A 72089-nucleotide genomic window follows, 5' to 3' on the forward strand; every position below is an offset into this window, starting at 1 on the left:
TTGGTAATTATATTTGTTAGAAATCGTAATTGACCAAAATAACGCAACCACTTCAATGAAAGTTTTAAAACTAAACGATTGAATTGAAGAGTAGTCTTCATAAGATTCAACTTTGCTTCTCTAAGTAAAGATTCATTGAAATGAGTGGGAGCATTCTCTTAAACCGTTAAGAAAAGGACGAGGTTCAAAGAAGTAAAATTACAATGGAATTGATACAAGGTAATGTTAAAAGTAAAGTTATTGAGAATAACGATACTAAACCTATCAATCCCGACCGATAAAGTTTCCATTGTCTTAATTGTTGGACGCTAGAAAGGAAACTACCCCAAATTATTGAAGAATCAACAAGTTAGTTGTGGGACATCTAATGGGACCTTCTTCTTTAAATGTTTATTTGATTAACATAAATTTTGCTAGTACTACTTCGTCAATATTAGAAATCGGTGGTGGTTTTCATCATTATGTTTGATACATAGGATGATTAGAATATGACGACTAGCAACAATGATGTCGAGAGATAGAGTCATTGTGTACTCAATCTAGTATTTGGGTTTAGAGTTGTACTTAATTATGACTATTAAGTGCATAAACTCTAAATAAGAATATAAACTTGTTAAGATACAAAAGAGGTTTCACTTTTGTGACCCTATACACCATGATTTGATGTATGGCTAGCCCATTATCAAGGTGATTATATTCTAAACCAAACTAGAATGATATATCATGTAGATGATGCAAGACTCAAATTGGTAACCCAAGATTGAACTTTAAATTCTGGAATGATGAACGCAAAGAGTTATCGAGTACTCTTGAAACCATTAGATCATATGGTATATGCGTATCTTGTATTCAAAGCAAGATATCTCGTGCCTTTTGGTTGAAAAGGAGATCGAGGTTATAAATCATTGATCCAAAATAGGTTGATCATTTTTTTTTACCAACGATTTATGTTGACGCTAATGTGTTCACTTAATAAGGTAAATAAAGAAATCTTTGAAGAAGTTCAAAGAGTTCAAGGAATCACGATTTAGTCGTGATGGGATTATCAAAGTGAAGACTTTGATATAAGCCAAATGAAATGTGATATAGTATCACAAATTAATCTCTCTTAGCACGCATTATGGGATAATGTGTGGTTGGATAAGAATTCAAACGCTATTCGATAAGGTTTGGACTTCGATCAAGTTACTTTGAGTTACTTGATCCTTTTGGGGATTTTATCATTTTGCCTAAATTATTTTTCCACTAAATCTAAAACGAATGATATGAGATATGAAATGGTAGGGTACCATGTTTGTAAGTTTTCAAAAGAAACAAATGCTGATTTTTCTTATTATAATCACGAGTACAACGGGTTTGTGGCTCGTGAATCTGTCTTTCTAAAATACAAGTTTATTTCTAGAAGACAGAGTGGGAGAAATTATTCAAGAGCCACAAAGAATGTTATGTCGTAAGAAACTGGTCTTTCTTGGCTACATGCGACGTTTTGTGTAAGACGTTGTTTCTTCAAAACCTAGGAGGTTAAATTCGTCACTTGATGAAGATGATGAATTCATGCTACTTTTAAGAAAGTAAAGAGCTTACAACTTACAAAGAAATTGTTTTCAAGTTGATTACTTCTGGAAAGTAATGAACATATGACTTACATGAGAATGTTTAAGTCACAACTCAATACAAGGCTTAGAGCCATAATAATCCGAAATAAAAGGCTTGATTAGTGACAAAGGGTTTTGCACTAATAAAGAGAGATTTCAAAGCTTGATTGGTAGCAAAGGGTTTTGCACTAGTTGAAATGCTTAAGTCTATTTGGATCTCCTTAGGGATTGTGTTTCATTATGATGATATACATATAGCAAGTGAATCTAAAACCCACTTCTTCATTTAGAAGGAATGTATTCAATACATGTCTTGAGTTTTGTAAATTCTTGCAATCCTAAGATAATGTGAAACTTAAGAGAGGGTCTTAAGTAGGACATCAATGAGTTTGAATCAATGTTTTGATCATGTTATAAAACTTTTCTCGATAAGTCGAGAAGTTGTGTTTATACATGAAGTTTAGTGGGAGTTACGAAAATTTTAATTAGTCTACTATGTGGATGACATATTGATCATTGAAAATAATTTAAGATTTTTGGAGTATTATAGTAAATCTTTAATATCCGGATTTATGGAGATAAATCTATAGGATATTAATGTCAAATAAGGAGTCTTATGTTGATAAGATTCATGACTAGTTCAATCGAGTTGAACATATTTGATTGATTCCATTTGCTTCCGCTGCCGAATCAATTAAATAGGAAATGACGTATAACACTTCATATACTTTGAGTATGATGAATTGTTTCAAATCAAATTTAAGTAATAGTTACCAAGTAAGCCATAAAGATTACCCTTAAGTGCTTGCAGAAGCATTAAAGATGTAAGGTAAAGTGTTTTTGATGCAATTTTGTGTAAGGGTGTTACACAAATGACAATTGACAATTGAGATTGCGCATGGTTTCCGACAAAACCGTATTCGAAACACCTAAAGATGGTTAAGGAACCATCGTGGCTATGTTATTTAAGAAATGGATTTGCTAGAATTGTTCTAGGCAATAAAGAACAATGAAAGATGCTTACCACGGAAATTGAGTACACTTGCGATCATGAGATGTGCAAGAGGATGGATCCCGCACACTGTGAAAACAGTGGGAGCTATTCTAAGGCTAGAGGGCCTATGTCTTGATTGGAACTCAAGACGCATTACTAAAGTTTTGTAATGCAAATGTATACATTACAAAGGAAAACGAGTATGTAGTAAGGTTGAGTAAGGTACAAGAAGTTGATAAAACCTACTAACCAAAGCCTTCTCATAGGCTTAACATGATGAGTCATGTCATTTCAATTGAATTGAGATGAACAACTACATACAAGATTTAAATTGGATATGAAGTAGCAATCAAGTATTGACTACTCATATGATAATCACATTTGTCGTACGAGTTTTTAAAATCTGAAAAACTCCTTTTATACTTTGTTACATCCAAACGGGTTGTAGAGACAATATTGAACCCCATTAAAGTGAACCCGGATTAACATGGTATTCGCTCATAGTCACTTGTATGAGGTGACGTCTCGAAGTGACTAGAGTGTGATGCGATTGATGACAAGTTCAAGTGACATAGAGTCATATGAGATGACTAGTTGATCACATAGGCAGACTGTTAGGAACACTTTGTCGGGCCTTATGACCGCTTATAGAGTTCTGGAAAATTTATATAGCCTGGTCGTGGCGAGAGCTACTATAGTATTCTAATGAGTCGATTCTTTTGACTAAAGACTGTTCACCTAAGGTGGCACAGTTTCAGATTAACTTTGATTTGTGTTACTACGACCTTCGTAAATGGGGTCAAATAGGCATATTTTGGGTTATGATGGCTGTGGCTAGTGGAAGGGAATGAGTGCGATAGGAATTGTCCACCCCCTTGTCAGGGTTAAAACAATATCTCAGGGCCACTCGAGGAGTAATGAACTGGAAATGCGTGGCCACGCTCGGAAGGTATCTATGGTAGATAACTCCGGTCAATCAGTTATTCTCCAGATCGAGGAAACCACTCTCGATATGATCACTTGCAAGTACGACCTAAAAGACACCTTGCATTGAGTGGGAGATAGTAATAGGACAAGAGAATTGGTGACGCACACTTGTCGAGGACAAGTGGGAGATTGTTGGAATAAGTGTCCTCCGACAATAATGCGATCACAACTGTTGATTATGATGATCACATGTTTAAATCTCATTTTAAGAATACATGTGGCATGTAATATTTTACAGTCAACTGGTCCACACATATCGGTAATGATTGGCTGACTAGAGTTTGACATTACTGTCGTGCGACGGTGGTGATCAGTTGATCCCCTTAGGTCATACCTATAGGGAAATACTCTTAATTGATTATTTAATTAATCGTATGCCGATACGAGTTAATTAAATTGCTTAAAATTGATGGATGATTTTGTGAGTAAAATTAACGTGTCTTATTATAATTCGATTATATTAGATACGGTCTAAGTAATTGAATTGTTTTATTACTTAGATAAAATTATTGTTTACGAAACAGTTTGGAATTGAAATTGAATGAATATTTTTTTATAAATACAAGACGTTGTAATTTATAATTTGATAAACCGTTTTGGTACAAGTAATTACGAATTACTAGTCGATTTTGTAAATGACATATTTTATGAGTATGTTGATTTTTAATATGTTAAAAATACATTACAAATTCACATGTCAAGTAACATGTCACATATGTCACAATTGACAAATGACAAAATAAAATGGACCTTCCATTTTATTTTGTATGTACCGAAAATTGGAGGGAGTATTAGTGGAAAAATTATGTTGATTATTTTAATAAGAGAAAACATAATTATTAAAGCCTAATCTCTAGCCATGCAACCCTACAAGCTTTTGTGAAGAGCATCTTTTGCATGCATTGGCTCCCCAATAACCCTCCCTCTATAACCGGTTTTTCCACTAGGAAATTACAATGTTTTTCCTCTACAATTTTTCATACACAACTTCAACAATATTTTTCTAGTGTAAGAAAAATTATTCTCTACACATCTTATGAAAATTCTAGAGAAATAAAAACCACAAAATCTCCTCCTCTTGGACCGAAATATTTTCACGAGAACAAATAAATATTTTGTGTCAATTTTTAAGTAAAGACTTTTATTATTACTAGATCATAATAATATTAGTTATTAAGAGGTTTCCTTGGGTATTCACTTTTGGGAGAGATTCTATACTTGAATCTTTGTTCATCCATTATTTGGAATGCTCAAGAACTAACAAGAAGGAGATCTTGTTTGTGCCCATAAAATCGAAATCATATAGTAAGGTTGATGATTTCTTCTCTACTTTTATTTATGTTTGCATGCATAAGATCAATATTTAATTTTATGACTAAATTAAATTGTAACATATTTGAATATGTTGTATAATGAGATTAATAATTACTAACAAGATAAACTTAGAACCCAAAGCACACCGTCCTGTGGATCGACCTAGACTTAACCACTAACTAGTTGTTTGTTGAGAAATATAAATGTGTTTGATTGGGCGTGTGACGACCGCGGACACCATCAAAATGGCTCCGTTTCCGGGGACGGTGTTATGTGATTAAGTTCTTGATTGTTTGTCTATTTTAAATATGCTTTAATCTTGAGGAACTTGTTCCTCAAGGTTCGTTCTTACCATTTTATTTTAGTTTCCATGCTTGTAGTTGTTTCCTTGTCTTAGATATGATGATGGCTCGTGACTTGACATATGGAGTATGTGGTGGATATTTTGAGTATGACTATGGGTATGGGGAGTTTGAGGAGCAAGTCAACACAAACCTACCTTACACTTCATACAATTAAAATCCTAACTACCCCAACTTTGCCCACCAAAATCACCACACCTAATATCCACAACAACCACCCTTCCAATACCCGCTTTACAATGAATCCCAAATGCCACAATACAACCATCTTCACACCCACCCACAACAAGAAGATGAGCCCATTCAAAATGTGATTCTCCAAATGATGCGAGATCAACAAAATTTCTTCAAACAAGTGCTAGAGAAGATCCAAAATAGAGACAATGTTCTTCAAAGCATTGTTACCCATGGTGAGGAGTTGGCAATTAAAATTACCCAAATGAAGGAAGCCAAAGTGACTACTCCCCACCAATACTTCAACATTGTCCATGAATGCGAGTTTGAAGAAGTGACCTTTGATATGGAAGATAAGAAGTGGGAAGAGCCAATCTCCTTGAGATCTTGTGAGTATGAAAGTGTGGTGTTTGATGAAGAAGACATGAGGTTGAGTACGCCAAATACTCTTAGCCTTTGTGAGTATGAGGGTGTGTCCTTTGATGTGAATATTGAGATGGTGGAGGAAGAGTTATTTAAGAAAATTGAAGCCCCAATTTATGATTCTTATGAGGATAGCCATGATGACCAGATCGTGAAAGAAGCTTATAAAGAATATGTGTCTCGCAAGGACCTTCGGAATATGGGAGAAGAATGGACTTGTGAGATCACCTTACTTGAAGAGCCCATCCTTGAGAAATTTGAGGTATCTTATCATGAAGAAAGTGAATGTCTCTCCCCTATTGCCTATGAAGACCATTTCACACCCACCATGGAACCTATGATTGTTGGAGATGATAGAGTGGATCTTCTCCAAAAAGTCAAATCATCGTATAAACGGTAATTGGTAGAAAAGCTCAAGAACAAACTTGCAAATGAACTTACTTATGTGAAGGTTTGGTACCCACAATTTCAACTCCTAAAGTATCCGGTCATCAATGTTATGAGAATTCTCCTTCTACTTTGGAAGGATTGACAATTCCAAGTGCTATCATCATCTCCGAAATTGAAGAAGAAGGTGGTAAGTGGAAGTCTCCGGACGAAAATGAGCTATACTTCATTCCTCGTGTTGACAAGAATTATTGGCGTATTGATTGGAGGAATTGCAAAGGCTCAAGCGCTAAGGGCAAGGTGAAAGAGAGAATGAATGACAAGCCTCCGTGGCCAGACTTCATATTAAAGTGGAGCAAACCATACTTATGCTTATTTGGGGCATGCTCACAAGCCTTTGACCTTCTTCTAAGAGCCTTGAGCTCTATGGATAAAGAATTTCAACAATTTGAACTAGTTTGGTGGAGTCCTATCTCAAACCACCATTTGTAATATATGCCTTCCCATAATTTTTGCATTGTACAATATTGTATATACCTTTATGTTTCTTGCATTTTCTTACATGAGAGTAGTGAGAGAGGGTTGCTTACCCATTCATTGAGTATATTTCAGAAAATGATAAGAAGGAATCACAAAAGGGAGCAAGGGCAAGAATTTGAATGAAAGAAATGGGGGATTGACGAAAAGCAACATGGGACGCTCGTCCTGGCAGCAAGACGCTCGTCCTGAGCCTTGCCACAAGCAGAAATCCACACTGTCTAAGAATCTGCCCAGATTGTCAAGAAGACGCCCGTCCCAGATAGAATCCGCTCGAGCTGGCCTCGGGACGCTCGTCCTGGACAACGTTTTGAGGAACTTTCTGCACTGGATGAGAATATGCTCGGATCCCCCAGAATCCGCTCGTCCCAGCAGAGACACCCGTCTCCTCAACAATCCGCTCATCCCCAACCACATGCAAAGCGCACGGGCTCACTGACTAAGAATCCATGTGTCTCCCGAGTAGGACTCTCGGGCTGCAGCTGCTAGACGCCCGGATCACCCTCAGGACGCTCGGGTTGGCACGGTTTTTGGCTGGGTTCTCGAATTATCCGCCCGAGCCCAGCCCGGGTCCGCCCGTCTCCCACCCATTTCCTTTTTATAAAAACCCCAACCATCCCTCTTTTTCCTTATCTTATCTTCAAAAAATCTCATATCATCATCTCCAACCAATCCCCATCACAAAAACACCAAAAACCCTAACATTTCCATCAACAAAATGATGAACCTAAGAGGCAAGAGCAAGAAATCCACCGATGTCGCACCTAAAAGGCACAAGGGTGCTACTTCATCCACCCCAATGGAGGCAAGGGGCCGTCAAAATGTAGAGATACACGGTGTTACACAACTTGAATACTTCCCCGAGGTAGTCCTCACTAGCGATGACCACCGCCAAAGATTTGAACATTTGTTATGTAAGCATTACGAGCCTACTCAATTTATTGATATTGATGTTTAGAAGTTCTTGGCATAAGGTATCAAACCGAGATGTTTTTCAATGGTTTGGATCTTGGGAAGTTATTCTATGCCCATGAGGATACCTACTTAAGTCTTACCCTCGAGTTTTTGTGTAGTCTCAGCATTGCCACTAATACACGGAGAAATGTTTGTTTGGAGTTCCGTCTTTGTAATGAAAACCATAGGTTAACCTTAGACTAATTTGCAAACTTTTTTGGTCTTGAAGTGCCGAGCGAAAACACCGATAAGCCCTCCGACTTCACCGTTAACCATATATAGAGAGCCATTTCTGGGAGGGAACTTCATTCCCTTAAACAATGCTATACTTTTGCCATCCATCATCCGGTGATTCGGATCACCGAACGCTTTATAGCGGGAACCGTCAATGCGAGGCTAGAACAAGATAGGTGCACCCTCCTTGACTTGACCTTCTTAGAGTCCTACTTGAATGTACAAAGGACAAGGGCTTACAATTTCAACATGCCCCTTGAGATGCTTTCAAGGCTCAATGACTTTGTTCAAGGGAATTCTAATATCAAGACCTTTGTGATGGGAGGCCTAATCACAATTTTGGCCAATGAACTTTGCCACGGGTTTAACCTTCATGGGGGCTATGAAAAGCTCAAAGGGGACACTTTGATAGATGAGGATGCTATCTTCAACCACCACCGGTGGTGCACTTACAACCAAGCCGGAAGTGTAGAGTGGTTCACAAAGGGATGCTCATCACTAGTTCTCTTGGGGTGGAACATACCACTTACCGAGCCACAGTTGAGTCGGTATTCACCTAGGCCGAACTACCTCCTCCCCATTGAGATTCATCATAACCCACCACAAAGAGAAGAAGCACCTCATCAACCTCGTGAGTTGCCGGAATGGGGTAATACACCACCATCATATGTACCCATTCCACCCTACCCGACACCACATGTACAATTCACTCCCCAAGATCCAAGAGCTCCAAACATGAATGGTTTAATAAAGCTCATGCAACGTGTTGATCTTGGAGTGCACGATGGGAGGGTTGACAACTATTTAGCTCAATACCCCTTATATTACAACATGGCTCAACAAGGGTATATCAACCCTAGAGGCCCTCACCCATCTTGGGCTCAACCGCACCTTTTGTTTCCTAACCAAGGGAACCAAGAAGGGAACTTTGGTGGCCAAGGTGGAGGATTCTTTGCCAAGGAGGAGGATTTGACCAAGGAGGTTCTAGCGGACGTGGTTACCGCAATGATGATGATGATGATGACGAGTGAAATGGCAATAGGTGTTTAACCACACCACCTCCATTTGTATGATACTCTCTTTCCCTATCTCTCATGTATAGTTGCATTGCATTTTAAATCATCTTGCACTTAGTTTACACCTCACTTGCATTTGTTTTATATTTCACATTGCATTCACATTAGTTAATTTATGTAGCATAGTTGCATTGTGATATATCTCATATAGTTAGTTGCATATAGACTAGAATTCATACATAGTCACTAATGACCAAACCTATCCATTTCTACACTAGAAATAGTGTTTAATTCGGTTTGGGGAGGTTTGATCATAGGTGAGAACATGCATCATCTAGTGTAGTGTAGATTGCATTCATTTATTATATATATCATATAGAATATCATCTAGTTAGAGCATTCATTCATTCATATCATATCATTGCATTTGTACTTTAATTTCCATAAAATCAAAAATCAAAAAACATGTATTTCTTTTTCATTCCTACTCCTACATGTACATTGAGGACAATGTCCAAAATAAAGTGGGTGATGGGAATTCATACTCCAAAAATACATAAAAATTGAAAAATTTTGAAAAATCTCAAAAATATGTTCTTTAATTTCATAAAAACAAAATCCATAAAAATATGAAAATTTCAAAAACCAAAAACATGATATTTAAATTAGTAGTGTAGAATTGTATATACTTGTGTTTTTGTTCTCTTCTCACATAGATACGACACTACATTTGAGGCATTGTCAAGGGAATGTGAAGACCGCTTGGTATGATCGCTCTAATCTCTATTTCCCTTCCATTTATTTTCATTATTCATATGAGGAGGATGGGCTTACATGTCAAGGATGATGTGGTGTATTTTGTTGTTGCGGTTTGTGTATCTATGTGTTGTTAGGAGTTTGCATGTAGTTTATGTGGCATAATATTTGATATATTAGAGTTGTATATATGTTAGTTGCATCATAGCATGTAGTTGCATGGTTAGAAAATTTTGTGAAAATGCCTATTTGAGAATCTTGACAAGTGTATATAAGGCCCTTGTAGATAATTTTTCTCCTTGAGACTTTGTTTGCTAGAATACCCTTAAGACACCCTAGGATGTGTCATACTAGTATCTTTTGACCCATGGACTAAGGCCTAGTTAAGAGTACCTTTTGGTGTGATAACTCCTTGGCTACCCTTTATTCCAAGGTGACCTTTCAAGCCATGCAACCGTTATTACACTTCTATCATCATATTTTGTCAACAAAAAGGGAATGGGCACAAAAACATCAAATTAAGTTCAAGTACCAAATCGAAATCAAAAGTTTGCAAAATGCATCAATGAAAAGAGGAGCAAAAATAGACTCCTATGCTTTAATAAAAGCACCCTCTTTACAAATTTGGGTGACTTTGAAAATGTTCAAAAATGCAATATTGAAAAGAATTGCCAAGTATCAAAATGCCAATCATCAAAACTGGCAAGAAATGTTCTCCAAAAGACAAATGCCACAACAAATTGGGGGGGGGAAACAAAGGCAAACTACAAATGTGAGACTCATACACTTTGAATCCGTTTTATCCATTGATCTTTTTTGTTGCATGGTGGAGAGGGGAAGACCCTTCTTCTTGTCTAGGCATAGGGAGCCTACTCTTGACAAAAGCATTTAGCGATTGTGGACAAAGGTAACCTAGTTTAACACAACTTGGAGGTGATTTGTTCGTATCCTCTTAGACTTAGTAGTTTGGAGAAACAATATCTATGATGGAGTGTGTACCCCTAAATTGCTTCCCCTTTAGATGATTTCCGCCACTTAGATGAGGAAAGTGGATATTCTTTTGTAGGTGCATCCATTACTTGTTTTGTGTGCTTAATGCTTGAATGTATCACCATTTTGGCAAGCCCCACCTTACCTTGCAAGGAGTCATCTTACCTCATAGATGTCTTGTTGTGAGTTGAAGGGGCGGAGTGAGACCCGCTAATTATCTCACATCGGTTATATTGTTAGGATAGTTTAAATAAAGGTCTAGTTCTAGTCACCTATTTACTCGGGACGAGTAAAAGTTCGGTTTGGGGATGTTTGATGTGACTCTTAATTGCGCACATTTAGTCCCTTAATTGAACCTATTTTGCATAATATTATAACATTTCATGGCCATTTTATCCGTCAATTCCTTTCTATTTTGCTTTCATATTGCATTATATATGTCTTGTAGGAAAGGAGATAATGAGGCGGAATTCCCGTCTCCCGTGCATATTTGGAAGTTTATTGATGATCTTAGATGGACTAGTATGAAGAGGAGGCAAGAATGACGACCAACGAAGTAAGAATAAAGAATATATGTAGATCATAGGCCTTTAAAGCAAAAAGGTGGAAAACTGTGCCAAGACCCGTGCGTCCTAAGCACAAGACGAGCGGATTGCCTTGTCCAGATCCGAGCGGCCCGAGCACGAGACGGGCAGATCCGGGAGCTTTGATACGGGCGTCTTCCCTACAATCCGAGCGGATCCCTTGGCAGAATCAACCGTGCCTCAAGCCAGGACGGGCGGATCGTGTTAGGAGTAGCAGTCCAAACTGCGCATTTCCCTCGGGACTTGCATTTCCCCATTTAACACTCAGCATTGTTATTTACTAATATACCCTTGCTTAACCTAATGATGTACTATTATATATACTCCACTTGTAATAATCAAAGAAAAAGGAGAGAGGTTCCCATAATAGAAAACCCTCTTAGATTAGATTAGGAGTAGATTAGAATAGATTAATCTAAATCATTCCACATTAATCTTTCCTTAATTATTGTTCAAGTTTATTATTGTTGGGTAATTGAAGATTATTGGGTTATTATTGGAGAATCGACAACTCTTCATCAATCAATCAAATTTTCTTCTATTATTCTTTATTTCCATTTGTTCATCTTAAACTTGGTATAATTCCTTTACTCTTTACTCTTTATTGTTTATTTTTCCACTCTCCTATCATGTTTATACTTGTTGTGATGATTGACACCATTGATAACATGTTTCCTATGATAATGAGTAAGTATTTAGCTGGATTAATGGGGAATTAGGGAAAACAAACATGGGGATTGATCTATGCTTAATCTAATATGTTTTCATCATTAATTTGCTTGCTTGTTGTGATTTCAACTAATGCACAAGTTATGTTTGATGAAATCCGAGCCTATGAATCCTTGCATGTTTTTATCCATCACCTATCTCTTCAATGAGGCTTGTAAGCTTATAAACCAACTCGAGTCTCATTAGACCATGCATAGAGTTGAATAGTAAGGATTAAGTCGACTTGTAGGAGTTGTACAGTCTAGACAACTTGGCTCCGGGACCCAAACCTTCTTAGGGATTGTAAGATATACACTAACTCGATCTCATCACAACAATAAGTGCTTTCATCTAATTGAGAACATATTTGTATGATTTACTCCCATGAATCCCCTATGAACCCTTGATATCCTAGAACTTTTAGTCATTTTTTTTACATCCTTCCTTTTGTTGCTTGTTTTACTTTATTGTTTGCATTAGTCTAGAACACAACTACAAACCCAAATCAACTGTGACACTAGCATTAATTGAGATCGATAGACTTAGAACCCAAAGCACACCGTCCGGTGGATCGACCTCGACTTAACCACTAACTAGTTGTCTGTTGAGAAATATAAATGTGTTTGATTGGGCGTGTGACGACCGCGGACACCATCAATAATACAATGTGCATTTTAAATCTAATTTACGTTTTTATTTGAATTTTTTTTATTTTTAACCCATGTAACAAGTTGTAATGTATAATTTAGTTATTCTTAATAGTTGAGTCTTTTAACCTCAAAAACAGGGAAATTTAAGTGTCAAAAATCTCTAATGACATCATATTTAAGATTACATGCATGACGTAATAATTACATGCACATTATGATTAGACATAATGCACATTATATTTAAACTGATAAGACATTTCACTTCAATGAACAGTAGTATGAATCCACTTGTTAATTTAATTAATTGAACATGTCCTTTTATATTTAATACAACGTATATTTTGAAATAATATAATGTGCATTTTTAATCTAATTTATGTCTTTACTTGAATTTTTGATTTTTGACCCATGTAACAAGTTGTATGTATATTTTAGTTATTCTGAACAGTTGAGTCTTTTCACCTTAAAAACAGGGAAGATTAACTGTCAAAAATCTATAATAACATCATATATAAGACTACATGCATGACGTAATAATTACATGCACATTATGAGTAGACATAATGCTCATTACATTTAAACTGATAGAACATTTCACTTCAATGAACAGTAGTATGAATACACTGTTAATTTAATTAATTGAACATGTTCTTTTATATATAATACAATGTACATTTTTAAATAATATAATGTGCATTTTTTATCTAATTTACGTCTTTACTAGAATTTTTGATTTTTGACCAATGTAACTTGTACATTTTGAAATAATATAATGTGCATTCTTTGATATATAATACAATGTACATTTTGAAATAATATAAGGTGTCTTTTTGTCTAGCGGTTGTTCGAATGACAAATAAGGGAAAGGGTTTAGCGTTGGATTAGGCGGCTCCGCGGTAGCGGGCTGCCTAATCCAACCCTAAACCCTTTCCCGTCCTAATTTTAGGATACCCGGCTCCCTAGTTTTAATCTCGTCCATAAAAAGGGTTCCCTCTTCCCCTCTAGGGTGTCTTTTGGTCTTGCGGCCATTCGAATGACAAATAAGGGAAAGGGTTTAGGGTTGGATTAGGCGGCTCCGCGGTAGCGGGCTGCCTAATCAAACTTAAAACCCTTTCCCGTCCTAATTTAGGATACCCGACCCCCTAGTTTTAATCCTGTCCTCAAAAAGGGTTCACTCTGCCCCTCTAGGGTGTCTTTTGGTCTTGCGGCTGGCCATTCGAATTACAAATAAGGGAAATGGTTTAGGGTTAGATTAGGCGGCTTCACGGTAGCGGGTTGCCTAATCCAATCCTAAACCCTTTCCCGTCCTAATTTTAGGATTCCCGGCCTCTAGTTTTAATCCCGTCCCCAAAAAGAGTTCACTCTGCCCCTCTAGGGTGTCTTTTGGTTTTGCGGCCGCTTAAATTACAAATAAGGGAAAGGGTTTAGGGTTGGATTAGGTAGCCCCGATTAGGCGGCTCTGCGGTAGCGGGCTGACTAATCCAACCTTAAACCCTTTCACGTCCTAATTTTAGGATATCTGGCCCCCTAGTTTTAATCCCGTCCCCAAAAAGGGTTCAGAATACCTATTTTTGAAGTTTACTGCTATGGACTATATTTTTTAAATTTATGAACATTTAATGAAAACGTAATGTACTTTGACAAGAAATGTTAATGTAGTTTATTATGTCTTTTTTGAATAACGTATGTGTGTGTACCTTTACTGTAAACGTAATATACTTTGACGAAAAAATCGAATAGTAAGTACAAGGCTTTAAAAATGTTCTCCTATTAACATGGATGTTTATCCTTAAATCAATAATTGGCATCTTCCTTTCATTATTCTCCTCCTCATCATCTTCTTCATCATCAGATTCATCTTCTTCGTCATCGTCATCTTCATGGTGAAATTTGGTAAATATGCATATGAATAAAAAGTAAGTATTAGATTTTAGATGGAGAAAATTGTTATATAAACAACTAATTTAATATACATTTAATGTTATCCAAATGTAATTGCTCAAATTCTTATGTGTTTACTTAATAAATCTTAGAGGAGTTATTACGTCCTTTCAGAACAACCCTAATGTTCATTGATCTAAGACCTTATGTCCCATCATATAAAAGTGATTATTTTGGAAGGTTATTACTCTAAACATAATATGCTTTAAGAAGAAACAAAAATATATATACATGTCAGATGATTTGTTTCTTTGCAAGTTCTAGAATTCTGTCCTTGTCGTCCACATATTTTGCAGTACCTCTTCTATGTTCCTCTTTTCTTAAGGGCTTTTAATAGTTGTGATTCAATTCTCTTTCCCCTAACCCTACCCTTATTTTTAGATTTAGCAGGAAGTTGAATTACTAATTTCTCAGGTCTTTTAAAGCCCACATACTTTTCCATTTCCTTAATCTTGTCTTTCGTGTTTGCTGGGAAGCTTCTCTTATCAGTCATTTCCAATCTAATATGTGACACCCCGCGATAAAGCGGAAAATATAACTAATAATTTAATGCGGAAATTAGTGAGATTTTAAAAACTTTTTAAATTACTAACTAAAGATTAGCACGCGGGTGCCACTAACGAAAAGAAACAAATACTACGATAGACAAATTTTAGGTTATTACAACCCAAGTCTAGAAAGCGGGGAAAAGATACCCCACGAATAAACAAAACAAGGGTTTCTAAATTAGAAACTAAGGTCCAAGGGTTTAGTTCTCGCTAGCCCACACGTCTTCCCCACGTAAGCATCTTCAAAACCTGTCATTCATGTAAACATGAACGCATACGGTCGAGTGGGGAGTAACTCAAGGTTCTCCCAGCCACAATATGTCGAAATGCAGATAACAAACAACACTTAATCAAACATATTAATCATGCAACATATACTAACAATAAGGAATAAGGAGATATAATGAACAATCATGGTGAAACAGGCATAATACTTTCTTAGTAGAATAGGCATGATGCATGAGGATGAATATGCAATCAAGGAATAGAATCACCAAGTCAACCCACTCATGTGGACACGACTCAACAAGTGTAAGACATATACTTAGTATGAACTCAAACAAGACAACCCTCTAGACTCCAACCTCTTGGTAGGACGACGATCATAATACGGTCCTAGTCTAAACCTGGCCAGACTCTCGGGATGGACGACACCCGATTCGACAAACGATACCAAATCGTATCCAAGACTCGAAACATGGTACACCTAACCGTGCCCGACAGTCGAGTAACCTCAAACGGAACCTTGTCACCTAACCGTGACCCCCGGTCCGAAGAGGCGGAAGGAAAAATAGCCCAACTCGGAAACAATGGCACCTAACCGTGACCCAATGTCCGAGGGCAAATAAATGAGGAATGTCAAGTAGTCACACAATGTAAAATGTCACACTTGAGTCACAAATAACCCATTAACAATAAATGTCTCATACTTGTCTTATGCAAATAAATATTTCATTTTATAATTTATCATGCCGGTTAAATAAAACATAATGAGTGACAATGAATAAGTTACGTTATATGAAATATACGGGATAAAATTTGACCAAGTCCAAGTGACCCATTTATAGCCCCAAGAAGTAAACTAGACAAGTCCAATTAAATTAGCAAGGTAAATCCACTTGAATAAATACGACAAGCCCAACCAAATAAACATGTAAAGCCCAATTAATAGAATGTGTGAAAGAGCGATAATTAACGGGTTACTTGTATAAAACACGAGACGGGAATTAATAATATTTTACATAGACCAAATTAGCGCCGAATGCACTCATAGTATGAGTGTGGCCCATTAACCACAAGTCAAGCCCAACCAATATCATATGGTGAGCCCAAAGAATATAGGAAAGTGAGCCCACCAAGAAGAACACAACTAGCCCAACAAACATTCACTAGATGAATGATTTTTAAGGCAAAAGAAAGAAGAAGGCAAGGTGATCATACGGCCCAAATGACACATTACTAATAATGAGACGAGTACATGAGCATATTTGAGACGGTAATTTAAACAATTAAATAATGGGATTTTATAAGTATAAACCGAAAAAGGAAGGTATTCAAATGAACGGATTTAACGAATTGTTTTATAAAGACATGAGACGGAAACGGTATGATTTCGAATGGTCATCTTTTGCGCCAATGGAAACTAAGGCCACGACACCGGGGTTGTTGCACAACCCCAAACCCGTCACTAACCAAATCACCCAAAACCATACATGACTAGTCCCTGAGACGGCCCAACCAAACAACCATAGTTCGACCTCCATGAACGGCCATACAATCCACCAACTACCGCCCTTACAATCACTCCTCCATGGCTAACACCCAGCCTGTAAAACAGTCCACCTACCCGTCCTAAAGTCACCCAAACAACTACCCAAAATCCGTGTCAAACAAACTCAACCATTCTGTCCAAAATCAAGCCAAACCAGTCCTTTTCTCGGTCCCAAACAGAGTCCCACAACTATCCATTTGACTCAAAAATCTCGACGAAAACGAAAGCAAGGTTGGGACGGGAATGAACATACTTAAAACGCTAAATACTCACATCCGACTTAACAGCAACAACACTCCAGAAGTCGGAAAGATTGCGACCATTGCTACCCGCAAAAGACGCAGCATTCAAATGAAATAAGGCATAGTCGAAATCTCTTGAGGATATTAAACTATGAAAACAGTCAATTTAGCATGTAAGTACTTCCTAAATTCATGTAATCCACCACACACAAGCAAAAGGACACAAAGGCTCAAAATTTACGACCATAAGGATGAAAACCGAGTGAAAAGACAAGGATATCGACTCATTGTCGAGTAACCTATCACCGTTACCTTATCCTCGCGAATTCCAGAGTAAGAAGGTCCAAAACACGAGCCTATCCTCAGTCTTCAACTAAAAGTGAAGAAAAACGAGTAACAAGAGTCACGAACCGAGTTTGTAACAAATCGCCCATTTCGAAAATTCAACAAAGTTAAGACTTTCTTACCTAGAAATGAGGAGGAAGAAGAGAGGAAGCTAAAGGTGTAAAAACCATCGAGTTTGGTCGAGAAATGAAAGCGGGATCGGAGTTTGAAGGTGCGAAAATGGAGGTTGAGTGTAGCTGAGCATTGTTTGCGGTTGTTGTTTGTTTTGCAGGTAAAGAAGAAGAAGACGGAGTATATAAAGGGGGGTGGGGACGGGTTACAAAACAACAACAATAATAATATATAATAATAATAATAATAATAATATATAATAATGATAATAGTAGATATTTTGAAGGTGAGGGAATGTGTTGTTGGTTTTTGATTGGTCCATAATAAATTAGGTACAAACATGAAATGTGACAGTCTAAAGTTTAGACGGAAATTGAGACGGAGATTATGATTATTACAGTCATTATTATTATCCGACCAAAAATACGTATACATATATTATTATATAAATTACGCCTCAAAAATATAATTTAGTAATACGTATTTTTATAAAAATGAGCTTTTATATAATACGTTTATAAAATCGTGTTTGACATAAAATTAATTAAATTGAATAATTCAAAATTATAAAATAAAGTAGTCAAACGGTTTAATAAATTTTAAATGTCAAAATAGAAAATTCGCGGGTGTTACAATCATCCCACCTTTTAAAAAGTTTCGTCCTCGAAACTTGAAAGTAGAAATGAAAGGTTATAAAAATAAAATTGGACTTTTAAAGTTGGTAACCAAAACAATAAAAGGTTACTTATCGTAAGGATTATAATTCTTCCAAAAGTTTCACATAAAATTTTCGACAGAACCATATTCTCATCAAAGGAACGAAAGTGTTCTCGTTACGTATTCAAGAACATCACATTCCAAATCAAAGATAAGGTAAAAAGGCAAATCATTTGTATAAATTGAAAATCAAAATACTTTCAAAAACATAAATGAAGAGTTTTCAAAAGTATAAGTCTCATTCATGGAACGAAATTGCTCTTGTCGTGCACACAAGAACGCCAACTTTCCAAGTCAAAGACAAATTTAAACCAAAAACCACTCGCCGACAAGCGTAGAACAAGTTATCAAACGTCTCCAATAACAAGTTCTATCATCCGATCAACGTCAAAATCAAAAGAAAAAGGCAATCCACTCAAATTTTTTTTCTTGTAAAAGCCAAAATAGAAATGAAGATTTCTCATTTAAACTCAGAAGGGAATTAAATTCCTGAAAATATAACATTATACTTTAACAAAATCATAAATAGATCAAAGTTTAACAGAAATTGGATAAAATTTTGAGAAATCACATGTTTAGCAATTAAAATCATGATAAAGTAGTCTATATTCCAAGAACAAATAGGAAACTAAACCAAATTTTCATTTTCAATCCTTTTAAAAGGGGTAAGGTTTTGTAAAAGCAACACAAACTTTTAACAATGGAACAAAAATGGTAGCTTGAAAGTTTAGGCATTGTATAAAATGAAAGGCAATTTGGACATCATAAATACCAATTACGCTAAGAGAGTCCAAACCTAACCAATAAAAAGAGCTACGATGAATTTCATAGGGCAAGACTTGAAATCAAAGTTACAAGGATGTAAAAGATAGAGTTTCACAGGTTACGAGTATTAAATTTAAAGGAGGAGCATGATGAAGCGAAGAAGAGAGGCATGAACGGTAACGCTTATGCTCAAAGAAGAAAGGAAATTAGACAACAAGGAAACGCGGATACTCACATCCCAAACAACAATGTCATCACGAACGGTTGAAAACTTCCTAACCACAAAACTCATAACCACTTAACTCCCAAGGATTTCCTCAAAACACTTACACACTTACTCTTATGCTATTCCGTGGGTCAAGGCACTCCACCCATGATTGTGATTCCATAACTCTCAAATATAAATCATCTACCAACGATTTCCACGAGACAAGATCAAAGCTACTAAAAGAGTTACACTCATAACCAACTATCGACACTAGGAGTTCTCACTATGGTAAAATCCTTAATCAAAGATCATAATCCCAAGCTCCTTATACTTCCTAACATTCCAAATAAAATCTTATTCACACTCGAATATACAATCACACTGGTCACATTCTCCAAATTATAAAGACCACCAACCAAAAGGTAAATAGGTTTGTCACACAACTTTTCCTAATCAACTTAACTCAAGTTCCACCAATCCAACTTCGACGAAAACAAGACTCACAAAGAATCCTCGAGGAGCATCTCACTCACTCTACAACGTGGCCAACAATGCCATCACTTCACTAAGGAAACAAGGGTAATAACCAGGTTAGGAAAAGATAGGAAATTTCAAAAGGGATACATGAACATGTCAAGACGTGAAATTAAGGGAGTCAAATGATAAAGATAACTAGTTAACACCAGTAAGAGATATTAGAATTAGGGAGGTATTCAAGACAAGGAAATGACAAGTGAACCTTTATACTTAAGAATTAAATCCAACCAAGGTACGAACAAAGGGAAGAAAAATGATTAATGGCACGAAAGAGGATTTTAAATGCTTAAACCAAAAGCTTTCTAAGACTTTAAGGTTCTCTCTAACAAGGTCACGCCTATTAGGATATTATACCTCCATCACAAAACGACCAAATCCCAAAACAAGGGTCAAGGTAAAATAAACGCTTGCTTAAGGGTTGATAAATCGGTTAGATACCTCTTCCACCTATCTTATCACACATTAGGATTTCCCTAAAGTAAATCTACCACTCATGTATAAAAGCATCTCTTTATCTCAAGCACTCGACACAACCTCAATGTTTTAAAAACCAAAGAATGAATTAACGAAGACTTCTCAACAAAATTCTTAAGGAACAACTGACATCAAATCACATCACCAATCTATACGGGATCAATAACATCTAAAAATGGGTTTTCTCCCAAATTCATATCCTAAACTTATCTCATGTTTACTCCTAAGGTACGACGCTCAACCTACTAAGCTTTCAAATCTCAAACATAAACAGCAAAGCCAAGTTCCATAACTTTAATCGCATAGGCAACTCATTCCTAACACAAAGAATCCACCAATCAATTATACTCACTTTGTCGAGGAACTAGGTATAAGAATCACTAAGTATATCTCATCACATTACCTAAGTCTTTCTAACATCACGACCTCTCAAACCAGGGTTAAGGGTCAAACCCAAACAAACTCCATAAAAGTCAAATTATCCAACCATGGTTAACATTCCCCAAAGGAAAGAGTACTATCAAAAAGGCGTTAAGGGAGGATAAACAAGGAACACAGCACAAGTTAGGAGTACAAGAGTAACTTTCAAAGTAGAACAGAAGAGAGTTTAGAAGAGGGATAAGCACCAAGAGATAAAGAATAAGGCAAGGTACACAAGGAATGAGAAACATCTTCGAGGAAGTAGAAGCATTCTTCAAAGTTGAACAAATCTTCAATTTCCGGCAATAGGCACCAAAACTTGATCTTCACGACGGTAGGTTTACGGTTATTGATCCATGGGCACAACAATTATTATATGACAATCAACAAACATGTTAGAACCTAACAAAGAGCAAACACACTACAGACTACCACCTTAGGTCCTTAAGTCTACCCATCTCTCATTCATTATTCAAGGTCAAGTTCAAATTTAAATTTGGGGTACACGTGTGTGCGTCGGGAGCAACATATGCTCTGATACCAACTGTGACACCCCGCGATAAAGCGGAAAATATAACTAATAATTTAATGCGGAAATTAGTGAGATTTTAAAAACTTTTTAAATTACTAACTAAAGATTAGCACGCGGGTGCCACTAACGAAAAGAAACAAATACTATGATAGACAAATTTTAGGTTATTACAACCCAAGTCTAGAAAGCGGGGAAAAGATACCCCACGAATAAACAAAACAAGGGTTTCTAAATTAGAAACTAAGGTCCAAGGGTTTAGTTCTCGCTAGCCCACACGTCTTCCCCACGTAAGCATCTTCAAAACCTGTCATTCATGTAAACATGAACGCATACGTCAGTGGGGAGTAACTCAAGGTTCTCCCCCACAATATGTCGAAATGCAGATAACAAACAACACTTAATCAAACATATTAATCATGCAACATATACTAACAATAAGGAATAAGGAGATATAATGAACAATCATGGTGAAACAGGCATAATACTTTCTTAGTAGAATAGGCATGATGCATGAGGATGAATATGCAATCAAGGAATAGAATCACCAAGTCAACCCACTCATGTGGACACGACTCAACAAGTGTAAGACATATACTTAGTATGAACTCAAACAAGACAACCCTCTAGACTCCAACCTCTTGGTAGGACGACGATCATAATACGGTCCTAGTCTAAACCTGGCCAGACTCTCGGGATGGACGACACCCGATTCGACAAACGATACCAAATCGTATCCAAGACTCGAAACATGGTACACCTAACCGTGCCCGACAGTCGAGTAACCTCAAACGGAACCTTGTCACCTAACCGTGACCCCCGGTCCGAAGAGGCGGAAGGAAAAATAGCCCAACTCGGAAACAATGGCACCTAACCGTGACCCAATGTCCGAGGGCAAATAAATGAGGAATGTCAAGTAGTCACACAATGTAAAATGTCACACTTGAGTCACAAATAACCCATTAACAATAAATGTCTCATACTTGTCTTATGCAAATAAATATTTCATTTTATAATTTATCATGCCGGTTAAATAAAACATAATGAGTGACAATGAATAAGTTACGTTATATGAAATATACGGGATAAAATTTGACCAAGTCCAAGTGACCCATTTATAGCCCCAAGAAGTAAACTAGACAAGTCCAATTAAATTAGCAAGGTAAATCCACTTGAATAAATACGACAAGCCCAACCAAATAAACATGTAAAGCCCAATTAATAGAATGTGTGAAAGAGCGATAATTAACGGGTTACTTGTATAAAACACGAGACGGGAATTAATAATATTTTACATAGACCAAATTAGCGCCGAATGCACTCATAGTATGAGTGTGGCCCATTAACCACAAGTCAAGCCCAACCAATATCATATGGTGAGCCCAAAGAATATAGGAAAGTGAGCCCACCAAGAAGAACACAACTAGCCCAACAAACATTCACTAGATGAATGATTTTTAAGGCAAAAGAAAGAAGAAGGCAAGGTGATCATACGGCCCAAATGACACATTACTAATAATGAGACGAGTACATGAGCATATTTGAGACGGTAATTTAAACAATTAAATAATGGGATTTTATAAGTATAAACCGAAAAAGGAAGGTATTCAAATGAACGGATTTAACGAATTGTTTTATAAAGACATGAGACGGAAACGGTATGATTTCGAATGGTCATCTTTTGCGCCAATGGAAACTAAGGCCACGACACCGGGGTTGTTGCACAACCCCAAACCCGTCACTAACCAAATCACCCAAAACCATACATGACTAGTCCCTGAGACGGCCCAACCAAACAACCATAGTTCGACATCCATGAACGGCCATACAATCCACCAACTACCGCCCTTACAATCACTCCTCCATGGCTAACACCCAGCCTGTAAAACAGTCCACCTACCCGTCCTAAAGTCACCCAAACAACTACCCAAAATCCGTGTCAAACAAACTCAACCATTCTGTCCAAAATCAAGCCAAACCAGTCCTTTTCTCGGTCCCCAAACAGAGTCCCACAACTATCCATTTGACTCAAAAATCTCGACGAAAACGAAAGCAAGGTTGGGACGGGAATGAACATACTTAAAACGCTAAATACTCACATCCGACTTAACATGAACAACACTCCGGAAGTCGGAAAGATTGCGACCATTGCTACCCGCAAAAGACGCTTTGACATTCAAATGAAATAAGGCATAGTCGAAATCTCTTGAGGATATTAAACTATGAAAACAGTCAATTTAGCATGTAAGTACTTCCTAAATTCATGTAATCCACCACACACAAGCAAAAGGACACAAAGGCTCAAAATTTACGACCATAAGGATGAAAACCGAGTGAAAAGACAAGGATATCGACTCATTGTCGAGTAACCTATCACCGTTACCTTATCCTCGCGAATTCCAGAGTAAGAAGGTCCAAAACACGAGCCTATCCTCAGTCTTCAACTAAAAGTGAAGAAAAACGAGTAACAAGAGTCACGAACCGAGTTTGTAACAAATCGCCCATTTCGAAAATTCAACAAAGTTAAGACTTTCTTACCTAGAAATGAGGAGGAAGAAGAGAGGAAGCTAAAGGTGTAAAAACCATCGAGTTTGGTCGAGAAATGAAAGCGGGATCGGAGTTTGAAGGTGCGAAAATGGAGGTTGAGTGTAGCTGAGCATTGTTTGCGGTTGTTGTTTGTTTTGCAGGTAAAGAAGAAGAAGACGGAGTATATAAAGGGGGGTGGGGACGGGTTACAAAACAACAACAATAATAATATATAATAATAATAATAATAATATATAATAATGATAATAGTAGATATTTTGAAGGTGAGGGAATGTGTTGTTGGTTTTTGATTGGTCCATAATAAATTAGGTACAAACATGAAATGTGACAGTCTAAAGTTTAGACGGAAATTGAGACGGAGATTATGATTATTACAGTCATTATTATTATCCGACCAAAAATACGTATACATATATTATTATATAAATTACGCCTCAAAAATATAATTTAGTAATACGTATTTTTATAAAAATGAGCTTTTATATAATACGTTTATAAAATCGTGTTTGACATAAAATTAATTAAATTGAATAATTCAAAATTATAAAATAAAGTAGTCAAACGGTTTAATAAATTTTAAATGTCAAAATAGAAAATTCGCGGGTGTTACATAATATCTCTCAGTTTTTCAATCAAAAATTTCATGTCCTCCTCATCATACTCAGCTACACTGACACATGAATAAACGTCTTGCCACAACTCAGTTGTCAAACTTTTCCGGTCAGAATATAGTTGACAGACATCTATGGCCCTCCCATCTTTATCAAAGACAGTCTTACTCATTGCAGCTTTAGTCCATCTTTGCACTATGTACTCTTCTGGTATTTTCTGAAAAAAATTTGTTGTGTAGAAACCAAAGGCAGTGCCTACATATCAAGCCCAGTCTCTGAAACATAGGGCAGGAACAAGTAACATCGTTGTTATCCGGCGAATACGCTATGTAGAGAGAGGAAAAGCTCTGAAATTAAGAGAATCGTCCTAGGGTTTTGTGTAATGGCTAGAGCACGAAAACAACAACAAAATAATTCTAAAAATAGTAATAAAAATTCTAAAAATAATAATAATAACAAAAAGCATGATGATCTACTGGTGGATGAAGAAGAACATCTTCAATCTGATGTTGAGGCAACTGAATCACGAGCAAGGGCACTGGACTTTACGGCAGAGAACCTTGAACCATATGACCTGGATGAAGATTTGGAGCTTCTACCAACAGAGGAGGAGGTACAGGAGGAAGCCGTGCCTGAATCTGTTGCAACTGATGTTCCTAAAGAATCATCTGGTGAGTGGACTGAAGTTTCTCGTAAAAAGTCATCACCTTTACTCAAATTAACCTTAGATGATGTTAAGGAAGAGATTAATTTCTGGTCTACTTCGATTTTTGGCTATGTTGTTGGAGCTAATCCTCCGTGGAATGTTTTGGATGGTTTTATCAAGAGAATGTGGAAAGAGGAGGAGTATGACCAAGTCTCCTTTTTACCTAATGGAATTTTTCTTGTTAGATTCAAAACCAAAGCCATTCAACAGATAGTCTTACAACAAGGGTATGTTATGTTTGATAACAAACCTGTCATAATTAGAGAATGGACGCCTACAACTGTTATGATTAAGGAACGACTTGACAAACTCCCTATTTGGGTGAAGTTGGTGGGTTTAGACCTTAAATTTTGGGGTAAAGCCTGCTTACATAAGTTGGGGGGTCTAATTGGGACGGTTATTAGAAGAGATGAAGCCACTGAGAAAAAGATGTTTCTGGGTTATGCACGTTTGATGATTGAAGTTACAGTAAACCAGCAATTCCCTGAATCATTGAGTTTTATTGATGAGGAGGGCAAAGAAAGGAAAGTGCGTCTGGAGTATGACTGGCTCCCTATAACCTGTAATGTCTGCAAGGGTATAGGGCATGCCACTGGGCAGTGCAGGAAGAAGGTTGCCACTCAGAAAGTTACACAGGTATGGAGGAAGAAGATTGTTCTCGCCGAATCGTTCGCTACCCCAAAAGAAGGTGTGGTTGGAACTATTGGAGCCAACAGGGGGAAGTCTCCTGCTCAGAATGCATCTAAACTGAGCAGGCAGGATACCCATCCTCCTGTTGTTACACCTGGTAGTCATTCTTATGTGGAAGCTGTTAAGATGTCATTAAGGAAGGATAAACCTGTTGAATCTAATCAGGAGATGGGCAGTGGTTCCAGGACTACTTGTGATCATGGTTAGGTTAGGTTTTTGGAATGTAAGGGGCCTCAATAAAATCAATAAGCAGATGGATATTAGGAGATTTCTGCATTTAAATAAAGTCGATTTATTTGGTTTGATTGAAACTAGGGTGAAACAAAATAAATGGTTGAAAGTAAGTAATTTCTTAAGTTCTTGTTGGTCTGTGTGCACTAATCATCAAAGTCATAAAGGGGGTAGAATTTGGGTACTTTGGAATCTCCATGCTATCACTTTAGACATTCAACATATATCTGCTCAAACTGTTCATGCCAAGGTTATTGATAGAGGAAGGAACTTGTCTTATTGGGTTACCTTTGTGTATGGGTATAACAAAGCTGCTGATAGAAAAGTCCTGTGGAGTACTTTGGAACATTACCACAGGATTACTCCAGGGGCATGGTTAATCTGTGGTGACTTTAATAATGTTTTGTTTCCTAATGAGAGGATTGGAGCTCCCATCACTAGTCCGAATCGGCTTCTTTCGGCAGTGTACTCGGGCTTGTGGTGTTGAGGATATCAAGGCTGTAGGCTCATTTTTTACTTGGACAAACAAACAAGAGCCACATTCCAGGGTCTCTGAGTAGGATAGACAGGCTCTTATTAATGATGATTGGTTGAACTTATTTCTGATTCTTTTGCTAATTTTTTACCCGAAGGGGTCTATGACCACTGTCCTTGTATCATTCAACAGGATTCTGATGATAAAGCTAGGAAAGTGCCTTTTAGGTATTTTAACATGTGGGCTAAGTCTCCTGATTTTTTGAGTGTCATCACTAAACACTGGAATTCCCCTCTGTATGGTACTCCTATGTATAGAGTGGTTAAAAGAATGAAGGCTATGAAGTTTGATCTTAAGCAATTGAATAGAGATAATTTCCATGATGTGGAAAAGAATGCTCAGATAATGCTCATGACCCTTCACAATATCCAGACTGAGCTTCAAACCAACCCTTCTGACCCTCAATTAATTGAGGCAGAGCAGGCTGCATCTGAAGGTTTTAAAACTTTGGATGCAGCTAGGGTGTCCTTTTTGGCTCAAAAAGCCAAAATTTCCTAACTAGAGGAAGGAGATGATAACACTGCTTTCTTTCACTCTGCTATCAAGAAAAGAAGAATTTTTAACAAGGTGGTACAAATAGAAGATGTGAGTGGGAATGTCTTTAATCAGATTCAGGGGATTAATGCTGCTTTTGAGGCCTACTATAAGCAAAACTGGGAACCAATTGTCCATTATGGGGTTCACTTTCCTCCCTCTTGTTAGGCAGGGGCCTGTCTTGACTGATCAGCATTATAGCTGTCTTGCCAGACCTGTTACTGGGGATGAGATCAGGAGAGTGATATTCTCTATCCCTAGTAATAAATCTCCAGGCCCTGATGGGTTTAACTCCCAATTTTTTAAGGATGCATGGGGGGTAATTGGTGCTGATGTTATTGCTGCTGTTCAGGACTTCTTCATCACTGGAAAACTCCTTAAAGAGACTTGATGCGGTCGTTTCTACACCAAAAATAAAATACCTAGATTACTGCTAACAGAAGTCAGCGGCAAGTAGGGTCGATCTCCACAGGGAGGCTAAGTTGCTAAATATCTGTCTAATTTGGTCTGTCGGATGTCACAGGAATGGGGGTTTTGAATTGATTGTTGAACTAAACTAATAGGCGAGAGAGAAAAATAAGAGAAATTAACAGCAAGAGAGAAGGGAGTATGCTAGGAGTCGGTACACCGTGGCAGCTATTGGATCTTATACTATCGAGAATATTAAGGCGATTAGACTATTGATAAGAAGAGCTATGGTCGTCACCTTTCGGTCCTTTAACCGCCCTAGAGCGTAAACAGCTTAACTTTCGCCCTCACTGCAATACCCTATTGTAATTAAGCAAGCCTTCCCTTCCAATCTTTCGATCTAGGTCGGGGTTAACTAAATTTATGGGTCTCCTGCATGCATTCATTCGACCGGATAACAGTTAAATTGCCTAATACAATTCTTATCGCAGGGCTAATCTATTTAATACAATTAAAGCATGCTACCACGGCTTCCCTAATCCTAACATACTAGGGGACTTAGCTATGCATAATTAAGGGAAAACAATAAATAAAGAAAGAACAAATAATAAACATTAAATAATTAAAGAGAAGAAAGGAGAGAAATTACTGTAAATAAATGATCCGGAAATTAAGAGCAAAGTGACAGTGCAAAGTAACGTAGCAAGGGAAAGGAGAAGAGAGAATTAGAGTCTAGAGTGTGTGAGAGCCTTTACATCGACATACTGACTCCTTATTTATAAGAAAATAAGGTTTATTAAACCTAATGACGGAATTAAACCTAAAAAAGCCCAGCCCGTAGCAAAATCCTACTCGATCGAGCACTTAAGGCTCTCGATCGAGTGATATTCCTTAGCATTCCTCTCGATCCAGAACTTCTTTCCCTTTAATCACTCGATCGAGTAGAAGTAGCTCTCGATCGAGCAAATGGGCTCTCGATCGAACAGAAGTAGTCCTCGATCGAGCACTTCTCAGCGCGTAATTCCTGCTTCGCGCACCAAACTTCAAACGGCTGCCATTTCTTCGTTACTTAGGCAAACATGGCGTGGTTGGTGGCGTTGGAAAGCTAAAAGGACAAACTTTCATATCCAATTGGAATCACCTGAATATCTGTTGTATAACTCGAGATATGGCTCTTACAAGCAGGAACTAGCAAATTGAAGCACTCTCTTGGCTCGCCTAACTTCCTTACTCCAATGCGCATCTCAAAATAGCTTCATTCCCGCTCCAAATTCACTCTTCCTCCAAATGCATGCTAAAAGGATGGTAAAAGGCTTGATTTCACTACTTTTGGGTTCATTCCTGCAAATAAGACAAAACAACCCAAAGTAGCATATTCGGGGCATTTCGTAGCATAAAACCACGATAAAAGCATATAAATACGTGCATAAAATAGGCTAAAAAGACTATATAAAATGCACGTATCAAATCTCCCCAAACCAAACCTTTACTCGTCCCCGAGTAAACTAAAATGCAACTAAAGGAACGGAAAAAGATAACTCAGAGCTAGCTACAAATGCCCACTTAAGCCAATTTAATGCAAGCAAACTAACACTTATATAGATACAGTCAAATGCAAACGAGTTATAGGATGTTTATAATAAAGTGAACCGTCGACCTTGCAAGACCTTTAACAATGGACTCTCACGGGTCACTCTTCTCTCATGAAGCAAAGGTGAACATATATATGTAAGAGAGAAAGAAAAATAGTCGCTCACCCTAACTACGACCCACATAAACATGCATGCAACTAATATGATAGACAATTCTAACTACCGTACACACATTCCAACCAAACAAGGTCCTGTCACAGCCGAGGGCTTACAAAAATATGGTAAAGTGAGGCAATGGGTAAGAAGAGGCAAAACATTTATGGGAATGTGGAGGTATAGGCGATCAAGCTAGTACCTAAACAAAACCATATGAAACAATCCAATTCTCAACTCAATTATGAAATAAGCACAATGCCCTTCATTTGGCATAAAACTCACCAAACCAAACCAAACATACTCCTCAAATAATGTAAGATAGAACATAGGAGCAGAAACCGTCTCATCAAACAACATCTTTTCATAATTTTTTCGATTTTTTTTCTATTTTTTTTTCTTTACTCACGGTTCTTGTTTTCTTCTTTTTCGAATTCCTTTTTTTTTCTTTTTCACGTCATTTTTTTCATCATCCTCCTTTTCTTCATAAAATACCAACTCCGATTCAATAGAATATGCGCCAATATTTGATACAATGAAATATATACCGCAAACAACAATCTAAACTAGCTTGACAAGGCAGGCTAAATTTGGATGTAGCTAAAGGGTCAACTGGCAAATTTGGCTAATGTGGAGTTAAATGGGTAAAAATGAAAGAAGGGAAAATGTAAGCACCTCCCTGCATGTGACACCAACCACTAACCCGAATGTATGACGGCAAAAAGCAATTGAATTTCATATATGTGCAAATTGATGATACATGTTATGCAAGGAGTAACTACTCACAATCCTACATGAAACTGGTCATAAATGACACCAGTTTATAAGGCTCTAAATCTTAGAAATTATAAGTAGGTTGCCAAAATTTCAGGTCAAGTCTATTCGTTCAGCTAAATTTAAACATAAACTCGTAGATTATGCAAAGAGACAAAGCTAATAAGATAATAGTTTAATGCAAGGCTTAAGCAAAAAGACAGTTATAGAGCAATATCATCATGGAAATCTACCGTTCCGACTCAACCTATATGCTAAAATAAACGTGAATTTTTTTGAATTTTAACAATTTTTCAAATTTTTATTGAATTTTTTAATTCTTTATGAAATAAAAAACAATGCAAACAGGAAATTAAACGTGATTACTGAAATGCAATGAAAACGAAATGCAGACACAGATATGGATGCATAGCCTCCCCAAACCAAACTGTACAATGCCCCCATTGTACCAAAACATGGAAAGGAAATGCAAACTGAAGGAGAAGAGAGAGTAAATGCGGAAAAACTCACAAAATGCACGAATAAGGGGACCTCCCCAAACCGACCATGAAATGGGAGGTTGCTAAGGGCCCGGAAAACCATCTCAAGAAGCTAATCCAGGTCAACACGAGTGAATGGGCATCTAAAACTGCTCGATCGAGGAAGATACCAGTCGATCGAGTAGTTTTCATCTTGCAGGTGGTCGATCGAGTGGGTTAATCACTCGATCGAGTAGAAAAACCACTCGATCGAGTAATCCTCAATGTAATTCCTGCAAACGCAATGAAAACAGCCCTCAACTGACAAAAACACGCATACTGAGATAGTCTATGGTGTAAAAACCATTTATTACAACTGAAATAAAATAAAAAGCAAAATAAAATCGCCGGGTTGCCTCCCGGATAGCGCTAGCTTGATCAGTCCCGGCTCGACCTTCTTTTCTTCGAGCCACTCAACTAATCACAATCAAAACAGCTCAAAGCGCGCAAAGAACTTTGTCAAATAGCTGCGCATGTGCTACACAACAAAGATAAGTAGCACCAAAGTGGAATAAAGAATAGGAAATTAAAATATAAGACCGTTTAAGTCGAACAAATTTCCTATGAGCGCTCCTAAACTTATCCACAAAATAAAGGAGCGCGGGAGCGATCGTCAATACATTATGGTTTAAATTCAAATTAGCAATTTTGAGATGACATGTACGGTGAAAATCAGTTAAATTATATGTCCACATGGAAGGGGGTAAAGCATTAAAAGGACATGCATGAATCAGACGAGGTAATATACAAACAATAATAAAATTACCGTTTACTACCTCAGGTTGGTTGCTCTCAACGAAAGAATCACCGACAAAGGAATGTAATACCTCATCCGTGCTAGGAGCAAATTCTCGACTCTGTTTGCTTCTTCATCAACCTCCTCGGTGGAATCCATCCCGTAGATCGCGACTTCAAGTGTATCCGACTACGGCCGTGAATAGGGGAGGTTCACCGTAACCTTCATCATCGTCGACTCGTCATCCAAATCAAACAGAATGACGAACCAAAGCTCCCAATGGCCAACTCGTCGATCGAGCGAATAATCACTCGATCGACCAACTTCCTCCTCGAATTCCACTCGATCGAGCAAGCAATTTCACTCGATCGAGCTGTTTCTCCTGGAAAATCACTCGATCGACTAGTATAAGTCACTCGATCGAGTGATTCCTCCTGTACAGCGCTGAAATCCTCGTGTGGGGCAATGAAATGTGATAGAAACTCGTCGTCCGAGTCATAAAAGTCATCCTCAGCATTGGGCAACACGGTTTTTTCATGGGAAAAACCGTTCTCAGCAAGGTATACCTCTTCTGGTTGCCAATTATCCGACTCAGCTGTTAACTGAGCAATTTTAGACTCCAGCTCAATGATTTGAGCATCCGCACGTCTATCACTCTCTTGCCTCACTCGATCATAATTCTGTATTTGAGATGCAAGTATCTCCATTAAAGACCTCAGTTCTGCAACCTCTTCTTCTTGTATCTCAGCTGCTAACTGAGCAATGTCAGTTTCGAGCTTTTCAAGTCGCGAAGAAGTGCGTCTATCATGATCTTGCCTCTCTCGGTCACGATCTTGCAATTGAGATGCAAGTGTCTGCAGTAAGGATTTCAGCTCCGCAATCTCTTCTTCTTGTATATCAGGAGGATCTTGTTGCGGTGGCCATTGATAGGGTGGATGTGGCGGCACAACTACAGCTGCATTGTGCTCAGCAGAACCACATCTCCCGTAGCAGATCACCGGCTGTTCCATATAATGGGACATCGGTGATGGGTCAAAGGTACTCAAGCCTTCCCTTTGACTGTCTTTCACCTAGAACTGTCTAGGTAGTACCTGTAAGGCCTATCAAAACAGCACTCAAGGAAAAAGATCAGAACGGCCTCAAGGGAAAAATCCCCTGAGGCTAAAAACAGATAAAATTAAACAAATAAATAAATAGATTGCCTCCCCGGCAACGGCGCCAAAATTTGATGCGGTCGTTTCTACACCAAAAATAAAATACCTAGATTACTGCTAACAGAAGTCAGCGGCAAGTAGGGTCGATCTCCACAGGGAGGCTAAGTTGCTAAATATCTGTCTAATTTGGTCTGTCGGATGTCACAGGAATGGGGGTTTTGAATTGATTGTTGAACTAAACTAATAGGCGAGAGAGAAAAATAAGAGAAATTAACAGCAAGAGAGAAGGGAGTATGCTAGGAGTCGGTCCACCGTGGCAGCTATTGGATCTTATACTATCGAGAATATTAAGGCGATTAGACTATTGATAAGAAGAGCTATGGTCGTCACCTTTCGGTCCTTTAACCGCCCTAGAGCGTAAACAGCTTAACTTTCGCCCTCACTGCAATACCCTATTGTAATTAAGCAAGCCTTCCCTTCCAATCTTTCGATCTAGGTCGGGGTTAACTAAATTTATGGGTCTCCTGCATGCATTCATTCGACCGGATAACAGTTAAATTGCCTAATACAATTCTTATCGCAGGGCTAATCTATTTAATACAATTAAAGCATGCTACCACGGCTTCCCTAATCCTAACATACTAGGGGACTTAGCTATGCATAATTAAGGGAAAACAATAAATAAAGAAAGAACAAATAATAAACATTAAATAATTAAAGAGAAGAAAGGAGAGAAATTTATGTAAATAAATGATCCAGGAAATTAAGAGCAAAGTGACAAAGTGCAAAGTAACGTAGCAAGGGAAAGGAGAAGAGAGAATTAGAGTCTAGAGTGTGTGAGAGCCTTTACATCGACATACTGACTCCTTATTTATAAGAAAATAAGGTTTATTAAACCTAATGACGGAATTAAACCTAAAAAAGCCCAGCCCGTAGCAAAATCCTACTCGATCGAGCACTTAAGGCTCTCGATCGAGTGATATTCCTTAGCATTCCTCTCGATCCAGAACTTCTTTCCCTTTAATCACTCGATCGAGTAGAAGTAGCTCTCGATCGAGCAAATGGGCTCTCGATCGAACAGAAGTAGTCCTCGATCGAGCACTTCTCGCGCGTAATTCGCTTCGCGCACCAAACTTCAAACGGCTGCCATTTCTTCGTTACTTAGGCAAACAGGGCGTGGTTGGTGGCGTTGGAAAGCTAAAAGGACAAAATTTCATCTCCAATTGGAATCACCTGAATATCTGTTGTAGAACTCGAGATATGGCTCTTACAAGCAGGAACTAGCAAATTGAAGCACTCTCTTGGCTCGCCTAACTTCCTTACTCCAATGCGCATCTCAAAATAGCTTCATTCCCGCTCCAAATTCACTCTTCCTCCAAATGCATGCTAAAAGGATGGTAAAAGGCTTGATTTCACTACTTTTGGGTTCATTCCTGCAAATAAGACAAAACAACCCAAAGTAGCATATTCGGGGCATTTCGTAGCATAAAACCACGATAAAAGCATATAAATACGTGCATAAAATAGGCTAAAAAGACTATATAAAATGCACGTATCAAATCTCCCCAAACCAAACCTTTACTCGTCCCCGAGTAAACTAAAATGCAACTAAAGGAACGGAAAAAGATAACTCAGAGCTAGCTACAAATGCCCACTTAAGCCAATTTAATGCAAGCAAACTAACACTTATAGCAGACAGTCAAATGCAAACGAGTTATAGGATGTTTATAATAAAGCTGAACCATCGACCTTGCAAGACCTTTAACAATGGACTCTCACGGGTCACTCTTCTCTCATGAAGCAAAGGTGAACATATATATGTAAGAGAGAAAGAAAAATAGTCGCTCACCCTAACTACGACCCACATAAACATGCATGCAACTAATATGATAGACAATTCTAACTACCGTACACACATTCCAACCAAACAAGGTCCTGTCACAGCCGAGGGCTTACAAAAATATGGTAAAGTGAGGCAATGGGTAAGAAGAGGCAAAACATTTATGGGAATGTGGAGGTATAGGCGGCCAAGCTAGTACCTAACAAAACCATATGAAACAAATCCAATTCTCAACTCAATTATGAAATAAGCACAATGCCCTTCATTTGGCATAAAACTCACCAAACCAAACCAAACATACTCCTCAAATAATGTAAGATAGAACATAGGAGCAGAAACCGTCTCATCAAACAACATCTTTTCATAATTTTTTCGATTTTTTTTCTATTTTTTTTCTTTACTCACGGTTCTTGTTTTCTTCTTTTTCGAATTCCTTTTTTTTTCTTTTTCACGTCATTTTTTTCATCATCCTCCTTTTCTTCATAAAATACCAACTCCGATTCAATAGAATATGCGCCAATATTTGATACAATGAAATATATACCGCAAACAACAATCTAAACTAGCTTGACAAGGCAGGCTAAATTTGGATGTAGCTAAAGGGTCAACTGGCAAATTTGGCTAATGTGGAGTTAAATGGGTAAAAATGAAAGAAGGGAAAATGTAAGCACCTCCCTGCATGTGACACCAACCACTAACCCGAATGTATGACGGCAAAAAGCAATTGAATTTCATATATGTGCAAATTGATGATACATGTTATGCAAGGAGTAACTACTCACAATCCTACATGAAACTGGTCATAAATGACACCAGTTTATAAGGCTCTAAATCTTAGAAATTATAAGTAGGTTGCCAAAATTTCAGGTCAAGTCTATTCGTTCAGCTAAATTTAAACATAAACTCGTAGATTATGCAAAGAGACAAAGCTAATAAGATAATAGTTTAATGCAAGGCTTAAGCAAAAAGACAGTTATAGAGCAATATCATCATGAAAATCTACCGTTCCGACTCAACCTATATGCTAAAATAAACGTGAATTTTTTTGAATTTTAACAATTTTTCAAATTTTTATTGAATTTTTTAATTCTTTATGAAATAAAAAACAATGCAAACAGGAAATTAAACGTGATTACTGAAATGCAATGAAAACGAAATGCGAACACGAGATATGGATGCATAGCCTCCCAAACCAAACTGTATAATGCCCCCATTGTACCAAAACATGGAAAGGAAATGCAAACTGAAGGAGAAGAGAGAGTAAATGCGGAAAAACTCACAAAATGCACGAATAAGGGGACCTCCCCAAACCGACCATGAAATGGGAGGTTGCTAAGGGCCCGGAAAACCATCTCAAGAAGCTAATCCAGGTCAACACGAGTGAATGGGCATCTAAAACTGCTCGATCGAGGAAGATACCAGTCGATCGAGTAGTTTTCATCTTGCAGGTGGTCGATCGAGTGGGTTAATCACTCGATCGAGTAGAAAAACCACTCGATCGAGTAATCCTCAATGTAATTCCTGCAAACGCAATGAAAACAGCCCTCAACCGACAAAAAACACATACCGAGATAGTCTATGGTGTAAAAACCATTAATTACAAATGAAATAAAATAAAAAGCAAAATAAAATCGCCGTGGGTTGCCTCCGGATAGCGCTAGCTTGATCAGTCCCAGCTCGACCTTCTTTTCTTCGAGCCACTCAACTAATCACAATCAAAACAGCTCAAAGCGCGCAGCAACCTGTCAAATAGCTGCGCATGTGCTACACAACAGCATAAGTAGCACCAAAGTGGAATAACAGAATAGGAAATTAAAATATAAGACCGTTTAAGTCGAACAAATTTCCTATGAGCGCTCCTAAACTTATCCACAAAATAAAGGAGCGCGGGAGTGATCGTCAATACATTATGGTTTAAATTCAAATTAGCAATTTTGAGATGACATGTACGGTGAAAATCAGTTAAATTATATGTCCACATGGAAGGGGGTAAAGCATTAAAAGGACATGCATGAATCAGACGAGGTAATATACAAACAATAATAAAATTACCGTTTACTACCTCAGGTTGGTTGCTCTCAACGAAGGAATCACTGACAAAGGAATGTAATACCTCATCTGTGCTAGGAGCAAATTCGACTCACCGCTTCTTCATCAACCTCCTCGAGTGGAATCCATCCCGTAGATCGCGACTTCAAGTGTATCCGACTGCTGTGAATAGGGGAGGTTCACCGTAACCTTCATCATCGTCAGACTCGTCATCCAAATCAAACCAGAATGACGAACCAAAGCTCCCAATGGCCAACTCAGTCGATCGAGCAGAATAATCACTCGATCGACCAACTTCCTCCTGAATTCCACTCGATCGAGCAGCAATTTCACTCGATCGAGCTGTTTCTCCTGGAAAATCACTCGATCGACTAGTATAAGTCACTCGATCGAGTGATTCCTCCTGTACAGCGCTGAAATCCTCGTGTGGGGCAATGAAATGTGATAGAAACTCGTCGTCCGAGTCATAAAAGTCATCCTCAGCATTGGGCAACACGGTTTTTTCATGGGAAAAACCGTTCTCAGCAAGGTATACCTCTTCTGGTTGCCAATTATCCGACTCAGCTGTTAACTGAGCAATTTTAGACTCCAGCTCAATGATTTGAGCATCCGCACGTCTATCACTCTCTTGCCTCACTCGATCATAATTCTGTATTTGAGATGCAAGTATCTCCATTAAAGACCTCGATTCGCAACCTCTTCTTCTTGTATCTCACCGCTAACCGAGCAATGTCAGTTTCGAGCTTTTCAAGTCGCGAAGAAGTGCGTCTATCATGATCTTGCCTCTCTCGGTCACGATCTTGCAATTGAGATGCAAGTGTCTGCAGTAAGGATTTCAGCTCCGCAATCTCTTCTTCTTGTATATCAGGAGGATCTTGTTGCGGTGGCCATTGATAGGGTGGATGTGGCGGCACAACTACAGCTGTATTGTGCTCAGCAGAACCACATCTCCGTAGTGAGATCACCACTGTTCCATATAATGGGACATCGGTGATGGGTCAAAGGTACTCAAGCCTTCCTTTGATCTGTCTTTCACCTAGAACTGTCTAGGTAGTACTGTAAGGCCTATCAAAACAAAGACTCAAGGAAAAAGATTAACGGCCTCAAGGGAAAAATCCCCTGAGGCTAAAAACAGATAAAATTCAACAAATAAATAAATAGATTGCCTCCCCGGCAACGGCGCCAAAATTTGATGCGGTCGTTTCTACACCAAAAATAAAATACCTAGATTACGCGCTATAACGGTCGGCAAGTAAGGGTCGATCTCCACAGGGAGGCTAAGTTGCTAAATATCTGTCTAATTTGGTCTGTCGGATGTCACAGGAATGGGGGTTTTGAATTGATTGTTGAACTAAACTAATAGGCGAGAGAGAAAAATAAGAGAAATTAACAGCAAGAGAGAAGGGAGTATGCTAGGAGTCGGTCCACCGTGGCAGCTATTGGATCTTATACTATCGAGAATATTAAGGCGATTAGACTATTGATAAGAAGAGCTATGGTCGTCACCTTTCGGTCCTTTAACCGCCCTAGAGCGTAAAATGACTTAACTTTCGCCCTCACCGCAATACCCTATTGTAATTAAGCAAGCCTTCCCTTCCAATCTTTCGATCTAGGTCGGGGTTAACTAAATTTATTGGTCTCCTGCATGCATTCATTCGACCGGATAACAGTTAAATTGCCTAATACAATTCTTATCGCAGGGCTAATCTATTTAATACAATTAAAGCATGCTACCACGGCTTCCCTAATCCTAACATACTAGGGGACTTAGCTATGCATAATTAAGGGAAAACAATAAATAAAGAAAGAACAAATAATAAACATTAAATAATTAAAGAGAAGAAAGGAGAGAAATTATCGTAAATAAATGATCAGGAAATTAAGAGCAAAGTGACAAAGGCAAAGTAACGTAGCAAGGGAAAGGAGAAGAGAGAATTAGAGTCTAGAGTGTGTGAGAGCCTTTACATCGACATACTGACTCCTTATTTATAAGAAAATAAGGTTTATTAAACCTAATGACGGAATTAAACCTAAAAAGCCCGGCCGTAGCAAAATCCTACTCGATCGAGCACTTAAGGCTCTCGATCGAGTGATATTCCTTAGCATTCCTCTCGATCCAGAACTTCTTTCCCTTTAATCACTCGATCGAGTAGAAGTAGCTCTCGATCGAGCAAATGGGCTCTCGATCGAACAGAAGTAGTCCTCGATCGAGCACTTCTCAGCGCGTAATTCCTGCTTCGCGCACCAAACTTCAAACGGCTGCCATTTCTTCGTTCCTTAGGCAAACAGGGCGTGGTTGGTGGCGTTGGAAAGCTAAAAGGGCGAACTTTCATCTCCAATTGGAATCACCTGAATATCTTTTGTAGAACTCGAGATATGGCTCTTACAAGCAGGAACTAGCAAATTGAAGCACTCTCTTGGCTCGCCTAACTTCCTTACTCCAATGCGCATCTCAAAATAGCTTCATTCCCGCTCCAAATTCACTCTTCCTCCAAATGCATGCTAAAAGGATGGTAAAAGGCTTGATTTCACTACTTTTGGGTTCATTCCTGCAAATAAGACAAAACAACCCAAAGTAGCATATTCGGGGCATTTCGTAGCATAAAACCACGATAAAAGCATATAAATACGTGCATAAAATAGGCTAAAAAGACTATATAAAATGCACGTATCAAGACTAATAACACTACCCTTACCCTTATACCTAAAGTGGAGATGCCTAAAAATGTTACTCAATTTAGGCCTATAGCATGCTGCAACACAATTTATAAATGCATTGCCAAGGTTATGTGCAATAGATTAGGGGAAATCCTCCCTGATATTATTAGCCCTACCCAGAGTGCATTTATCAAAGACAGGGATATTGTGGAGAATATCATGATTTGTCAGGACCTTACTAAGTTATACAACAGGAAGCATTGCTCTCCTAGAGTGCACTACTACAAATACAGGCAACCACAACGGCCCTTTAACAACGCTTATTCACGAAAATCATCAAAACACGTTGTAGAATTGATTCCGCGAATTTTACCAAACTTAATTACAACGGTGCTGTGTTGTTAACCGTTGTTATTGGTTTTAACAACGGGTCATACTTAAACAACCGTTGTTATTGAGAAAACTAATAACAACGGTTAAAATTTAACCGTTGTTAATGGTTTGGCGCCAAATTAGTGAAAAGTAATAACAACGGTTATATTAGAACCCGTTTTTAATACGTTTTAACAACCGTTCGAAATAACATGGAGTGAGAAGGGTTTCCCTACTGGTCCAAATGCGGGTTTTTTCTCCAGTTGGATTGGTGCTTGCACAAGACAGTTTGTGCCTATCCATTTAGAGGATATTAAAAGTTTGAATCCAAAATTGGCGGAGTTATACTTGGCTCGTATAAAGGAAGGCTTTATTATACCCGATGAAAGTCATGATGAGTATTTAATGCATAAGGCGGTGATGTCCACTGGCGGTGGAAGTGTGGCGTTGCTAGGGATTGGTTGTATGTGGACAAGGCAACGGGGGAGATGCGTAAGAGCCCACCGGAAAACAAGTGTCCCACCATCAAGCAGGAAGAATGGGATCTTTTCAAAAAGATGAGAACTACTGAGAAGTTTCAGGTTAAATATCCTCGCCTTTTAACGATTTACCTATCATTTTTTTAATTAATGAGTCCTTTATATAATCTTTTTATTATCTCATCTACTTGCGCTTTTATATAATTATTTGAAGGCCGTTAGCAAAAGAAATCGTGCTAACATTTCATGCAAGAAGGGGAAATTCTATGGTTCTCGAGGCGGTTACAGAAAGATAGAAGAGGACCTCGTAAGTAGCATGCATTATTGCCCTGTGAGACTTTATTTTTTTAATCACACTTGGACTTGCATTGATACACATTTACGTGTATAAATGTTACCATGTTAATGTGTAGGTGGCAAAGGGAGTGAAAGAGGTGGATCGGCATGTAACTTATAAACATGGGCACACGCCTAAAGGATCCCGGTCGTCGCATGACAAATACGATGAGGAAGTTTTGGCCAACATAGTAAGCATTATTTTATTAAGACGAGTTCATTACTAACTTTATTATTTTAGTCACAAATATAATTTGAAGTTTATTTAATATATTATAGGATAACGTATTGAAAGAGGTAGAAGAAGGGAAATTCACTCCCAGTGGTCGTAATGACGTTCTTGCTAGAGCGATCGGCCGACCCGAACATCCAGGTCGTTTGAGGGGCGTCCGTTACAGGTTGGAGTAACGAAATATTATGGGAAAACCGCCGAGATAAAGAAGAAAAGGAAGACTAAGTCGAGAACGCCGACATGGTAACATTTATTCTATTATTTTCATTTAAGTTCAATTCACATGTTATTGTTGGGATAAAAATTGTTGACACATTACATTCTTGGCAAGCGACTTGATTAATGGCATCCGTACTACTAAAGTGAATCTTTGGAGGTAAGCTTTCGAAGAAGAAGTGAAGATGATGGAGGATGTCATTTCTAAAGGGGGTAATAATAAGGTACAACAGATTGGTGAAGAGGCCGCTACTACCTTGGCAATACATGAGAAGGAAGTATCGGTCAACGAGATTCAGAAAGATCAGGTACCTAATAATGCTTCTGAAGTTGTAACAACTAAAGCCGATCAGGTACCTAATATACTTCCTTATTTTTCTTTTGTTTTTTTTTTTGGGTAAGATCAGGGGGTGTGTTCACTGCCAACTTCTGACATGGTGCCATTGAATTGGTTAATTTTATTAGGTAAATAATGGGTGTGAAAAGGAGATGCAACTTGATGAGAAGACGGGCTGATGGAAAACAAAGATACATCCCCTTCAAGTCAGTTCCCTGTTTTCAGTAAGGTATGCATGAAGTGTTTAATTAGTTAAATTTATATGAATGCTGAAGTTTGTGCAAAAATCGGCCTGAGACAGAAAGCGTTTTTGCAAAATCTTTTGAATGCTGAAGCGTTTTTGCAAAGATATAATAATGTATGTATGTGTATATTCTTCAGGCCGTAAACAATAGGCCGTTATTCTGCTCGACCCTAATAGAATCGAAAAGCCACGTGTGCGTGTTGGCCGGGGTCTCGTAGAAAACAAATCTGCAGCAGCGGAAACTGTAGTTATTCATGGCGAAAAACTTTTGCCGAATCATACAATAGTAGAGATAACTACAGTCTTTCCAGGCCATGAAAACGTTCCACTGCCTGTCCCAGTTCGTGACGACATTACCATTCTGGGAGATGCGCTTGGAAGTTTCATCCAATGGCCTAATACTCACATCTACTTGGCGAAGATATCTCCGCCGCCTCCGCCGAGCAATGAAAGTTGGGGTTAGAAGAAATACCTTTATATATATATATGTGTTACATTTTTAATTGTTGAATGTTTTTATATGTTAAATTTATATGTTATTTTTTTTTTTGTAGGAAACAAAAAAGGCGGCTTTGGCGGATAAGCCTAAGTCCACAGACATGCCAACAACCTCGACTTCACAACAACTTGATGAGGTATGTATTTAATTAACTTCTCCATTTTTTTAAAAATTAACCTCGCCCCTTTATTTATATTTTGTCTGTATTTATAAAAAGCATGGTAATTTTGTGTAGGGGACAAAAAAGACTGATAAGCCTAAGTCCCCAGTCTTACTCGCTACTACTACCTCATCATTGAAAGAGCGGGTTGACGAGGTATTTAATTAAGTACGCTTTTATTTTTATTACTCCAACTAGGATATGTTACCTTTGGATTTTTTATTATTTTAATTATCTATACTACATGTGTAGGCTGGTGGTGGTAGTAGCACCACATCAAAGACTCATTCTTTCCCGGCCGTGAAAGTTAGGAGTATAAACTCCACAAAATATAAAGGGAAGGATTACATGGAAAAAGTAAGAACGGGGGGACGATGATGAGATGTATCGGGGGAGGTCTGGCCATCGCATAGCCTCCGAGCAATCGATAATTATTCCGCTCGAGGAGGATATTCTAGGGGCTGAGCGCCAAGCATGCATATCATGGGATCCGCTAGCCGTATTTGGACTAGACCAGATTGATGTCCAACACATATTTGTTTGGATGAAGTAAGTTTCTTAATAAATAATTTCATAGTCTAATATTCGACTAGTACTAGGTAGATAGTGTTTTAAATACCGGAATTAATACCGTAATAATGTAGGATATTGCAAACCGAGTGATCCCGAGAAGAATATTCCATCCGATCAATACGGATTCCGTGCCCCTATGTTTTATCTTTATTTATTCCGGATTTCTCGTTCAAAGAACGGGTAGATTATATTGCTCAAAGAATTGTGACAACCAAGAAGTGATTTTTGGCGCTTATAATGAAAAAGGGTAATAAACAAATTAATATTACGTTTCCCCCTACAATTGCATTTTCATAACTAATATATGTACTTGTTAATAATGATGATGTCTCTTGATGTAGGACTCATTGGGTGCTAGCGGCCATCATGCCGACAAAGAAAAAAAGTTTCTTGGTTGGACTCTATACATCACGAACCAAGCGAGACTTTTAAGCGCTTGATTAATATGTAAGTTTATAATACTGATTTATTTATAATAACATTAAGTTTCAATTTTTATTTATAGAAAAAAGCTCATTTTTGCCCCTAAAAAATGAGTTTCTGCCTCCTTTTTTATTTTTAAAAAAAAGGGCCTTTGAGAAGAAAAGAGCAAACGAGCAGGATCAACCCACGAAAGATTCTCGATGTTGGCCCCGAATTTATTACGATAACAGGGGTACGTGCTCAAATACAATAACATTAAGTGCAAAATCTGTGTTTAATACTAATAGAATACCTAAAGTTCAAGATTCTGATGTAAGCCTTCTCTCGTCTGTTTGTTTTTATGTAATAATAGGCCCCTCGCCAGCCAGATAGCATACAATGTGGATACTACGCTTGTCGGTTCATGTTGGAGATTATTAGGCGAAGATATATCATTATTCCTCCAAAGGTTAGTAATTTAATAATGTGTTTATTACTTTTTTTAAATTAGAGCTAATGTTGTCTTGCTTGTCTTTGCTATATATATATGCCATGATGTTGCTATGTTGTCTTGCTTGTCGCTATATATACCATAATGTCTTCTCTTTGTTTTTTCCGATATGCAATCAACCCGTCGTAAAGCAGTTGAGCAAGTACTCAAATATAGATATAGACGAGGTAAGAGACATGTGGGGCAACTACGTCTTAGAATATATTAGAAATGCATGATACTCAGAGTTTAGATCAACTTATTAGTAAATTTTTTGTTGAAGTTAGGGAATGATTAGTTCATGTAAATTCAACTCCTTGTAAGTATATATATATATGATGATGCAAATTTTGTTGTGGTTGAATTGAATCTATTGAGTTCGATGAACCCAGTTTGTGATTTATCTTTGGTCTTTGGTATATGGTCTTCTTGACATATGCAGGTTTTGAATAGCATGAAACCAATTTATTTTTTCAAAACATTAGGCGTTTGTAATAAAAACGGTTACTAAAAAAAAACCGTTGTGAATACCTTTAACAACGGTTAATAAAAATAACACCGTTGTGAATGACATTCACAAATACCCGCGCATAATATTCAACAACAGGTTTTAATCGAAGAACCGTTGTTAAAAGTATTCACAATTTTGGAGGTAAAATTACAACAACGGGTATTAAACAAAGAACCGTTGTTAATAACAGTTTCAACAACGGGTATGTAACATCCACCCGTTGTCAAAAGACTTCATAATTTTGGAGGGAAAGTTACAACAACGGTTATACATACGACAACCGTTGTTATATTATTCCCTCCAAAATTTTGAGACACTTTCCACAACGGAGAACACCCAACAACAACGGCTTTTAACCGTGGTGAATACTTTAGACAACGGTTTCAATAAATAAGCAAACCGTTGTAAATACCTTCTACAACGGCCGCTTTAACAACGTCCGCTTTTTTATTTTACAACGGTTTTTACCCGTTGTTATAGGCTGTATCTGTAGTAGTGGTGATAATGAAGTTGGATTTGCAAAAAGCCTATGACTCTATTGAATGAGATTTTTTGGAGGGTATGTTGAAAGCCTTGAAGTTTCCTCCTCATTTCACTAATCTTTTGATGGAATGTGTGACTTCTCCTCACTATTCTTTATCCTTGAATGGTGAATCCTTTGGTTACTTTAAAGGGAAAAAGGGTTTAAGGCAAGGGGACCCCCTGTCTCCCCTTCTGTTCTCTATTTGCATGGAATACCTTACTAGAATCTTTAACAGAATGAAAGATATTGATGGATTCAAGCATCACCCTCTGTGTAAAAAAATGAACTTGACACATCTATGCTTTGTAGGTGACCTGTTAGTTTTTTGCAGGGGTGATTGGGAGTCTATGGTTGTTACTATAAAAGCTTTTAATACATTCTCAGCTGCTTTAGGGTTAAAAATGAATAAGCAGAAATCCAATATCTATGGGAATGGTATGCCTAGGGAGATTTTGGATCAGTTCTCCTTGGTATCTGGTTTGAAAATAGGAGCCCTCCCCTTTAAATACTTGGGGGTGCCTATTTCTGCTAAGAAATTGTCAGTCCTTGATTGCAGCATCTTGGTGGAACGCATTGTTGATCGTATTAGAGCTCTTGGGGCCAAAAAGCTGTCTTATGCAGGCAGGCTGGTGATGATCAAGAGTGTGTTAGGTACTCTCCATAGCTATTGGGCCAGAATATATATTATCCCTTCTTGTATCATGAGGAAAATTGAATCTATTTGCAGGAGTTTCCTCTGGAAAGGGGAGGCTTTTTCTCATTCTCCTGCTCTGGTCTCTTGGGATAAGGTATGTTTACCTAAAAATCAAGGGGGGTTAGGAGTGTGTGACCTGAGAAGATGGAATGTGGCAGCAGTAGGGAAATATGTGTGGTGGATTATGAGCAAGAAAGATCACCTCTGGGTAAAATGGGTTCACTGTGTTTATATAAAAAATGTTGCCTGGCCTGAATACAAACCTGCTCAGGGGAGTAGTTGGGCTTGGAAACGTATTTGCAGGGTTAAGGATCAACTTCTTGCAGGGTATGTGAATACTAGTTGGCTTGTTGAGGATGGAGAGTACTCTATTGCAAAGGGATATCAATGGCTGGGTACTGTTTGTCCTGGTGTCACTTGGGATAGATTCATCTGGAATAGCATTAATGTGCCCAAGCAGCAATTCATTGGCTGGCTTTGGGTGCAAGGGAGAATGCTTACTAGAGACAGATTATGTTCCATGGGCATTGGGTCAGATTCTCTATGTGTTCTATGTGGTGTTCATACTGAGACTCATGACCACTTATTCTTTGATTGTTAGTTCAGTAAGAAATGTTTGCAGTTGGTGAATGGAAGCTGTCACAGTGTCATACCATCTCAGCAAATTATGGATTGGTGGCACTGTCAGCAGGATCAGAAAGAGGTTTGGGCAGCTATCATCTTGGCATTGATTTACCACATTTGGTGGGCTCGTAATCAGTGTAGAGTCACACAGATGGTTTGGTCTCCTATTGTCATTTTTGGACGGGTTAAGAATGACATTATGATTCGTATTCAATGTAAGAACAAAGATAGGACAAGGAGAGCTTTATGTTGGCCTATTGTCTGAATTTGTATTGTACTAGTTTTGAGTAGGTGATCAGAATTGGTTTCTCCAATTCGTTAATTTGTTGTATGGTTGATAAAAAGTGTATGTGGACTTTCAAAGATGAATGGAAATTCTTACTTTCTACCAAAAAAAAAAAAAAAAAAAAAAAGAATACGTTATGTTCCATGCTTGTTTGGCAACTCTGAGTCTGTAAACATAAAAACTTTTGTGTCATCAATATTTTCCACGTCTTTCAAGCCGCATGAAATAGAGCTGAAACTAATTCTGTTTGAAAGTCTTTGAAAATGGTGTGTGTGTGGGTATATTTCAGAAGCATGAACGTCAAGGTTTAATTTTGTTTTCAGTGGAATTTGAGAGTGTTTGTTGTCACTGTTCAACTTGGACTGCTTGTGTCTTTGTGCTTCCATCGCACTCTCAAAGCACATCCAAAACTCAACGAATGTCATATGACTTGAGAGGAACCTATCGAAGAAAATGTTTTCACTTTCAGATCTTGAGATAACCCTCATCAACCGAGACATGAAAACGTCTTTGAAATAGGCAGATCCACTGTTCCCTAATATCGTACAAATCTGAAAACCACTCGTGGTCCACAAGGTTATAATCAATCATTATTTGGCCCCACTGTTCTTCGAATTCCTCAGGCTCCAGATAGTTGTTCTAAACACACCTATTAAGTCTCCTCTTAAAATCCTCATCTTGGAATAGTTGATAACTGACTTTTTCCCTTAGCTTCTTCATTATGTACCACTTGCTTAGTCTGTGGGTTGATTCCTTAAACACTTGTGGGATTACTGGCTTCATAGATTTGTCCTGATCAGTACTTATGATGATTGGGTGGTGCCCTCCCATTGCTTCCAAAAATGTATTAAACAGCCATGTGTAACACTCGAGACCCTCATCAGCTAATAATGCAGCTCCAAAGTTTATGCATCTTTTGTGATGATCGACTCCCGTGAAAGGCACAAACACCATGTCATACTTGTTTTTTCCGTAAGTAGTATCTGCAGATAACACCTCGCCAACAGCAAGTATTTCTTTATGCTTATCACATCTGCCCAAAAGACTGCGGCCAGTCTGTTTTTTTTATCTCGCAGAAACAACTTCAAGTTTCTTTCTTCCTAATAAGATTTTCAACGAACATTTGCGCATCATAATCACCAATATAGGACTTTATGTCCCTGACAAAGTTTTTAAAATCAACTTCAGTAGTACCGACATTGTTGTAAGCTCCACACAACTCCTTCCACCCTCAAAAGGCTTTCACACCGCCTAGTGTTAGCACATTTACCTTTGTCACAAATTGTTTTTGTACGTCTGCCATTTCTCGGTTTCCTTTCATGAACATTGTAGATGCTGGTGAAGCGAGAGGATGGTGGTGGGCTTCACTGAATCTGGTAACAATATAGGTTCCGTTTGCTTGATATTTGAACTGCACCATGGCAGGACATTTGATTCTTGTACTCGGCCTTATACAGGTTATTTCTGATACATCAGATTGGGCATCAGTAACAAAAATATCAACCCTCTTCCTTTTTATATCTTCGTTTTCGCCTTGCCTATTGCACAAAACATTCCTTAATGCAAAATTCTTTACATTCTGACTGCCTTTAATTAATTTTGTTGTGCCGAGTCTTGGGATAAACCCAGATATTGAATCGTAGTCTTTGTAAAATAACTCTGCTTATGCTAGTGTTTGGAATACTTGTCCTAGTTTTTGTTTTTTTTCCTCTAGGCAAAATGGAATATAGCAGAGAACATTTGATGGTATTATAGTTGTTCTTGGAGTGGTATCAATTTTATTTGAAGAAGAAGCACTAGTTACATCACGTGTACTCATTGTCACCTACAACAAAAGTTAGTAAATAAATTATGACTACAAATAATGCACATTACAATTACACTGATAGGACATTTTTTTTTCATAGTGTTTTTTCCATAAGACTATAGATAATGCATATTACAATTACATGCACATTATGACTACAGATAAAGCACATTACAATTAAACTGATAGAACATTTCTTCTAATAGTGTTTTTTCTATAAGACTACAGATGATGCACATTATAATAACATGCACATTATGACTACGGATAATGCACATTATAATTAAAATGATAGGACATTTCTACAGATAATGCACATTACAATTAAACTGATAGGACATTTCTCCTAATACTGTTTTTCCATAAGACTACAGATGATGCACATTACAATAACATGCACCTTATGACTACAGATAATGCACATTACAATTAAACTGATATGACATTTCTACAGATAATGCACATTACAATTAAACTGATAGGACATTTTTCAGTGGAAATTCTGTATAGGGTAATAAATACAAGCAATTTTACTTCTAACTAATTAAGACTTATAAAATGATGTATTTCTGCAGATGTCCATTGTCATACTTTTAAAGGAACATTTTGTTTATTGTCATGCTTTTAAAGGAGCATTTATTATACTGATAATGTTCATTCGTAAAATTATTTATATGTAATCAGCTTTGCATGAAGTATCCATGTGGATTTCGATTTAGATTATATAAAATGAATTGAATGTTTGATACAGAGTAGTAAACAAAGAAATAAACCATATAATAATACTTCATTAATAATAAGAATATTTACAAAAGCCATTGTAGACTTTCAAAACAAAGCCAATTTAAGGCTTTCGAAACAAGAAAAAAAATACACAACTAGAAATAATATATGGGAAATTAATCTAGTAGTCAGAGTCATAACAACCCTCACTGCCAGATTTATCATCATACAACATATAATTTCTTTCTTCTTCTTCTTCTTCTTCTTCTTCTTCTTCTTCTTCTTCTTCTTCTTGTAGTTGTCGTTTATGATGGGCAATTTTTTCTTTTCTGGTGTAAAAACTTCTGCAAAGACAGAATTTTTCCACCAATGTCCCTCCCCTTGTTAGAAAAAGAACTCCCCTATTATTTTCAGTAACCAACTATTGCTAATAATCAATGTCCACTTTTGTGGTATCGGTTCCTATAAGGAACCAAGATGACCAGGTCTTGCAGACCTCGGCCATATTTTTTTTGTCTTGCTTCTCTAATTTATCAAAGATCAGATAAACAGTGTGTGGGTTTCCCAAAAATGGATGAAGTGTCAAGGTGTCTGATGGTTCAGCCATCTTAGTGACATGATCATCGTCATTGTCAAACCATTCATTAATGAACTGACATTTTTTTCACAACATTGTAACTGTTGATGATATTAATTTTGTCGTCATAACTTTGGTAGTGTGGTGTGCGGCATTAAGAGAGAAACATTTTTGTTATTGAAGTGTAGATAATTTCATTGGAGATAATGATGAAGAAGTAGGATTGAATGTAAGTTTATTGTTTGACTCGTTTATTTATATAGTGGTTTAGAGGAGTTGAAGTAATTAATTCTTGCAACACTTGTGTCATTTCACCACAAACACACGTTTGAAAAACCGTCAAAGATCAACAGTCACATCATAATCTTTGTAATTATTTAAATCTTTTAGTTCCTTATCTTTAATTTCCCTATCTTTTAGTGTCCCTATGTAAATAATAAAATGTACATTTTCAAATAATATAATGTGCATTGTAAATCTAATTTATTTAATTAATTGATTTTTTTTTTGCTTACGTAAGTTCAATTTTTAAGTATATGTCCATTAATTATCAATTTATGGACTATACAACCAGTTGTATATGTTGTACCGTGTAGAATCTGAGCTTTGTGTCAAAATATCCGAGCTTTATATTAAAGAATATGAGCTTTATTAGAAAATATTGAGTTCATTCATTTAGACATTGAAAACATGAACTTTAAATTAGCTCAGAAAGAATACACATAAGCTCGGATTCTTATACTTGGTTGTACCATGTTTATGGTACAACTGGATGTATAATCCTATTTGTGATTAATTATAGCTATATTGGAATTCAGACTTCAGTCTATTGCTATATTGGAAACAATAATGGATAAGGTCATGATTACATGCAAATTATAACTAGACATAATGCACATTACATTTAAACTGATAGGACATTTCACTTCAATGAACAGAGTAGTATGAATCCACTTGTTAATTTAATTAATTGAATATGTTCTTTTATATATAATACAATGTACATTTTGAAAAAATATAATGTGTATTTTTAATTTAATTTACGTCTTTACTTGAATTTTTTATTTTTTACCCATGTAACTTGTAAAACATATTCTTTTATAGTGGTAACATTAACCATCATAAACCAAGTTGCAGTGTATATATTAGTCATTCTGAACAGTTGAGTGTTTTCATCTCAAAAACAGGGAAAATCTATAATGACATCATTTCTAAGAATACATGCATGGTAATAATTACATGCACATTATAACTACAAATAATACACATTACAATTAAACTGATACGACCTTTAATTGCATAGTGTGTTCTACATAAGACACGTCATTATTAAGACATGCAAAATAATTACAGCACATTATCATTATACCTAATTTTGCACTTTCTCTCATAAAATTGATATACGAAAATGTTATCACACGCATTTAAATTAGTGTTGAGAGAAAAATAAATCGAGTTACAAGAAGAACATCAAATTTCATGAAATATATATTAAACATTATTAAAAAATCAATCTTTAAAATAAATTGAGAAACGAATTAAATAAATCTGATTCAACATACCTTAATATTTATTGAGGAAGAGAAAAACTGCAGATTAATGAAAATTAGCTTAGCCAATGTTTGATGAAAATACGCGATGTTATTTTGCAATTAATCGAAATTTGCAGACGAATAAAGAAGATAAATGATGAATTTATCGAAAATTGAAGATGAATTGAAAATCAATGAATATAATTATGATGAACTCAATCGATTTTGTTCCGTAAATTTGATTTTGTGCAGATGTGTACTATCTCTCTCTTCTTTTTATGGAATGTTTTAATGATTGTCATATTCTATATTTTTAAGCGTATATTTTCTCCATAGACGGCTCAGATGTACTGGTAATGACACGCTTCATATCAGAGTCGTCATATTAGATTAATGGACGACTGAGATCCGTTCTCACCGTTCTCAGAATAAGGTCGTTCTCTCTGGAACTCAACCCATAATAATAATAATAATAATAATAATAATAATAATAATAATAATAATAATAATAATAATAATAATAATTATAATAATTATAATTATAATTATAATAATTATAATAATAATAGTAATAATAATAGTAATAGTAATATTAATAGTAATAGTAATAGTAATAGTAATAGTAATATTAATTGTAGTAGTAGTAGTAGTAGTAGTAGTAGTAGTAGTAGTAGTAGTAGTAGTAGTAGTAGTAGTAGTAGTAGTAGTAGTAGTAGTAGTAATAGTAATAATAGTAATAATAAGGGTAATTTGATAACTTATACCTTGAATAAGTCACTTTTTCAAATCTTATACCTAAGATAACTTTCTTTAAAATCTTATACCTAAAATAACATTTTCTTCCAAACTTGATACCAAATCTGAAAAAAAGCCTTGAATTGACAATCTTACCCTTACTAATTAAACATTGTCATCTTTTGCCTCACCTATTAATACACACATCCATGATCACCACCACTAAAAACCATCACATTAGTAAGGGCAAAATCGTTAATTTAGAGATTTTTTTAAGATTTGGTATCAAGTTTGGAAGAAAATGTTATTTTATGTATAAGATTTTAATGAAAATTATCTTAGGTATAAGATTTGAAAAAGTGAGTTATTCAAGGTATAAGTTATCAAATTACCCTAATAATAATAGTAATAGTAATAGTAATAATAATAATAATAATAATAATAATAATAATAATAATAATAATAATAATAATAATAATAATAATAATAATAATAATAGTAATAGTAATAGTAATAATAATAATAGTAATAATAATAGTAATAATAATAGTAGTAATAATAATAATAATAGTAATAATAATAATAATAATAATAATAATAATGATAGTAGTAGTAGTAGTAGTAGTAAGAGAAACCATGAAATTTAGAGATAGAGAGCACGAAACTCGTAAAACCCTAACAGAAAATCCTTCAAAAAATGTCAATCGATTGTTCAGATCATTCTCAATTTCCCCCACTAGCCCTAATCAATCAATAAATGTTTCGATCGTCGCTGCTACGGTGGTGTCTTCCTCTGCCGACGTTCCTAGGGTGGTTATTGGAGGACCAGGAAGCTGTGATAATCAGAAAACTGCGGATGTTAACCAAATTGTGGGGATTTCACCCTATGATTTGGATTCTATGATACCTGAAGAAAATACTGAATGGACTGTCCAACGGAGAAGAAAAGGCAAGAGTCCTATGGTTAGCATCCCAGAAGAACCTGCAATCATGCTTCGTTGTACCGCGGAGGGTGTGAAGGAAGAGTTGGACAATTGGAAGAATGCGGTTTATGGGTTTGTCTTGGGCGCAAATTACTTTGTGTCCCAATGGTGTGTTTATGGTGAGATTCAAGTCTAGTGCCATTCAACAGCAAGCTCTTCAATAGGGCCACTTTTTATTTGACAACAAACCTCTCATTGTGAGACCGTGGAGTGAAGATGTTGAATTGGTAAAATCTGAGATTAAGGATGTGCCGATCTGGGTAAGGATTTATGATTTGCATTTAAAATTTTGGGGTAAATGTTTACCTAGGATTGCAGCGCTGTAGGGTAAGTATGTTAGATGTGATGAAGCCACGTATAAGAAGACTCGTTTAGGGTTTGCTAGAGTGATGCTTGATGTCCCATTTGGTAAACTAATTCCTGCTTGTGTGAAATTTATGGATGAAGATGGTTAAGTAGTGACTGCCAAGGTGGAATTTAAAGTGAAAACCTATCCTGTGCTCTCACTACAAAGGTATTGGTCATGAAACAAAGCAATGTCGAAAGGGTAAAACAGTGGAGGTCTAGAAAAAGGTGGTACAACAGAAGGGGAAGCAGCAGTGGAGACCTAAGGTGCCTGCACGTGTCCCTACCCTTGTTGTCCCTCCATCTCCAGTCATTGTGACCCCTGCAATGGAAGTTGTCACACCTCCTACTGTCTCAGTACCTATGGTTGAGAAGCCTAATCAATTTGAAGTAACATGGGCAAGAAATGGAAAATATCATATGGTTAATACACCAGCACATAATGTTATCAGGCTTAGCAGGCAGGAAATTATGGATGCAGGTTTGAGTTCACTTAAATTTGGTTCTCATAGCTTCGTAGATTCATTAAATAATGTTACCCCAAGAGTTGGAATTGGGATAAATGGTAGTGCATTGCCGCCCACTGGGAGTAATGTATAACTAGGGTTTTTGGAACATTAGGGTCATGAATAAACCAACCAAACAAAACACTATTAAATGGTTCTTACAAAATCATCAGGTTGGGTTATTTGGGCTCCTTGAGACAAAGGTTAAGCCTTTGTCTCTAAATTTGGTTAGAATTAGTTTATGTAGCGCTTGGTGTGTCTTTACTAATACTCAGTGTCACAAGGGTGGTAGGATTTGGATTCTCTGGAACCCTTCTATGTTTAATATTCAGTTTATTGAGTATAATGCCCAATTTATCCATATGGAAGTGAAGGACTTGGGGATTCATTATAAGTTCTATCTTACGATGGTTTATGCCTTTAATGGGACAAAAGAGAGGAAACCTCTATGGAAAAAGTTGTGTGAGTTTAAAAAGGATATAAATGGGCCTTGGACAATTTGTGGTGATTTTAACACTGTCTTGGTACCTGCCGAGAGACTGGGGGAAATTGTATTGATGAGGAGATGGAGGATTTCAAAAACTGTATTGATGAGTGTGAAGTTACAGATTGTCTTGCTAGTGGATCTGTGTATACTTGGTCCAACAAACATAAGCCTGCTACTAGAGTATACAGTAGATTGAATAGAGTGCTGGTTAACCATGATTGGTTATAGGATAATGGGAATGTATATGCTCACTTATATTGTGAGGGAGTCTTTGACCATACCCCATGTGTTATCCAAAGCACTGTTGATGAAGTTAAGAAGAGAATGAGCTTTAAATACTTTAACATGTGGAGTAAATATGACAATTTTCTTGAGTGTGTAAAGTATTATTGGCAGATGGAAGGGTATGGGACTAATATGTTTAAGCTGGTCAAGAATATGAAGAATTTGAAATGGCCTCTTAAGAAGTTGAATGCAACAGATTTCAATGATGTGGAGAACAATGATAATAGAGCAAGGATGAATTTGGATTATATTCAAGAAAAATTGAGGAATGATCCATTTCTTCCTGCTCTTATTCAAGAATAGTTGCAAGCTACTAGTACTGTGACCTTTCTTACTCAGGCTAGCCATGAGTACCTCATTCAAAAATCTAAGGCTATGTGGTTGGATAAAGGAGATAGTAATACTAAATATTTTCATAGTCTGATTAAGAATAGTCAGGTGAGAAATAAGGTGCTGAAGATTGAAGATACGAAGGGAAGGTTGTGTGAAAATACTAAAACAATTCAACAAGCTTTCTTGAGTTTTTATGAGAATTTGTTGGGGACTCCTAGTAGCACCAAGGCAATTTCTAAAAACGTTGTCCAAATAGGGAGTGTTTGTACTACTGATCATCATGTTCAACTACTTGCTCCAGTCACTAATGAGGAGATTAGACGGGTTCTTTTCTCCATTTCCGAGCATAAAGCAGCTGGGCCTGATGGTTACTCTAGTGTTTTCTTCCAAGATACCTGGGATTTGGTGGGTGAATCTCTTTGTGCTGCAGTTCAAGATTTGTTTCATAATGGGAAACTATTGAAGCAAGTTAATCATACTCTTATCACCCTGATCCCAAAAATGGAAATGCCCAAAAATGTTACCCAGTACAGGCCAATATCTTGTTGCAATGTCACCTACAAATGCATCTCTAAATTGTTGTGCAACAGACTGACTAAAATTTTGCCCCATGTAATCAGTGATAACTATGGGGGGTTCATCCAGGGCATGAGTATAGTTGAGAATATTCTGATTTGCCAGGATGTGGTTAGATGTTACAATACGAGGGCAGTATCACCTAGATTTACGCTGAAGGTTGATCTTAAAAAAGCCTATGACTCTGTGAATTGGCTTTTTTTAGAACAGATGATGTATGCTTTGAATTTCCCACAACAATTCATAGCTATGATAATGTAATGTGTGGGTACTACATCTTATTCATTTGTTTTAAATTGTGAGATTTTTGGTCAATTTAAGGGGAAGATAGGACTGAGGCAAGGAGACCCTCTTTCCCGTTTCCTCTTCACTATTGCAATGGAATACTTGAGTAGGGTACTGAGCTATACTACATCTACTATGCCCTTCAGATTTCATCCCCTTTATGCTAAACTTAAACTTTGTCATCTAATGTTTGCAGATGACTTGCTTTTATTCTCAAAGGGTGATATAGGTTCCATTATGGAAATACTTAGATCATTTGCAACCTTCTCTTGTGCTTCTGGGTTGCAGTCCCCTTTGTGCTAAACTTAAACTTTGTCATCTAATGTTTGCAGATGACTTGCTTTTATTCTCAAAGGGTGATATAGGTTCCATTATGAAAATACTTAGATCATTTGCAACCTTCTCTTGTGCTTCTGGGTTGCAGATGAACAATTCTAAGACTAATGCTTATTTTAATGGGGTTTTAACTTGTGTGAAGAAGGATATTTTGCAGGCCACTGGGTTTATTGAAGGTCAACTGCCTTTTAGGTATTTGGGGGTGATAATCACTTGTGGCAAAATAAAGAAATCTGATTGCAATATCCTAATTGAGAAGACGATTAGCAGAATCAGGAGTTTTAGATCCAAGAAGCTGGCTTATGCTGGTCGATTTATCCTGTTTAACTCTGTACTTACTTCAATATACAGCTACTAGAGTAATATTTTCATCATTCCCACGGCGGTTTTGAATAAAATCAACTCTATTTGTCGCAATTATCTCTGGGATGGAAATACTGACCTTATGAAGGTGCCTAAAGTAAGCTGGGACAAGGTATGTGCTCCCAAACAAAAAGGTGGATTAGGCATTAGAGATAGTCAAGCTTGGAATTTAGCAACAATTGGCAAGCTAGTATGGTGGATCTACTGCAGTCCTGATAGACTTTGGGTTAAGTGGATCAGTCAGATCTATTTAAAAGGAGTTAATTTGTCTGAGTACAGTCTTAATGGTGATATCAGCTGGGGGTGGAAAAGTATTTGTCGTGTGAGAGATAGATTGACATCTGGTTATACTAATGATCAATGGATCTTGCACAGTAAAGGTTATACTGTCAGCAGTGGATATGCATTGGCATCCATACATCTGGAACAGTTTGTGCTTGCCTAATCATCAATTTATGGGATGGCTAATAGCTCGAGAAGCAATAGTACTCAAGGATAGACTCTGCAGATTGGGTGTAGCCCCTGATGACTATTGCCTGATTTGTGGTATTGCAGCTAAAACACCCTCACACCTGTATCAGGAATGTGAATACAGTAAACAGATTTTTGAAGAAATGGCCAGGTTGTGTGGTGTTTTGTTCTCTGCTGCTAAGTTCATTCAGTGGATTACGACAAGTCAGATTTCTACCCTGGAAAAAGGAGTGATATTGTGTTTGCTTCTTGCTGCACAATATCATATTTGGATGCAAAGGAATAAGGCTCGAGTGGAAGGTTGTATCATGAGACCTGAGGTTCTTTGTCAGATGATAAAACGTGAAGTTAAAATTTGGTTGTAGGCTAAGGTGAAGCTGAGTAGCACGGTCAGGGATCAACAATGGCTTACTAACTTGCAAATGTCTTTGTAATACCTATTTTAGTTAGGTGTTGAAAATTGTATGTCATTGAAAATTGTAACTTGTAATAACTGTTTTGAGCTTAATGGAAATTAACATTTCACCAAAAAAAATAATAATAGTAATTGTAGTAGTAGTAGTAGTAGTAGTAGTAGTAGTAGTAGTAGTAGTAGTAGTAGTAGTAGTAATAATAATAATAATAATAATAATAATAATAATAATAATAATAATAATAATAATAATAATAATAATAATAACGGATAATTCACGTGGTACCCCTGAAGTTTGCCACTTTTCACAAAATACCCAAATTTTTGATCTGAAAAACTTAAAGAGGCCATAACTCGTATTTACGAACTCAGAAAATGAAGACTTTTTTTTCAAATCGATTATCTTTCCGAGTACCACGATCTGAAAAAAAAATTGAAGAGTTTTGAACTTGTGACCATGAGATATGGTCACTCAAAGTTTGTTCGGTCGAAAAAACATTGACGCACAATAACTCCTAGTAGCGGAATCCAAATGCGGCAATGTTTTTTTTTTCAAATTGTAGTTCTCGGAAAAATGAGTGATTTGGAAAAAAGAATTCGTCACTTTTGGAACTCGTAAATACGAGTTATGACCTCTTTAAGATTTCCAGATTAAAAATTTGGGTATTCCGTGCAAAGTGGCAAATAATAAACATAATAATATCTCTGTAGTATATTGAAATCAAAGATGAGATTGTTGCTCGTACTGGCTCCATAACTGCTGCTGTTCAAATGGTCAATATCTGGGCTAGTCATGGGAGATTTTAGGTAGGCAAGGCCTATCAATAGTTCAAGGAAAAGGGCAGCAAAGTATACTGGTTTAAAGTTTTACATGGTAGTGATATTGTCCCAAGTCATAAGACATGTGCTACACTAGCTGCTTTCAAACGATTGCCCATTGTTGATCTTCTCATCAGTAGGGGAATGATATTGATTAACAGATGTGTGCTATGCAAGCAAGATGCTGAAAGCCATGGACATGTCTTTTTCAGATGTGTTTTTTCTCAGCAAGTCTAGAATGCTTTACTGCCGTGGATGAATATCAGCTGTCGCACTGTTAATTTCTGGACAGAACTTAGATGGATAGCTCAAAACAAAGGCCAGCGACATTGGAAGAATATCTGCAGGAAAGGGTGTCTTGCTGCTGCCATATATTTCTTATGGTATGAGCGAAATCAAAGGATATTCACTAGACAGGAGACCACATAAGAGATTCTCTTTAGTCAGATTAAATTTACAGTTAACCCTCATTTATTAGCTTGTAATCCTCTCCCTAGTTTCCTTGCATTGTCACTCATCTTGTTCGAGGTTCATAAGCCTCTTTGTGGATAGCCTTTGTAAGTTTTTATCCTCCTTCTAATAAAATGAGGTATATCATCTTGAAAAAAAAAAAAATATAATAATAATAATAATAATAAAGGGTTGAGTTCTGGTGAGAACAATGCTTAGGTGAGAACAGTGAGAACGTCCAATATAAACGTACTTTTAACTTATTTCAAATGTGCTTCTAGCTTATATTAAATGCACCTTTAAAATAAATGTACATGCTGAGTTAATTAAGTGTACTTGATAAAAATTGAACAACATATTTTATGTACTTATGGTAATTATTCTATGTATCTATACTTTATATTCAATGTATTTCCAATATAAATAACGTGTTCCCGATGTGAAATAAAATTAATATATAGTTTTAGTAAACATGATATGTACCTATAATTATTACAAAATATACATTTATTATAAGATGTACCTATATATAGATGAACCTAACGAATTAATGATATGCATTTGATAAGTAATTGAAATATACATGACATGTCTTATAAGAATATATTATGTACCTCCAATGAAAATAAAATGTACCTTCGGCATAAATATATTGTACGTACATACATTTTTATTTAAACTAATATGGCCTCTAATAAATGTAAATTTTATAATAATTATGTAAAAAATAAATACAAATTATCATAAGTACATAAATATTTTGTTCAATTTTTATCAAATACATTTAACTAACTGACCATTACATTGATTTTATACTGAAGATACATTGAATATAAGTAAGAGTACATTTAATAATTACTATAGTACATATTGTTTTAACTCAAGTCTTAGCTTAGATAGAAAAATACCAACAAGATGCATGTGGCACAGTGGTAATAGCAAGTGCATCTCAACCAAGAGGCCGTGTCTCAAGTCTCACTAACAACCTTTTTGAGTGGTTGATTTATTGGGGTTAGATCTAATGGTGGGGAAGTCTTCTTGTAATCCCCAATAAAAACTAGTAAAAAACAATGGCAGAATCATTGTTGACTTGGGATTTAAAACACAAAGATAAACAGTTGCCACTTTTATAAAAAGGGCGAAAATAAAATGCCTCAAAAGAGTTCAAACTAAATCCATTAAATAAAGTATAAAAACAGAGTAGGATGTGCAAACTCCTCGCTAGCTCACACCGATATCTCAGCCAAACAAATAACCGTCATGTTATAAACATAACAACCACAATCAGTGGGGAGTAACTCGACGTTCTCCCAGCCATATCACATAAAATAAATGTTACAGAAGCAATAATATATCAAAATAGATTGAAATATTAAAAACATATGTAACGAAAATACGATTCTAAACTCAAGTTTAGAATAAACATGTTGCATGCTTAAAAGCAAAATTCCTCAAATGATAGTGTTTTGGTAATTTTCTACCGAATTAGGTTAAGAGAGGTCAATGCGGTCTTACTCGTTGTATGTTGTATGAATATTTTTGTTTAATGCGAAGTAAAGGAATTAAGTACGTAAATAAAGGTTGACACGTGAGATTTGGTGACGCGAAAACCCAATGTGGGAAACGACCACGGGAAGGAACGGTACCCTTCCAAGGATTGCACTAGCTGTTAATATGAGGACGAGTACAAAGGAGACGGAATGTAAACCTAGCTAGCACAATGTGTTACGTATGTGTGAGAGATCTTGAATGCCCTTCTTCCTTGTTTCCTTGGCTATTTATAGGGTAAGAACCCTAAATGTGTCCTACTCCGTTTATGGTAAGTAATTGTAGTTCTACCATGCTTCTTTCCCTAAACACGATCTTGAAGTCCAATCTCCCTAATCTCCTTGAATTCTCCCTGATGATTCTTCAAAGCGAGGGCTCCTTCTATTTACAGGCCTTTCGTGATTGCCAAGCTTCCACGGCCCAGATCATTAGACGAAATCAGATGGGCTTGATTCCTACTAGGCCAAGGTGTGGTTTTTGGCCCAAACAGTTTGCCCCTAATTCCTTGTGAGATACGTCTCGAGGCGTCGAATAAGGAATTACGGATTTTTAAATCTCGCGCCGTCTTTCACACAACTTCCCAGGCACTTATCATTGTCCCTACTCTTTCTCCTCATTTCTCGCACCTTACTCCAACTCTCCTTATTTATAACACCTACCACCTATCGTCCTCTCTCATTCGTTTCAAAATTAAAACCCCTCATCTTTTCTAAAACCTTTCTTCTTCCCTCTTCTTTCTTGCCGGACTCCGTCACTCTTACCGCCGTTCTCCACCAGGTACTTCGTTCTTGCAACTTCTCTTTGATCCTCTTTTTCTTCCTTTTTCTTGACCATGGGTAAAACTCGCCATACTGCTTCGACCTCCACTCCGACCGACGAAGATCAAACCTTTCCTTCTCGGAATCTCTTTGTCCACCCCCATGACTGTAACTTCTCCCTGACCACCGCCGATATTCCTTTAATAAAGGAGTTGCTAGATCTCAGCGACGGGGTCGATATAGGTATCCCTGAGCCGGGCCAAAAGGCGGACGCCGCCCGGGCAGGATGGGTCTGATTTTATCTGTTATAAATCTATATCTCATACACAACATATTCATATATGTTACTGTTAATTTAGTCATAAAATTAATTTACAAATCTTATGCATGCAAACTTCAATTAAAGGAGAAGAAATCGTTTTCCTTACTATGAGATTTCGGTTTTATGGGCACCAACAAGATCTCCTTCTTGTTAGTTCTTGAGCATTCCAAATAATGGATGAAAAAAGATTCAAGTATAGAATCTCTCCCAAAAGTGAATACCCAAGGAAACCTCTTAAAGACTAAAATAATATGATCTAGTATTTGGATTAGTCTTACTTAAAATTTTGACACAAAATATTTTTGTTCTCTCTTGTTTTTCGGTTGAGAGAGAAGAGATTAGTGAATTTATTTCTCTAGAATTTTCACAAATTGTAGAGAGTATATAATTTCTTACACTAGAAAAATATATGTTGAAGAAGTGAATGAATGAAATGATGAAAACTCTATGTTTTTCACTTGGAAAACCCGGTTGGAGGAGAGAGTATAACCCAATGCATGAGCTTGTTTTTCTACCCAAGAAAAAAAGGCATGCAAGGCTACAAGTAGGTGTGTAATCATATTGTTTTCCACTTAAATATTTTACACAATTTAAACATAATACTCCCTCCACTATTTCGGCATTTTTAACATAAAATGGATGGTCCATTTTATTTTGTCATTTGTCAATTGTGACATATGTGACATGTTACTTGTCTTATGAAATTGTAATGTATTTTTAACATATTAAAAATCAACATACTCATAAAATATGTCATTTACAAAATCGACTAGTAATTCGTAATTACTTGTACCAAAACGGTTTATCAATTATAAATCACAACGTCTTGTATTTATAATAAATCATTCATTCAATCTCAATGCAATATCAATTGTTTCGTAAACAATAATTTTATCCAAGTAATAAAACAATTCGATTACTTAGACCGTATCTCATTTAATAAAATTACAATAAGACACGTAAACTTAACTCACAAATCACCCGTCAATTTTAAGCAATTTAATTAACTCGTATCGGCATACAATTAATTAAATAATCAATTCAGAGTATTTCCCTATAGGTATGACCTAAGGGGATCAACTGATCACCACCGTCGCACGACAGTAATGTCAAACTCTAGTCGGCCAATCATTACCGATATGTGTGGACCAGTTGACTGTAAAATATTACATCCCACATGTATTCTTAAAATGAGATTTAAACATGTGATCATTATGATCAACAGTTGTGATCGCATTATTGTCGGAGGACCCATATTCCAACAATCTCCCACTTGTCCTCGACAAGTGTGCGTCACAAATTCTCTTGTCCTATTTCTATCTCCCACTCAATGCAAGGTGTCTTTCGGGTCGTACTTTCAAGTGATCATATCGAGAGTGGTTTCCTCGATTTGGAGAATAACTGATTGACCGGAATTTTCCACCATGGATACCTTCCGAGCGTGGCCACGCATTTCCAGTTCATTACTCCTCGAGTGGCCCTGAGATATTGTTTTAACCCTGACAAGGGGGTGGACAATTCTTATCGCACTTATTCCCTTCGACTAGCCACAGCCATCATTGATGCGTGTCTTTTATATGATGTTTTACATCCCATTTTACACACATTTCAGAGCTCATTCATGTAGTTTATGCTGCATTTCTCCCTATTTCCGTCTACTTCCGTGTTTTGTGCATTATTGCAGAAATGTGAAGAATTCAACGGGAAAATTAAGCTAAATCCGTCCCCGAGTATCCTGCATTGCAAATGACGTAAAGGAATCACTTAAGGAACGAGATTGGTGCGCATCTCAAGACCCAAAAGACAAATCCACGAGTTTATAAGAGGCAAGTAGCAGCTCAAGCAGTCGATCGACCACCTTCCTCAGTCGATCGACCACCTTCCTTAGTCGATCGACCAATCTACGGGATCCAGAAGCTACTGTTCACTGCCGAGCAGTCGATCGACCCTTCACATCAGTCGATCGACCACACTGCTGTTCCAGACGTGAATTAAAAGACCGAGGAACTTGAAGCCCATTTAGTTTAGGTTTTGGAATAATTGTTACGTATACTTTCTATATAACGTAACTGAGAATACCTAGTTTTTCGATCAAGCTTTATTATCAGAAATTTACATTGAGTTTAGTTTACTAATTAGGGTTTGGAATATTAATTTGCATTGGATTTCCGTTGTGCTTTCAATCACTCCGTTACATTCCTTCTGCGAAATTCGGTATTTCTTCTGTTCTAATTTCCAGATTATTACTTATTTCGTCTGGTATTTTCTGTCTTTTCAGGCACTTATTAGTAGCACTGCTGGCTACTGAAACCTCCTAGCTCACGCTGGTTTGGGGAGGTTTCCCTTGCTGCGCTTAAAGTCTTGTGAGTTCCTGATTTCTTTACTTCATGTCTTATATTATTTCTTTCCTCGCAAATTCCCATTTCTCTTTTCTTCATTGCATGATTTTGCACAATGGGGACATTGTGCGATTTGGTTTGGGGAAGGGTTTTGTAATACTCCGTATTTATAAGTCTTGGGGTACTCTATCGAGTAGGCCTTACTCTGTCGAGTAAGGGTAAGTTGCGTTTTAGAAAAGTTTCTGACCTGTAGGGTACTCTATCAAGTAGCCTTAGGTACTCGATAGAGTAAGGGGGTACTCTATCAAGTAGCCTTAGGTACTCGATAGAGTAAGGGGGTACTCTATCAAGTAGCCTTAGGTACTCGATAGAGTAAGGGGGTACTCTATCAAGTAGCCTTAGGCACTCGATCGAGTAAGGGGGTACTCGATCGAGTACCTTGGGTACTCGATCGAGTGTCCGGTTTTACGGGGAGTTTTCTCGGGTTTTGTTAATTATGCGATTAAGGTATTTAAACATAATCGTCATTGTTTTAATTCACTTTTACAAAACCTAAATTCCTGTTTAAGAGAGAAAGCAAACAAGTCCATCTTCTTAATCGCATTCTTAGCAATTCCCGGAGTTCAGACGGTCAGTTCTTGTCGTTGTTCGTACCGTTGAGTTCCTTGCGTCGAGGGTAAGCTTTTAATATAGTTTTTATAATGTTTTGTTAACATTGGTTAAACCCTAATTTAGGAATTGGGGGTTTTGGTGTGTAGTTTGTGATGTGTAGTCTTTATGTGCTGTATGATAGGAGGAGAATTCGTAGAAGAGGCGTTTTGATACAAATTGTAGATACCGTCGCTTGTTGTGCTTTCCGGGTAGGATTTCCTACTCGTATTAGTCCCATAATGGGATATTGGTGATGTGTTGTAGTTAGTTGTTTGATATGATGATTGTGATTGTGATTGTGATTGTGATTGTGATTGGTTGTCTATGGCTCTCGAGATGCGTTCTCGGCTGAGTGGGGTCACTTGCGGGAGTGACTTCACGCCCTAGTTTCGCCCTTCGTGGAACCCGCCACGGGAGGGGATGTGCACATTAATGGGACGGGGTTATCGCTCGTACGATGAGCGGGGCTTAGGTGGGAACGGCTGCGGTCCCCCAGCAGTGGTGGTCCAGTGGACGATCGAGTATTGAGATGATGGGGATTGGTTGGTGGTGTGTGTGTGTGTGATTCATTTGTCTGTTTGTCTTATTATTGATATACATATATAAGTTGTGTGATTAGTCTTGACCCGTTTAAATGTTTTAAAACTGTGGTGATCCATTCGGGGGTGGTGAGCGATTGCTTAAGCGGTATATCTTGGATACGCGTGGGATCTAGTGGGGATGGAGTCATCACATATCGTAGTCTTTAGTCTTCCGCATTTGTGTTTATTAGAACAGTTCCTTTCGGTTGGTTTATAGTTTGAGGACGTTGTATTTTGCTTACAGTTGGTTTTGTAATGTAATCACTTAAACTTATTTAATAAAGTATGTTTCTTCATTGTCTTATGATTATCATGCCTCGGGTAACCGAGATGGTGACATCCTCATACCTGAGTGGTCCTGGTAAGGCACTTGGAGTATGGGGGTGTTACAAATGGTATCAGAGCGACGATCCTGAAACCTGTAACCAATGAATCTAATGAATCTAGGGAGTCAATTAAAATGAACCCGGGGTAAAGGTTGTAGGAGCTAATGCAAAGACTTGGGAGACGTCCTAAAGTCGCGAACTCGCCCTACAATTTTGAACCGGTCACCATGGGATATGTGTCGGGATCGTTATGTGCTTATTATTGTGTCTTGTGTGTATTTATGTAGTAGTATGTTGTATGAATTGATGGATGAAAGATGATAATGACGTGAATTGTATGTTGGTTGATTGTAAAGCATGAAAGTATAATTATTGATACATGTAATTTGACATGTTATAATTACGCAAGGAAAAGTGTTTTGTCTATATATATATATATATATAAAGCGATGTGTAAGTATACATGTTGTTGTTGTCGTGTTGAGTAAAAGTACAGAAGGTTAGGAGTATGAATTGAACATGTCTTTGGGTGAATATGTTGAACGTATATGGTGGATAAATATGTGGTATGATGGATAAATTAGTGGAAAAGATGAATCATCGTGGTAGTAACATTTGAATAGGGGACTTGATGTCATGTATTTGTGATTTTGTTTACGAAAAGTGATAGAATAAAAACATGTGGGTAAGTCATAATTGGCAAGTTAGATAAGCTAAGTGCATGATGAATGTTGTTGTTTGGCTTTTGAAAATAGTAACATATGATTATGAATATTGGTTTTATGAGTTTTGGGTTGTTTTCGTTTAACTTGGTTGTTGTTTAAGTTGTTTGGAAGTAAAAATCAAATAATTATGTCGTCGATTCACAGCAAAGTTGTCTTTAAACTGTTATAACTTGAGATGCGTAAATGATTTTAATGTGATTCCAATTGGAGGTGATAGCTTGTTCTTTTACGATTCTAATGATAGGTCACACGTCCAAAACGACCAAGAAATGAGTGAGTTATGACTGTTTTACGAAAACTGGACAGTGCTGAGAATTGGGGTACACGATCGAGTATCCTTGGTACTCGATCGAGTAAGGGGGCACTCGATCGAGTACCGTAGTTACTCGATCGAGTAGCCCTGGTAATTTGTTTTACGTGCTTCTGATCTTCACCTACTCGATCGAGTAAGTCCCTTACTCGATCGAGTGGCCTGTACTCGATCTAGTGACCCCTATTTTGGGTCATATGTTTATCTTTTGACTTCGTTGCATATTATGTTTAATTCAAAGGCGTTATTTTGCTTCTTTATGCATTGTTTTACATGTATGTTGGTCTTGACGCGTAAGTTACCCAATTTTGTGGTGTAAAGAGTGGCACCTATGATGAGTATGAGTTCGGTGGGGAGGACATGATTTATATGTGTTGAGATTAGTAAGACTTAATTGAGGCATAGAGCATGTTGTGTGAGACGAGATGAGTGACATGATTGTATGTTGAGTAATGAAAATGTAAGTGAATGTGGGCAAGGCATGATGTAAGTTTAAGGAACGTGAGAATGAAAAGATTGAAAGAAAGGATGTGGATAGTAGCAACCGGAGATGTATAATAAATTATGGAGGGAGATGGCTAGAAATAGTGTTGAGTAAGAACATATGTAATGAAAGGTCGTTTGGAAATAGTGGTATATAGCGAACTTAATGGGAAATGTCGCGACGTGGATTTGCGCGGTGTAGTGACCGAGTTTGGAAATTTGTGTTATCGAGAGACGAAACTACTGTGTGATTTCCTTGGGTAATTAACGGTATTAAATGAATTATGATTTCTAGAGATGTAAAAAGGGAGATGCAATTGTTTGAACATTAAACGTTGATTCTATGGATAGATTAGTGGCAAGTGTGAGTGATAGCATAATAAGAGAAGATCCATGGTAAGAAAGAGTGGGATGATGTCGGTAGAAAATAATGGAATTTGAGTTTTGGAGCAACGAAAGGATAACTAGATTTCTAAAGAGTTAGCTAGAAGGAATAAGGAGTTGAACTATTAATTGGTATTATTGAGTGTAAAGAGAAAAGAAGGATAAAAGTAAGCTGAGGAAAATATTCACCGGAGTTATGTGATATAAAGGTAAGGAATCATCGAAATGTGTGATATTATCATGAGGATGTTAGTTAATGGTTATATGGGAGCTTCAGGACAACATGTTTAATAATGAGTTTCGAGAAATTAAGGAAAGTAAGAAGTTAGTAGAATATCTGCATGATATGAGATTTTGGTGGAGAAATGGATGATGATTCAATTAAGGAAAATATTGGGAAGAATGTTGAGGTAATTTTGTTCATGGATTCGATGTTCGTTGTTTGGGATGTTAACCAAAGATAGAAAAGAAATCATGATGTTTAGAGATGAGTGAAGAGGTTTGATGTCCGGACAGTGGTAGTGTTATGGTCTTTGACTAGTGGTTAAGGGTAAGGGTATATTAGAAAAGTGGCAATTCTAAAGAGGCTGATTTTGTAAAGACTGAATTGATAAAAGTATGGTTGTCAGGAAGTATAAGACATAGTCTTAGGAGGTGGTTTCTCATAATGAGTGTTAGCGGTATGGTTATGTATGGCGTAAGGAAGGTCTTTGGTGATGCGAATGGAAGAATGTGATGAGGGGCACGCGAGTTAAGCTCGGACAACAGGTAACCTTTGTTGAGTGGTGACTTACGTGGTCAGGATTGACTAGTTGGTTGTGATTACGGGTCTATGATATGTGTAAATGTTTGTGTGAGGTTCTGACCTCACAAGAAGTGGTATGGTGTGATAATTATAAAGCTGTTTTATGAATGTTCTGTAATATATATGTTGGACACGGTAGTTTAATTGAATGATATCCAAAAAGGTAATAATTTGATTAATTTGACATGACTAGTTATAATTTTATGTGTACTAATAACACATGTGTATTCCGTGAAATGGTAGAGATGATGTTCATGAGATGCTTATCTGTTTATTCATATAATATGTTGCGTTGTGATTGAGTAAAGTGGATTTGAGTAAGTTTTCTTGTCCGAAAGGTTATTTCCGAGTCAGTGTTTATGGAATTGTATGTAGTTGTGATGTCTATCGATGTGGTTGTGGTGCCTCGGGTGGTGATCCGGGCTTGATATTTAGTGTTGTGATGCGGGTATTTTCGCACTACGGTGTGGCTGTTGGTGGCGGTGTTGTGATGCCGTCACCGGTTGTGGTGGAGTAGGCGGGATGATTATGATACGAGTTTTCGAAAGTGCATACCAGTTATACATAGATTGTTGTTTTGTTTGCTGTTGTTCTTTGTGAGTTTTGGTTGAACATGTAGACAGTTGTCTTGCTTATTGATGTTTTCTTTACCAGGTTAAGTTAAGAATGAGGTAGAGTATGATATGAAATAGAGTTGAATATGTTTTCGTTGTTGTCATGGTATAGTGATGTTCTATTGATGGGACACGGTTGTGAGAGGTTGTTCTGATAATTTTGATCTTGTTCTAGATAAGGCTTTAGTAGACATGGTAATGGAAAATGATTCGTGGAACATGTGTTGTAATGATCTGAAAGCGGCAGGTAGTTCATAATCTTTTGTTGGGACAGTGAGTGTAGGGTGTTGGGGGAATTAGTGTCATATTAAGTTATGTATGAGTTTTGTGGTAATGAAGGAAAGAACTTGAGGACCTAGTGTGAGTATAAGTAACGAGTGTGGATCGGGAGTTATGCTTCTGGAAGATAAGTGCTTTACATAGCGAGGTATGTTGGTTTGCAGTGATAATGGAGAGTTAGTATGGTGATTTTGCTACGAGCCTTATGGTATAGGTTAGGGGTGTGCAGATTGATTTGAAGTATGAGAACTGTTGAAGTAAGAGAGCCTTGAGAAATAGGAGTGATTATGGAAATGAGGTTATAGGCAGTTATCTTTGACATATGGTGGTGATGAGGATAATGAGATAATATAGCTAAGGGTTTAGTATTAGTGAGTTACGAGGACGTAACATTTGTCTTAAGAGGAGTAGGATGCAATAAAAGAGAGTTTCATGGTGGTGCATGCGGTAATATAATTGGAAGTAGAGTGTTAGCGTAGCGTAAAGGAGGGATTTGTTTTGTGGACAATACTTATAAAAGGCCATGGCCGTGCTTGTAGTAGTGTGATGCTTAAGAGTGTGGGAATATTTTATATAGTGTTGTGAGTTGAAGGATGATGTTATGAGTCCGAGTAAACTTCGAGGACGAAGTTCCTTTTAAGGGTGGTAGAATGTAACATTCCGTTTGATGTCTAGGAGTGTCTTGATTTTGGATTTGATAGTGGATGATATTATGGAGCTAGCAGTGTTAGTGGATGGTGGTTGGTTATGTATGAAGTTGGTGTCGTGAGAGATATATATGTGGTGGATACGATATCGTGAGTCATGTTAAGGAAGTAAACATAGTTGGTGGAGTGGGTGTTAAAAGTTCATGTTTTATGTTTGGTCGAGTTGTTGAGTTCTTAGTTATGTTGTTGTGTCTGGGTCGAGTTAGTATGGTTGTTTTTAGAGTATGGGTTGAACTTCGGGGACGAAGTTCTTTTTAAGGAGAGAAGACTGTAATACTCCGTATTTATAAGTCTTGGGGTACTCTATCGAGTAGGCCTTACTCTGTCGAGTAAGGGTAAGTTGCGTTTTAGAAAAGTTTCGACTGTAGGGTACTCTATCAAGTAGCCTTAGGTACTCGATAGAGTAAGGGGGTACTCTATCAAGTAGCCTTAGGTACTCGATAGAGTAAGGGGGTACTCTATCAAGTAGCCTTAGGTACTCGATAGAGTAAGGGGGTACTCTATCAAGTAGCCTTAGGCACTCGATCGAGTAAGGGGGTACTCGATCGAGTACCTTGGGTACTCGATCGAGTGTCCGGTTTTACGGGGAGTTTTCTCGGGTTTTGTTAATTATGCGATTAAGGTATTTAAACATAATCGTCATTGTTTTAATTCACTTTTACAAAACCTAAATTCCTGTTTAAGAGAGAAAGCAAACAAGTCCATCTTCTTAATCGCATTCTTAGCAATTCCCGGAGTTCAGACGGTCAGTTCTTTTCGTTGTTCGTACCGTTGAGTTCCTTGCGTCGAGGGTAAGCTTTTAATATAGTTTTTATAATGTTTTGTTAACATTGGTTAAACCCTAATTTAGGAATTGGGGGTTTTGGTGTGTAGTTTGTGATGTGTAGTCTTTATGTCTTTGTATGATAGGAGGAGAATTCGTAGAAGAGGCGTTTTGATATGGTTTGTAGATACCGTCTGCTTGTTGTGCTTTCCAGGTAGGATTTCCTACTCAGTATTAGTCCCATAATGGGATATTGGTGATGTGTTGTAGTTAGTTGTTTGATATGATGATTGTGATTGTGATTGTGATTGTGATTGTGATTGGTTGTCTATGGCTCTCGAGATGCGTTTCTACCGAGTGGGGTCACTTGCGGGAGTGACTTCACGCCCTAGTTTCGCCCTTCGTGGAACCCGCCACGGGAGGGGATGTGCACATTAATGGGACAGGGTTATCGCTCGTATGATGAGCGGGGCTTAGGTGGGAACGGCTGCGGTCCCCCACTGGCAGGGCTGGTCCAGTGGACAGTCAGTATTGAGATGATGGGGATTGGTTGGTGGTGTGTGTGTGTGTGACAGTTCAGCTGTCTGTTTGTCTTATTATTGATATACATATATAAGTTGTGTGATTAGTACTGACCCCGTTTAAATGTTTTAAAAACTGTGGTGATCCATTCGGGGGTGGTGAGCAGTTGCTTGGCAGGTATATCTTGGATACGCGTGGGATCTAGCTGGGGATGGAGTCATCACATATCAGAGTCTTTAGTCTTCCATTTGTGTTTATTAGAACAGTTCCTTTCAGTTGGTTTATAGTTTGAGGACAGTTGTATTTTGCTTACAGTTGGTTTTGTAATGTAATCACTTAAACTTATTTAATAAAGTATGTTTCTTCATTGTCTTATGATTATCATGCCTCGGGTAACCGAGATGGTGACATCCTCATACCTGAGTGGTCCTGGTAAGGCACTTGGAGTATGGGGGTGTTACAGGTTTTGCGTCGCATATCATTGCTTGCATTCACGTTTATATTTTTGTTTTGCATTGTTTATTTCATTTCACATATATATACAAAAATACCAAAAAAAATTGAAAAATTTCAAAAATTTCCATAAAATGCACGTTTATTTTCGCATATAGGTCGAGTCGGAACGGTAGTATGTCAAGGATGACATTGCATTTTGCACCTGTTTTGCCTGAGTCTTGCTTGATTAACATGTTATTAGTAGGATCGTATAAATGCATATCTACGAGTTTTCGTTAATTATTTGCTGAACTTGAGACTTGACATAGAAAATTGGCAACCTACATCATATTTCTGAGTTTTAGAGACTATAACTGGTGACATTCATGACCACTTTATTTAGGAATGTGAGTAGTACTCCTTATGAGACATGTTTCCTTAATCTGCATAAATATGAACTTGATCTACTTAATACCTGTATGCATTCGGTTTGTGGTTTGTTGACACATGTGGTAGAGGTTTCCCTTTTCTCATTTTACCCATAAACTCCACACTGCCGAAAACATCCCTTTTTGTCCCATTTACTACATCCTACATTTAGCCTGTCCTTTGTCAAGCTAGTAGTCTGTGTTCTTGGGGTTGTTACTCATTTTTGGTGGCATATGCTCTGTTGAGACGTTATTGAGAAGATGAAATAAAGGAAAGAAAGAAATAGAAAAAGGGAAAGAAAAGATGAAAAAGAAATGATTCGAAAAAGAAAAAAAAAAAGGGGGGTTCTGTACTGTTCAAATGGGTCGATCGACTGCCAATTACAGTCGATCGACTGAAGATCCGAGGAAGAAATCAATTCGCATAATTTAATCCCTATCTTTTGGCGATTTTTGCTCCCATGTTTCATTCATATCCTATGGGGAGTTTATTGATTTATTAGTATTTTGGAGATTGTGAGATTTGTGCTTGCTATAGCACCGTTTCGTTTGATTATGAGCAAGGAGTTGGATGTTGCCATATGGTTCCGTTTTGGTACTAGCTTGATCACCTGTACCTCCACTTTTCCATAAAATACTCTGCCTCTTGTTACCCATACCTCACATATCCCATATATACCTCGGCATGTGTCATTGGTCATCTGTTTGGTTGGAATGCATATGTACGGTCATAGAGATCATTTTCATATTTTATTGCTGGCATGTCTTCATAGGTCGTAGTTAGGTGAGAGTCACTACAAAATTAATTCTTTCTATCTTATATATATTCACCTGTACTTATTGAGTGATTTGAGCGACCCGTGAGAGTCCAATTTGATAAGTCTCTACAGTTGACGGTTCAGTGGTTTTTGACGGCTTCATAACTCGTTTGCATGATTCATTTGCTAGTTGATTGTTGGTTGTGCATTAAATTGGTTTAGGCTTAACAGGTTGCATTTCGCTCTGAGATTGAACTCGTTCCATTAGGTAATTAGATCGAGTCTAGTTATTGCTTGGGGACAAGCACGGGTTTGGTTTGGGGAAGTTTGATGCGTGTC

General features: G+C 37.2%; 1 protein-coding gene and 2 long non-coding RNA genes across 3 annotated transcripts; 1 reads left to right on the forward strand and 2 right to left on the reverse strand.

The window, feature by feature from the left end:
- Positions 1 to 15322: 15322 nt before the first annotated feature.
- Positions 15323 to 17745, reverse strand: LOC141658783 (uncharacterized). The gene is made up of 3 exons (XR_012549420.1): positions 17635 to 17745; positions 17480 to 17540; positions 15323 to 15403 (listed from the first exon to the last, which is right to left on the reverse strand). It is a non-coding gene; the product is annotated as an uncharacterized LOC141658783 (long non-coding RNA).
- A 3754-nt stretch (positions 17746 to 21499) lies between these two features.
- Positions 21500 to 23922, reverse strand: LOC141658784 (uncharacterized). Its single transcript, XR_012549421.1, has 3 exons — positions 23812 to 23922; positions 23657 to 23717; positions 21500 to 21580 (listed from the first exon to the last, which is right to left on the reverse strand). It is a non-coding gene; the product is annotated as an uncharacterized LOC141658784 (long non-coding RNA).
- A 31332-nt stretch (positions 23923 to 55254) lies between these two features.
- On the forward strand, positions 55255 to 56696 carry LOC141588207 (uncharacterized). Its single transcript, XM_074409661.1, has 4 exons — positions 55255 to 55390; positions 55494 to 55828; positions 55949 to 56147; positions 56236 to 56696. Exons 1-4 carry the CDS (start codon positions 55255 to 55257, stop codon positions 56694 to 56696), a joined length of 1131 nt encoding a protein of 376 aa, XP_074265762.1.
- The last annotated feature ends 15393 nt before the right edge of the window (positions 56697 to 72089 follow it).

The sequence above is a fragment of the Silene latifolia genome, chromosome 6 (assembly GCF_048544455.1).
Source record: "Silene latifolia isolate original U9 population chromosome 6, ASM4854445v1, whole genome shotgun sequence".
Taxonomy (NCBI): Eukaryota; Viridiplantae; Streptophyta; class Magnoliopsida; order Caryophyllales; family Caryophyllaceae; genus Silene; species Silene latifolia.

Coding starts and splice junctions, on each gene's coding strand:
- LOC141588207 (XM_074409661.1), top strand. CDS start 55,255: ATGGAATACTTGAGTAGGGTACTGAGCTATACTACATCTACTATGCCC. Junction 55,391..55,493: donor ATTCTCAAAGGGTGATATAG/GTTCCATTATGG, acceptor TAATGTTTGCAG/ATGACTTGCTTTTATTCTCA. Junction 56,148..56,235: donor GTCTGAGTACAGTCTTAATG/GTGATATCAGCT, acceptor GATCTTGCACAG/TAAAGGTTATACTGTCAGCA.